General features: G+C 33.5%; 3 protein-coding genes across 4 annotated transcripts; 1 reads left to right on the top strand and 2 right to left on the bottom strand.

Annotated features, from left to right (window-relative positions):
• Positions 1–19,039: 19,039 nt before the first annotated feature.
• LOC114299839 (putative beta-D-xylosidase 5) lies at positions 19,040–26,449 on the bottom strand. Its single transcript, XM_082886423.1, has 7 exons — positions 25,916–26,449; positions 24,397–24,702; positions 23,613–23,782; positions 22,560–22,660; positions 21,690–22,031; positions 20,631–21,044; positions 19,040–19,855 (listed from the first exon to the last, which is right to left on the bottom strand). The coding sequence occupies exons 1-7, from the start codon at positions 26,384–26,386 to the stop codon at positions 19,245–19,247; spliced, it is 2,415 nt and encodes an 804-aa protein (XP_082742549.1). The 5' UTR covers positions 26,387–26,449; the 3' UTR covers positions 19,040–19,244.
• Positions 26,450–29,681: 3,232 nt separating this feature from the next.
• On the bottom strand, positions 29,682–52,379 carry CAND3 (tobamovirus multiplication protein). Of its 2 annotated transcripts, XM_082886424.1 has the most exons (13): positions 51,869–52,379; positions 41,541–41,591; positions 41,210–41,243; positions 38,817–38,903; positions 38,678–38,729; positions 34,966–35,140; positions 34,758–34,853; positions 34,374–34,434; positions 32,807–32,871; positions 31,639–31,713; positions 31,449–31,524; positions 30,434–30,597; positions 29,682–30,054 (listed from the first exon to the last, which is right to left on the bottom strand). In XM_082886424.1, exons 1-13 carry the CDS (start codon positions 51,986–51,988, stop codon positions 30,031–30,033), a joined length of 1,080 nt encoding a protein of 359 aa, XP_082742550.1. In that variant the 5' UTR covers positions 51,989–52,379; the 3' UTR covers positions 29,682–30,030. The 2 variants fall into 2 exon arrangements, with proteins under 2 accessions (XP_082742550.1, XP_082742551.1); XM_082886425.1 differs by lacking the exon at positions 38,817–38,903 and having other exon boundaries at positions 51,869–52,356.
• Positions 52,380–55,824: 3,445 nt separating this feature from the next.
• On the top strand, positions 55,825–56,746 carry AGL29 (AGAMOUS-like 29). Its single transcript, XM_082888880.1, has one exon. It carries the CDS (start codon positions 55,973–55,975, stop codon positions 56,744–56,746), a length of 774 nt encoding a protein of 257 aa, XP_082745006.1. The 5' UTR covers positions 55,825–55,972.
• The last annotated feature ends 15,343 nt before the right edge of the window (positions 56,747–72,089 follow it).

Below are 72,089 nucleotides of genomic sequence, written 5' to 3'. Positions count from 1 at the left end.
ACATAACACCTCTATCCCTTAGTAACCAATAAGGTCAACTCTTTAATCCAAATTCTACTTGTCACTCAATACACGAGTACAACAAAAATACTAAGTCTCTTAGTCAATCCACCAGTTGTTGATACTTATTAAACAACTACCAAGATCGAGCACATACACACGACACCTATAAGGCTTTCAAAGTCTTACCATCCTAACTCTATAGGAGAACAAAAGAAGTTCTCAACCTCCTTACCGTCATTCCAGACCTCAACCCGAAACACAAAATCACTGTGACCCTACACATAGGCCACACACTAATCATAGGTTATATACCTGACCAACCTTTCCAACAACATCTCTTGACTTAACTAGAATTGTGGTATACACCTCTCGCATCCAAATATAATAAAGGGACCCTAGAACTTAGGAAATGTCCGCTATACTACTGCTCAAAATATTACCAGTTGCTCACAACACACCACCTACCAATGCTAACAACCAACACTACAATAAGGGAGTAACGTCCTTCCATAAGAAACAACTAACCAGATAATACGAAGATCCACTATCATTACTTACCATTAAGGTACAAGCCTATACCCAACGAAACTATATGCAATTCACCCTTGAAAGCAAAGCGCCGTATGTACAAAACTTAGTGCGAATTATACACTTCATATCCTTTCAAGGAATTCTCACAACAATAGACCGAAACCTCTACCACAAATATAAGATCAAATAAGGAACACTCATGAAATTTCACACACCCAGCAAGTATAACTGTTCCATGGTAACCCCAACCAAAACACGCATCCCTAAACTCTTTTTAATTTCAAAATATAGCTCACCAGCCATCGCATTTCGAAACCAAATTACAAGTGTATATATGCAACAATACGGGGGGAGGGGGGGAAAAGAGTAAATATTGATTCCACAACAACTTATCATATTAATAAAACTTTAGAGTCATTACATGCTCCAATCTTCCTAATCCATGGAAATAAACAAGGAAAAGTACATATATATAAACAAGTAGTTATGATGTCTCAACATCCCCAAAACACATTGGTTACACAACAAAACTTAATGATTACAAAACGATAATTCACCGATTATAAAAACAGAATAGCCAAAACAAAACCATCCCATCGGTACTACCACCGTTACCGTCCCTCACTGGACCGCTAAAGTTGGTTATTCTCAAACACGAGATACCCTAAGAGCTCACAAGCCACGGAAAAAAACTACTGATGTGTCCTAGCTGGCCACACTTGGAACAAATGCATAATTCCCCGCTAGAGGTTTGAGAATTAGGCTCTCCCGAGGCCCTTGAAATCTGGCCTGCTTGGTCCCATGACGGTATTGCCCTTGCCTAGATGAACAAGGTTGAACCTGACTAGGTTGCGAAACTCCCAAAGAAATCCCCGGTTAGGTACAAAGACGTTTAACATGACTCGGCTGATTACACACCTAGTAAATAAGTAGTCCTCGAATACGTGACTAATTCGAAGTTTGAACTGGTGAAGATCCCAATGACTGCTCCCCCAGCAAGCATTCAATTACTCCAAGTCTTGGTCGGCTAGATGATCTTGGTGGTGCAACTATTGGTTGAACAACCAACCCTACCTTCTTCCTCTATGGGCAAGCTAGAGACTTGTGGCCCAGCTGACTACATTTGAAATAAGTGAAACCCCTCTGCTTACCATTCCCCTTCCCCGAACCCAAACTCGACACTGGAAAGGTAGATCTAGACTGTTGTAGAAATCTCATTTTTGACCGACCTTAAGACTCAGACGTCACCAGTTGAGCGCTCGGTGATGTTGCATATTGTGCTCGTTTTGAGGTTTCAGAGTCTCGGCTGCGAGCCTTGCCTCCGGACTTCGGGGCTCTTTTTGTGCCTTACCTCGGTTTACGAATCGGGTCCTATTTTCTCCGTTTTCTCTTCCTGAAGGGAGGGAGAGGTCTCGTAGACCGTCTCTCAGTGGTCGTAGGCTACGTTTCGTGGTCGTAGGCCATTTTTCCCGTTTGGAGCCTAGTTTTCGGTTTTCAGAGCCGTCGGCCGTGTGCCTCGGTTCGGGACCGCTTAACTACCTCCGTTTGCTCCGATTTTTGGCACACAGCTTATTTCCTCCCTTTAGAGGGACACTGTGGCCCGGGAGACCACCTTCGTGGCCATACGCCACTTCCGGTGCCTAACAGCTTGTTTTCGGGGCTCCAAACCGCGCGTTTTGGCCCCCGAACCTTCGTTTTGCATCCGTTTTGGTCCTTTTTTGGTAGAGACCCTATTTTCACTATTAGGAAGGGGGTAGTATGGTGGCTGGCCACCTTTTCCAATGAAAAACTAGTTTTCTCATTTTCTCTCTCCAAAAGTCGATTTTTCTGACCGAAAGCTGGTTTTTCCCACTTTTGAGCCACAATTTCTGGCCACCCACCACACCATTGTGATCTACTCATCTGGGAGGCCACCAATATGGTAGGCCGACCAGTTTTCTCTTCTTGACCCTTTTGAACTTTGCTTAAAAGCTAGCTTTTCTCTCTCATGGGTCACATTTTCTGATTTTTCTCTACATAGCTATGTTGCACTCATCTAGGAGGCCACCTTTCTGGGATGGCCGGGCAGAAAATTTTGTTGACCCTTTTGACCCCTGGTCGGCTGACCAGGAGGGTGGCCGGCCGGCCACTTGAACTGGCCGGCCTGCTTCTTGCTTTTTACTTTTTCTGAGTGTAGTCCAGTTGTGCCAGTTGGAGGCCATTTGGTGTATCCTCCATACACGTGTATGGAGGATACTTGGGGACCTTTTTGGATATTTTGGAGCCTTTCCTCTATAAAGGAGAGGCTTGGCTTCATATCAGAGGGTTGAACAAAATTTACTAAGGCATATAACCTCCCTCCTCCATTGTCACTATTCCAAGCTCCAAAACCCTAATTTTCTTGGTCCATTTGCACTACAACCCTTAGCACCACACCTCCATCATCCATTCCAGCACCTTAGAAGTCATTTGCAAAGGTTGAAAGCTCACCAACTTGGTCCAAAAGCTGTTGGAGGTCAGCTCTTCAAGGGTAAGTGTCTATTTCCCTTAAACTTGCATTTTTTTGCTTCATTACTTAGCTTCACTTGCAAGTATTTCTGGGCTTTGTCATAAACTAGAAAGTGTCATATTTTGAGCTCCTCTTCAACTTTTTTTAAGGGCACTTTGCTGTTTAAGGTCATCTACTTCCCTTACCCTCTATCTCTCTTTTAGGGCTATTTTTGCATCATACTTTAGCCTTACTTGTGAACATTTTCAAGATTTGTTATAAACTAAAAAAAACCTTGTTTTGACCTTCTCTTTAAGTTTTCTTGAGATTACTTTTCTTTTTGGAGTCATCTCCTTCTTTGCATGCTTCATTCCTTCATATTTAGGGCTATGCATTAGAGCATTTGCATTGGACTTGTTTTGGCCTCTTAGCCATTAAAATCCAGGGGATTTTTAGTGGTTTTGATGAGGTTTTGAGCTTTGAAATCACAGAGGGGTGACCCTCTCACCCCTCATTTTCTTTACTAGCATCATTGGCTTTCCAAAGGGGCTCTATTTTTCATGCATTGAAGTCACTTTTTGGGCCCAATTTTGTGGGTTTTAAGGTCTGCCTTAGGTCTGTCCAGGGCTCTTTTGATCATATTTTATGTCTATAGTGCATGTGTAGAACAATTCCATTCAAGGCCTTTTGAGGGGGTCTTTCATCGTCTGCTTCCTTGACTAATTTCAGGGCCAATTTTGTGAGTTTTAGGGCTGTCATAACTCATTTCCAGAGTTGGTTTGGTCATGCTAAGTGTCTATCTTATATGTGCTAAACAACCCCTTGCAAGGCCCTCCAAAGAAGCCCCTCATTTTTGCATGCATTGGCTGCATTTCAGTGATTATTTAGGCATATTTTAACATGTTTTATTCACTATTTTGGCCTGATTTGATGAGTTCTCATTTGCTTCATATACATGTCATGTAAACCATGCTTGTTAGCAATGTTGCATGCTATTTTAGTCCATCATGTTAGCATCTTTTGGCTATGCTCTAAACTAGAAATGTACATGTTTTGGGACTGCCTTGGCTTTGTCTTTTGACTTCATGATCAAATAATGCTTGCTTTGTATACTTGCGGTTCAATACATGTGCCTAGTTTTGAGTTTCGGGGCTTATTCCATGCATCGGGTGCCATATTTCCATGTTTCGAGACCATTTAGTATCATGTTTTAGTGCTGGAAATTGCATGTTCATAGGCCATCTTTCATCCCTTGCCATGCTTTGGTAGAGTGGCATTTGATGTCTTAGGTTCGGTTCTTGGTATTCGTGCATGTGTGCATGCATTTCGGTTGTCTCATTTTCATCTAATGGTCACTGATGTGAGTGTGGCTGAGGTCCACTCATATTGGTGTAAGTCCATCATGCATTGTGTATGCCATTTCAATCCATAACATTGCGTATGCTAGGTTGCATCTTAGAGCATTATGTATGCCATGTTACATCATGCGCATTGTGTATGCCATTTTAGTACAGAGCATTGCGTATGCTAGGTTGCATGTTAGTCACATTGTGCATGTCATTCCATTTGCATGGTGCTTGGAATAGGGTTTAGTCCAAGCATGGGGAACGAGGGGCGTTTCGTACTCCAAGTGACGAAACGTGCCTCGATCCCTGGTCCCCGACGTTCTTGATTATCTATGATAGAATTATTGGCTTCATATGTTCATACCTGCATTCATGTCATATTAAAACGTGCAATTCGGTCTCTCGGCCATCATGCATCGAGATGTGTGATTGGTGGCTCGAGAACCGAGGGCCACACTCTCTAGAGCTTGTGCAAGGACGGGGAGGAGTGGTCGCGCACACATATGTTGAAAATACATTGCTTTCTTTCTTTTTTGCCTTTGTTGCAGAAAAACCAGAGTCTAGGGGCAGAAAGTGGTCGGCCGACCAAGTTTTCTGGTAGGCCGACCACCTTTTTTGGTTTTCACTATGAGGGGTGGTCGGCAGGTGTTTCCCAAGCCAAGAGCTGGTCGGTAGCCTTCCCCAGGTGGAGTTTCAGCCTCCTGGAGCTTTGTGTAAGTTTCTGAAATCAGCTGCAAACAACGGCGAGACAAGGCATCACGATGGAATTTACCGACAAAACGCATCGAGCATGCATGCATCCATTATCATCCAAAACAGAGCCGGGACAGTCCATTTGCATGCCAGTTTATAGCTTACTTAGCTAATTTGTTAGTTAGTTGGTAGATGTGTAATAATTAGCTGTAATTCGTTATTCATTTCGGACTGTATTATTTATTCGGACCCTCCGAGCGAGGGCAATGTTGTAATAAGTGTGCGTGCGTGTGATGTATGTTTTCCAACCCCACGTCTTTCTCCCTTTTATTTACCTGCTTATGATGGTTAGATTAGGGCATGTTTCAATTAGCATACTTATGCTTGCATGTTTGCATCATTCATCTGTATTGCATGCACCGGGCTCGGCGCATCATACTAACTGCATTTGTATTTCAATTCCGAGTTGAATACTTGTTAGTTGTAGCAGTTCACATGCCATTCTTAGAATAGCCGAGTCTATCTTAGTTGCATTTTGCATGTATTGCATTAGGCATTCCAGCATAGTTGGGGCCATGCATAGATCTCTAACATAGCTTCTGTTTTGGCTTGGAGTACTCGGTAAGTGTTTATGCTTTAGCATCCTTGCATGTGTATGAGTGACTGCCATGATAGCATGCTTACCATGAGGCTAATTGCTTATGTGATATAACTGCCTGAATGCCTGTGGGTGAAGGTTGGGTTATTTGGATTGGAACAATTTATCAATTGTGAGTTTTAAGCCCACTTGAGAGTGGCAAATCATCATGTTTTCTAAGCCCACCTGAGGGTGGCAAATCCACATTTTAGCCTACTTGCGAGTAGCAAATCGTTTTCAAAGCAAACATGAGATATTTTGTTCCAATTCAGGCGATCTAGTCTATACTTGTATGCTGTGCGCATCACATAGTAAATCTAGGCTAACAACCGGAATAAGAATGCGTAATGTTTTCAAAACTAGATATCATGGTTAGTAGAGGCCGATCTTTGATCGGGCGAGCAGGGGTGCTCACGAAGTGACCTTTCCCAATCGTACCCAAGTTCCCGAGCCGAGGCAACTTTGGTGATGACGTGGCCTTAGGCAACGAGTCAGGGTTTCCTAAATTCCCCTAAAATAAATATTTAGGTGGCGACTCTGTATCTGGCAAAGCAGTCCATGTTTGGCACTTCTTTCAAAAAATCTGTTTTCAAAAACGATTTGCCAGATTAGGACTCTTTAATGATTTCATCGGTCTTGCATTGTACTATGCGAGATTAGATACAGGACCATGACATTGAGTCCTGAACTGTAGTGAGCCCAAATGAACAAAACGGAGGATTTCCTCCCGGGACGTTCGGGGACGTCTACAACTGTACTCCCTGAGACTGTTATGGGTTGAAACCCCTCTACCTCTTAAAAGGTCTACTAACACCCCGAGTTACAGGGGTCGCCAAAATGGCTTCCTCCCTACTCTATCCCATGACTAATATCGGTGCTTCTACATGAGCCGTCGCTTCAACAAGCACACTATAACTTCTATGCCAAGACCCGACAATCCTTCCTCAGATGTCGTTACATAACTTACTCTCAAACTTTGAACAACGAAGTTTCTCAGTCTCCACCAACTCCAGAGCAAATCTCGACAGGTTGGTAAACCATGCTTCAAATTGTATCAAATGTGTAGTACCTTGGCGTAACTCCACAAATTGTTTCTGCAATTCTTCCCGTGTGGAAGGAGGGAAATTGTCACTTCCTTGTCTAGGCATCCTAATAAGGGTCACCTAAAGATTAGCACAGTCACAAATGTGCCGAAGTCAATTTACTCAAGTCCTGGTACGATGGACAACATTTAATCCACTCAATGTAAGCACCTAGTCACATAAACACATATGAATTCCCTTCCTGGATAATGACCGTCCCGTGGCATTACTAAATTTCCAATTAGAAACAGCATTGGTTAAGTGCTCTTCTAATAGGACTTCTAGAAACCCGTAGACCTAATCAACATCTTAGGAACGAAATTCCGTACACATATAGTCATATAAACATATTGTCACGTTAGCATACTATATATATTAACGTCTTTGCTAAGCGAGACAAACCCATTGTGGTAATAACCACTTCCTACGTACCCAAGTATTCAAACTCGGTACACTCTGATACCAAGTTGTAATGGCCTGAAATAAATACAATAAATTCATTCCATAAACAATAATATAATTGAAACGACACGCTTTCGTTAATCAGAATTTAATATACAAAAGTGATAGATGCGATAAGGGATGAAAGCTACACACGTATCATATGTCTTACTGGCTTATATCTTTCCAAGTCGCTGCTTGGATACAACAAAGGTGAGTCATAAGCTCAAAAAAAACAAAACCCTAGGCTTATACAAATATGACATACAAAATACAAGCAAAGTAAAACAATATGAGCCTTTAGCTCCATAGTCCTCCTATGCTAAACCCTTGGCGGAGGCATATCACCCGTACCTGAAAATAGTTTTCTCATATAGGGTGAGCCAAAACCCAATAGAAATAATCCAGTACAACATATGAAACTTAACAAAGGTATAAGGATAATACGCAATTACAATGCCATTGATAGACCATTTTATAATTCTTTTGCAAACCAAACGGTACCAACCGTATTATTTCAATTCATGACATCAGTTCCATGTCATTCAAACAACCAAACTGAGAGTACAATTCAATAGGTCTCTGACCAGTACTACCGTCATACAATCACTTCTATTCGCCATTTTACCGACATTTTGTCCGCGGGAATCAGTGTCCATGTATAAGCGTGATTTTCGGGACTTTCACCCTAGATGCTCCGACCAACTTAATTCAATGGAGTACATCTCCTATCTTCTCCCGAACATGGAGTACATCCCCTAGTTTTGCAGACCTGCAAAAGTACTGAGAGTTTACAAAGCCTACTCAAGCGCAAGAAGTGCCGTTCGAGCAGAGGAGGAAAATTCTAGGCAACAAAAGTTTGAAAACCAAGCAACCAATCTATTTCAAATGCAACCACAACAATCCAAAAGTCAAACTTAAAGAGATACAAGGAACACAAGATGTAAACAACAATATGAAACCATCAATCCTGAGTCTGGGATACAATAAAGGTCGGGTCAAAACTAGAATCGCTATACTGTTTGTCTTGGGATATATTGTCCTCGAACTATTTGGTTGGATTGAATTTGTATCCTATGTTTGTTTAGTCATGAGATTAGATGTTTGGATTAAACTATTCTATTGAATCCTATGTTTGTTTGGAATATTATGGAGAAGGACAAATGTTCAAAATATTATTTTACCTTTTAGAATTATTTACCAAATAATAGGAATATTAAATCTGATTTATAAATTTTATTTTATTTTTTACTAGAACTTTTAAAAAATTAAATAAATAGAATATTAATAAAGATTACATAAATTTATTTTAATTTGTAGTTGAGATTTTTAAATTTTATTTTACTTTACTAAGTATAATTAATACCATATTATTAAAATAAATAATTTAATAAAGTATAAATAATTTAATAAATAATTTATTAAGTATAATAATATAAATAATTTAATAAATAAATTTATTAAGTATAAATAAATTAAGTGTAAATAATTTAATAAATAAATTTTATTTTTAAAAAGATATTAAATAGTAGATGGTCAAAAATGTAATTTTACTATCTAATCGCATGTGATGAGTTATCCTATGGATTGTATCTCACCCCGTCATGGGATAAAATAATCTCATAGATTTGGGATTCATAATCCGGTGAAAAATTTTTCAATCAAACAACGGATTATTAGTTCGGATGGACCATTAGTCTTATCCCATGCTTGAATCCTTCCAAACAAACACTACCTTAGTGTCATTTTCTCAAACATAACAACGTAATATTTTCAAAAAACTCCTTAATATACTTTTATTAAATGTAACACTCCAATCAAAGTGACACACAAAAACTTATTAGTGTGCTTTTTTCAAACGTAACACTCCTATTTAACATATTACAAAATTTCTTAGTATATTTTTCTCAAACATAACAATGTAACATTTCAAAAAAAAAAATCTTTAACTTTTTTTTTTTTTCCAAACGTAACACTTCAATCAATGCAACACACAAAAACTCTTTAGTGTACTTTTCTCAAACGTAACAATTCAATCTAACACACTAAACAATTTCTTATTGTATTTTTCTCAAACGTAACAATATAGCATTTTAAAAAAATTCCTTAATGTATTTTTTCCAAACGTAACATTCCAATCAATGTAACACACAAAATTACTTAGTGTACTTCTTTCGAACGTAGTACTCTAATGTAACACTTCAATGTAACACCAAAAAATCATACTAACAAAAATCTAAGGGTCTGTTTGGTAACGTTTACGTTTTCAGTTTATATTTACAAAAATTTTATAAACTGGTTTTTATTTATTTTTTGTTTATTTTTAGAAAAACATAAACTACAAACGCGTTTGGTAATTGACAAAATATTTAAAAAAATTCAAAAATATAAAAAAAAGTGAGAAATGGCAAGTGGTGGCAAGTGGCAGCGGAAGACGGTGGTGGAAAGTAGTGACAGTGGGTGGTGGGTAGCAGGTGGTGGTGGGTGGGGGCGGGAGGGTGGTGGTGGTGGGTGGGTGGGTGACGGTAGTGGGTGGTAACGAGTCGGTAGTGGTGGTGGCGGGTGGTGGGCGGTGGTGGCAGGTGGGTGGTGGATGGCGGGTGGTGGTGGCGGGTGGCGGTAGTGGGTGGGTGGGTGACGATGGCGGGTGATGGGTGCTAGCGAGTGGGTGGTGGTGGTGGTGGTGGTGGTGGTGGTGGCGGGTGGTAGGTGGGTAGCGGATGGCGGGTGGTGGCGGGTGGTGATGGTGGGTGGGTTGGTGATGGTGGCGGGTGGTGGGTGGTAGCGAGTGGTGGCAAGTGGGTGGCAGATGGTGGGTGGTGGCGGATGGTGGGTAGTGGCAGGTGGTGGCGGGTAGGTGACGGGTGGTGGTGGTGGCGGTTGGGTGGGTGACGGTGACGAGTGATGGGTGGTAGCGAGCGGGTGGTTGTGGTGGTGGCAAGTGGGTGGCGGGTGGTTGGTGGTGGCGGGTAGTGGATGGTGGTGGCAGGTGGGTGGTGAGTGGTGGCGGCGGGCGGTGGATGGTAGTGGCGGGTGGATGGCAGATGGGTGGTGGTGGCGAGTGGGTGGTAGGTTGGCGAGTGGGCGGTAGGTGGGTGGTGGTGGCGGGTAGTGGGTGGTGGTGGCAGGTGGTGGTGGGGGGTAGGTGGTGGTGGCGGAAGACGGTGGTGGAAAATGGTAACGGGTGGTGGCTAGTGTTGGGTGGTAAAAAAAAAAAAAACTTGAAACTCAAAACGGAAACACATTTTTTGCGTTTACATATTTTGGCTAAATTTATAAACTGAGACCACTGATTTATAAATCAAAAATTTACCAAACAAGTTTTTATTTGAATTTTTAAAATTTTTGTAAATATAAACAGAAAACTAAAAACGTAAGTGTTACCAAACAACACCTAAATTTTCCGCTCGACAACCAATATTTCAGTCACCAATCCCTTCAAAAAGAATCTTCCACACCTTGCATTTCTATTCCCATCCAAAAAATGAATCAAAAAAATTGGAAAACCAAATCACCAAAAAAAAATTTCACTCAAACTAAAATGGCACCAATCAAATGAAATAACATTTAAAAATAAAAAAGAAAAAGACTAATTGATTCATAAAAAAAATCTTAGAACTAAATAAATCAACATTCCCGCATATGAGATTTATGAGTAAATTTTTCTTTAAAAAATGCATTTTTTTTTAAATTTTTTTTAGGTCATATTATCTTTTTATTTTTTTGTAAAAATCTAAAAATATATTTATTTAGCAATTTCCAAACAACCATTTACATTAGTATACTTATTTGGGATGTGACACAAATAAGTATACTTTTTACATTGTCAGATTACTTATTTGGAATGTATTATATTATTATACTTTTTGATTTGTTATAAAAAAATATATAAAAAAAATTAAAAGATTATAGAACTTAAAAAACAAAAAAATAAAAAAGTATGCTATATTAGCACTTCCCAAACAATCATATATTATCCTCTATTTTCCAAATACTTCCTCCGTCCAAACTTATTTGTCTACTACAAAAAATTCAACTTATTAAATAGACATGCAATGTTTTACTTTGGGATGTACTATATTATACTTTTAACTTTTTATAAAAAAATATATATATAAAAAAATAAAGAGGTGGTGTTACTTAAAAAACAAAAAAATAAAAAAGTGTGCTATATTAGCACTTCCCAAACAATCATATATTATCCTCTATTTTCCAAATACTCTCTCTGTCCAAATTAATTTGTCTACTACAAAAAAATTCAACTTATTAAATAGACATGCAAACATTATATTTTAATTCAAATTGTGAAATATTTTTCTCATTATAACCCTTCTTTTTGGATTTTAAAATGCGTTCATAATAATTTATAAGAGACAATTTTGGAAATCTAACAAAATTTAATATCCCAAAATAGAAAGTAGAGAAACATTTTCAGACAGACTAAAATGAAAAAGTGAATAAATAAAATGATACGGAAGGAATAAAATATTTTTATGTCAATATCTGTCAATGTGTCATTTTTTATCTAATTTTTTAACAGAAATTAGTTTTAGGAGTAAAGTTGAAATTTTTTAAATATAAAGCGCTAAAGTAGGGAAAAATAAACTTGTAAGGGCCAAAGTAAAAAGGTGACTAAACATAAAAAGGCATAGTCTATTTTTTTTACTCCACAAAACAGAAATTTTTAAGGACCAAAATAAAAAATGAACAAAGATAACAAGATTAAAATGTAATTTATCAATATTTTTTTTTATAACCCGGCCAAGAAGTCTCACAGATGATGTTGGGCTCATTCTCAACCAAGCGGTGTAAAAAAGTTGGAAAATTTAACAAGAAAATAAAATTATTACAAATGGTTTGTATACACAAAAATAAATAAAATCAAATACACATTTTAGTATAGAAAATATGATAATATTAATTATTTTCATCAATATAACAAATAAATTGTTGATAAAAATAATATTAAATATTATTATGTCAATTAAAACTTAAAAGAACTTAATAATTGTGCTAAATTTATGGGGGCGTAAAGTATTTTTCAAAATCTCAAGCAACGTTAGCATAATTTACCCCAAAATTTTATATATACCAAATAATTTTTGTAATTAAAAATTTTAATATTTAATTTTCAATACATAATTTTAACTTTCAATTTTAATCCAATAATCTTGTGAGCTTTGTTCTCAACCCATCAATTACTACACATTATATAAAAGGATAAATTATTTGATGATTTTGAAGTAATGTTTAACATCATTTATTACATGACACTTGTCATATTGTCTTTTAAAAAACAACACAAAAGTATATTAATTTTACTGTTTTAACCAATACAAATTTAATTGGGGCATGAGAATTTATCGTAAGACTGCCAGATAAATTTCCAAAGACAAGACACCATTTATGGGGTGTTTTGAGAAGCAACAAAAAAAAGTTAACTTTTAACTTTTTACTCATTTTGAATTACATCACCTTTTTTATTTTTTACTCATAAAAAAATAAAATAAACTAAAAAAATAAAAAAAATTAACTTTTTACTAATTTTTCAAAACACCAGTATCATATGAAATTTCTATTTTGTAAGGATAGTTTCTAACTCGTTCTTTTCATAAGATTGTTTGAGATATGATTGATGTACCTGCATTAGAATCAACATTTAGATTAAATTGACTGAAAGTTTGGCTTAACAAAGTTTACTCTATTTATCTTAGAGAAACAAAAAAAAGTTGTTAGGTTTTTTTCCCATACGTTGCTCTGCTTCTATTTATAGAAGAGATGTTTTTGTCTTAATCACATTTTTCTCTTCTCAACTATTATTGGGCATGTGAAGATTTATTCTCGATGTTCTCACCAGGATGTGATTGCTTTCACAGTCTCATAAAATTTTTACTAACATTTGATTATTTTGAAAATTATGTTAAATAACTTTTTAATTTTTAATTCACTTATTCTCTCACAAAAAAATAAAAATAAAAAACTAATTTTTAACCTCCTTCTCAAAACACTCCATTATGACTTTGGCCCCGTTTAGTAGAGCGGTGGGAAAGTGATTATAACTTATAGCCTAACAGCTTATAAATTATAACTATGAACATAAGCTGATTTTTAACTTATAAATTAAGCTTCTCCTCCCCACTCAAAGAATAAGTTGATTTTTGACTTACAAAAAGTTATAAACTGTATTGTTAAGTTGAACCAAACACATCAAAATAGTTTAAATTAAACTAAAAACTGAAATAAGATAGAAATAAGTCCTACCAAACATGGCCTTTACCTAGCTACTTAAATCATCTTTTCTGAAATTAGTTGATCTAACCTCTAGTAAAAACTTATCACATCATGAATAAATAAATAAATAAACTTCTCACATCAATATGATGATCGGTGATAATCTGATTGCTTATTATCATGAGAAAAATATTAGAAATCTTAAATATTTTACTAAATATTTTACTAGATATCTTATATAGATGTGAGATTCACACGATATGAATTACATGTGAGACATTTAATAAAATATTTAAAATTTCTAACATTACCCTTATCATGATGAGTAATCAAACTTATTAATGCGACTTTTATCATTCTATGTTGACAAATTGTGATTTCTCTACAACTTTGTACTTAGCTTACTTAGCTTCATCACAACCCAATAATTTTGAATTTTACCCCCTACATTTCAATTTGATAAAAATCAATTGATAATGTTTTTTTTTTTTTTTTTTTTTTGTTCTTTTTAAAATGGTGTCAAGAACAAATGTGAGAGAATCCACCACAACACCATCCTTTAAAAAATGTAGGATTCACAATGTTTTTTTTTTTTTTTTTTTTTTTTTTTTTTTTTTTTTTTGGTGTGAGACCCACAAATGAGGTTCAGTAAATAGTACAGTAGTCTATAGTTTGGTGGCAGTATACCAAATAGAAGCCTACATAAAATACAATTTGTTGGTGGGTTCTTTTGTCAAACGCTGTCGTACTAGAGTTGAAAAAAGGGGAACTTGGCGTGGGGGAAAAAAGCATGCTTGCTTGAGACAGCACCCATTTACCATATGAATATATCCTCACTCCCCACCAATCAAACTAGCTCTATAGCCTACATCCCTTAGGCCCCACTAGCACAACTGTCCCTAATTTTTCTTTTTATTTTATTTTTTAATAATTTCAAAACATTTATTATTTATTTCGAAAAAAAGTAATTCAAATGTTATTTATTATAAGTAAATAAAAATAATTATTGCAACTCTAAAATTAATATAATAGTGATTTATGGCCGGCGATGTCAACAATAGTGGTGGAGATGACTGTGGTATAATAGATGTCGCGGTGGTGATAACAGTGATGACAAGAATAGGTTTGTATGGTGTAGTTCCTTATTATTTGAAATAAAAAAAAACTAAATATAGAATTTCTATAAAAATTGAGAATTTTTTTTTTAGGTAGTGGCTAATTGGAGTGTGTTGTTGAGCTTCGGTAGGCTCCCCACAAAACCTACATTGATAATCTGAAATATTTAATGTATACGGTTCGTCTATTATTTTATCTCTATAAAAAAATCAAGTTGATCGGATATCGATAGCCATTTAATCAGAACGTATTTGTGTTAATAATTTTTTTTTTAAAATTATACTTACCGTTGATATAAATGTGATTTAATCAAATGATTATCGATATCCAATTAACATGATTTATAAAAAAAATTAAAATACTTGATGAGTTCTACACATTAAACACCTAACTATACTGGGAGAGAAGCCACTCCTCTTTTTATTTATTTATCTTTTATATATCATAAACAATTCAAGTAAATGGATTTGATTTAAAGAAGGTTTGGTTATTAATTAAAAAAACAAAAAAATGACCCATTACATGACGCTCTCTTGCTAAGTAAAGTTTTGGTGAGGATAAAATATATTTTATTTTATTTTTAAAAAAGTTATTCAAGTGAATTTTAGTCCGTGCTAATACTAACGATAAGTCTTATTTAATATTTTATACACTATTTTTTATTTTTAGTTTTTTCAAATAAGAACTAATTATATCACATCATACAGTTGTATCATTATATGACTTATCCATCATGTAAATGGAACTCAAATGCTTTACAACTACAAAAATCTACTTTAAACAGTGGATAGAATTATGTTTTATTTCTTGTTTGTTAATAGGGTAAAATAGTTAAAAAAATTAGTATAAATTGTCATATGATTTTTTTAAAATTTTTATTGTTTGTTTTTTCATAAAAAGTTAAAAAAAAATTAAAATAGTCAATTCTCAAACCAACATTAAAATTATCACTAAGAGTCTAAAGACTAATATTACAATGATGATCTATTTTTACGTGAATAGGTTAATAGAGAATTAGATTATCACAAAAGGTTAAAATCACTCTGTTAACTTGATCTTTTTTTTTTTTTTGATTCAAAAAAATAGATATGCAGATAAACTACTTCAATATATTCCTTAAGAAATATTGTCCTTTAACATCTACAACATATTTGCAGGAACTTTACCACACCTACGTCGGGATTGAAGTTTAGACCCCCTTGTGCTCCAAGTGCCGAAGAGTTTGTTTAATCTTAATAAGAGACTATGAAAACTCAAATCCAAACTTTAATCGAAAAATTCGAAAGTTTTATCCGCTGAACCAACATCTATTGATGTTAACTTGATCTTTGATCTCACCTCAATGACACTTATGTGCTTTCTAAAGAACACGTGGACAATAGCATGGGCTTAGTTATTAGCAACATTGGAGAAATACATGAGTTGTGGGATCCTTGCTAATTTTTGCTTTGGATTCACTTCTAAATTCCGAATTATTCAACTTATATGATTTATTGAAACCTAAAAAAAAAAAAAAAAAAAAACATATAATCAAATATCGGTAGTCATATGATCACTTTTATAACTCATTTTTTAATATAAATACGATTCAATTATGTGATTATCGATGTTTAGCAATTTGATTTTTTACATGTATAACACGCTCGGTAAATCTTATAAGATGAACAATTTAAATAATAAGAGTGTACTCAAACCTTACTGCTTGCTGTCTTGCAGAACACAACAAATTCTATCGTATCTTTATCTTTTTATTATTTACTTTCGCTCTTTATCAAAAAAGATATAGATATAAATTAATTATCAATTATTCTTCCAATTACTCACAATAACTCACATACATATTAATAAAATAATTAATAATTTAGTTTGTATTTATAACAAAACTTTTTCTTTATATTATATACCTATATTGGTGAATTAGTATTTGTACGATCAAATAAAAAGTAGTCAAATTACATGTTGCTCATGTAATGTAATGCCATGAGTAGTTATGTTTGGTGATGCATCATATCCATATTTTATTTACTTTGCTTACTTAGGCCTCGTTTGGAAACATGTTAATTTAATAATTTTTTAATTATTTAGCTAAAATATAAATTAAAAAAATTAGTATGTTTGGGATAACTTTATGACTTTTTACAAAAAGATGTACAAAAAGTAGAGAAAAAAAAGAATCTTTAACTTTTTAATATGAGTTGTTGACTTTTGACTTTTTTAATAATTTTTTAATTTTTTGACTAAATCAGTCGCTTCCCAATTGTTTTTGGGCAACACCAACCGAATATTTTACAATTTTTTTGAAAGAGAACTTTAGGTTGACTTGGTCTTCCTTGTATTGTTTTTGTCCAATATTTAATAAGATTTAAAGAGTTAGTGTAATATAATATAAACCATCAAGAACATGTGATATTATAAACTAAACATTAATTGGTCAAGTTGGTTAGCCCATTGACAACTTGTCCCCATATTTAAAATTTGTGTTTGATTTAATAATTTGAGTAGGAATTTATTGAGAAAAAGAAAAGAAAATTAAAAAATGAATGAAATATAAGGTTTTTTTTTTTTTTTTCATTTGTTCTTTTATAAATCCCCTTTAAAATTCTTAATTCAAACACAATCTCGCATATTTTTAGTGTGATCCTTAAATTTGATTCATATAAAAACTAATGCTATATAAATAGAATTTATGTATATAATTTTTAAATAAAATAACGTGTCTTATTTATATTTTAAAAAATGATATTCTGCCCGAAATTGATAGTGAAACGGACCAACGAGATTGCTTTTAATTAGTTTATGTACAGTACCACAAAACCTTAAACAAATCAGGGCTAGTCGTGTTAGTCAGTTTCAATATACTATTCAATTTGAACAATAATACTCCTATATTTATCTCTTAAAAATCAAAAAGACCCATTACGTTAATTTATAATTGCAAAATTACAATTCTCATTACCACACCATTCTATATGCATTTTTAATATAAAGATTATGTATGATTATCATTTTTACGGAGTTTCAATTTTGATATAGGATTTGCGAATGAATGATAGATTCAGTCATGTCGAATAACACGAGTCGCATGCGTTGTCTTTTTGACTTCAGTAAAATCTCCCATCACATGATTAATCAGTGTAATTCGGATCAAATCAACCTTCCACATTTTTTTCATTTCAAAGTGAAAAAGAAAGGAAAAGATATATTGATGGCTCTCAAATTGAACCTAATTAATCAGGCCTATGATTATGTGGAATGGGACCTCCCTTTTTATAGAAGTTATTATGATTTAAATAGGGGTCTAAAGAAGATGGACCCAACTTATTCATTAGTGTATTAGTACTGTTTCCTTTCTATCATTATTGATTATCTTAGTACTTATTCCTCCTCTTGAGAATAAAAAGTTAATTTACCACAAAGCTTGGAAGCACATCTTGAACACAAATTAAAAGTTCAGTGGAGCTTCTGATTAACTAAAAACTGATAAATTTAAAAATAAAAAAAGGGGCTAAAAGTACCACTTTTGGTTTTTAATAATTATTTTTTTAAACTTATTTATAAATTGTAAGTAAAATTTTTATCAAATATTCTGACATAAATTTTTAAGATAAAAAAAAAAAAAAAAGTTAAAAAGCAAACAAACTGTGCCAAACAGAACTAGAGTTTGAAGGTGGATTGGGCTTTGTAAATTTTAACTCCCTCAACCTTACTCTTCTAACTAGACAGTGTTGTTGAAGGATTATCTCTAATCCAAATGCTTAATTATGAGCTTATCTTTGGAAGACTTTAGACTTTCCTAAATCTGACAGCTGTAAAGGATGGTAGACCATCTTGGCTGTGGGCTAGTCTATTGCAAGGGAAGATCAATGGTTTCAATGTCTTCACCATGTAGATCTTATTCTTTGTATATTCATTGAGACTTTCACTTTTACTTTGAAAGTTATTTTTTTTTATAAATTATAAATTATATTTAATCTTTATCATTGTTGTAATTTATTAAATTTTTTGGTAATATTTTATATGAATAAATAAATAACAAAACAAAAAGTATCTATGGAAGAAACTATGGAACATGTCCTCTTCCCAAAAAGTGAAGCATTTCTGTCTCCATCCCCTACTCTAGTGTCCAATTTATTAGAGGGAACATGAAATTGTGGAACATTTTGCTTTTCAGCTGCAATTGGACCCTTCCTGTCTGGTTTGGGAGTGATTAAATGGGCTACCAGGCTCATCCCCTCTATGCATTCACTTTTTTTAATAAAATATGTTTGACAGATGGTGATCACTACAAGATTTGGATTTGGAGAGGATCAAATATATTGTATATGTTAAACGGAGAGTTGGAATGCCCTTTGAATATATTTAGCTGTATTTAGATTATAAATTTGTGAGGTCATATGGAGAGATTTTCTTTCTCTTTTTCTTTCCCGACCCCAAACATAGCCTTATTAAGATTTAAATTGGTATATACACACAAATCAATTGAAGCATTCAGTAGTGAGAAAGATCAAAATCCATAACACAAACTAAGATTTTCGATGCATGATCATGGAAACATTGTTGCACTAATCAGTTCACCTCAAAAACTAATTTTATTTTCTACTTCTAAACTGAAAAACGACAAATTTGTGCCTAAAAATTATTCACACTTCCTAAAAGCCTCCTCGCTAGGCTAGTTGATGAAATTAGCATTCTAAATCCTAATGATTAAATCTAACAGCAATCGGAAATGAGATTGCACCATTTCCAACCAAGATCGTGCTCTCACCCGATGGCAACAGATTGTATGCCTTGTAGTCGACCATGCCAAGGCTCTTACAAGCATTCAACACAAACTCAACCCTTTTACTCTCTCCTGCTCGCACGAAAACTCTTTCGAAAGCAATCAGATCCTTGATAGGGGCCGCAAGGATGCCCTTTGGTGGGACTTTGTAAACCATCACAACTTCACTTCCATCCATCGTCCCTGTATTCTGAACTTGGACCTCAAATTTGAAGTCCTTGTTGCATTTTATGTCATCGATCAGAATTGCAGGGCACGGTGGCTTGTAGGCACCGTCAATGTAGTTCATGTTGCGACAATGTTGGAATTTGTCTAGCTTGATGTGGATTGACCTCTTGGAGGATACAAGCTTGTATGTGAATTGGGTGTAACTTAGTCCGTATCCAAATGGGTATACAGTGGAGCCATTGAAGAATTTGTAGGTTCTGCCAGGGTAGCCTAAGTTGTCAACTGGCCGTAGTGGCATGGATGTCATTGGTAGCATATCAACATAATCAGCCTCATACCATGTAAGCGGCAATCTTCCTCCTGGTAAATAACGGTATTAGAATACATATCATTATCGTTCCATACAATTATATATAAGTTCGAGTATGGGTTTACCTGACTCATACAGTGGATTAAAGCGTGTTGTTTGGGCCTGTCTGATTTATCACAAGTCTTATTTTGATAATTTAAACCGTTTGTTTGTTAATTTTTGTGTGTAGAGTATTCTTTTAAAAAATCAAATTGATCCAATATTCAAAACTATATGATTTCATTATGTTTGGTTTCAAAAAAATGGGCAACACTTGTAATTTTAAAAATTGACCATTCAAATATGATAAAGTTATATGGCTATGAACATTGGATCAATTCGATCTTTTATGGATAATTTACATACAAAGAGTTACAAAATGAACGATTCAGATCGTTAGAATAGGACTTGTGCTAGGCTCTACAAATCCAAACAATATTCTCTAATCCACTGGATAGAACCCATTCCATATCCGTCAATATCAAACAGTATGAGAAAAATAAATAAATAAATAAAATGATCTATGATTTCATTAAAAACAAATTGAGTATGATTTGTTATGTAATATAAAAGCATTTCCCAATGAAGATACTTTGGCAACCAAAAAAAAAACAAAAAAACCATGCTTACTTGGGTTTTAGTAAAAGATAAAGGGCAAAAAAATTCATAAAAAATTTATGCAGCAATGATCTATAAACTCATTGGCAAAAAAATTTCCCAATGAATTTAATTTGGCTAAAAAAACTATGACAAAAAATTATGCAGCAATGCTCAATGAAAGCGAACCTGGATTGTATTTCCCAAAAATAATATCAGCAATCGCGCGACCGCCCTCCTCGCCAGGATATCCGGCCCACAAGATTGCATTGATATCGGGGTTATCCTTAGCAAAAGAAATGTCAACCCCACCAGCAGACATGACTACTAGGATCACCGGACCTTTGGAAACTGTGGCCACTTGATTTATCAGTTGAGTTTGATAGCCGGGCAGGAGGAGATTCGCCCTGTCCAGGGACTCGGCCTCAACTGATAAATCTAACCCTACTAGGATTATAGTAGCATCGGCTTCCTTAGCAACTTTCATGGCTGGGAAAATCAAGCTCTCATTTTTGCAAGAAACATCCTCACAACCCATTTCGTATTTTACCTCCCCATACAAGGCGAAGCCATCTACTGGAGTGGTATATTTGCATGGAACACCTACAAATGGAAACATAATGAAATTTTAGGGCCAAAAAAAATCACATTTTTTTCTAATTTTTTTTAGCTTTAGTGGGCTTTTTAAAAAAAAAAAAAAAAATTTATGTCAATTTTTTTTTTTTTTTTTTTTTTTCAAGCCCTTCCAGTATAAAAGGATCAAATATGTAATTTCCTTTTTTTTTTTCACTAAAAGCAAAAAAAATTATTTTTTTTTCTTTAGTGACTTTACCCATTCTTTTCTTCTCTTTTTTCTTTAGTGATTTTTCCACATTTTTTTTTCTTCTTTAATTTTTTAGTGTCTTCTAGTCAAACAAGACCTAGAAATTAAAAATAATTTGACAATGTTTAAAATAGATAAATGAAAAAATCAACAAAACATTTAAAAAAATGTAGTTTTATATGAACAAAACCAGCATTTAGGCTCTGTTCACCAAAGGTAAAAGGTCAATTTTTTTCTCGAATGTTTTTTTACTTTTAGTGAATTTATTACAAAACCGTGTCAAGTTTTTTTTTCCCAAAATTTATTTTTTCTTTTGGTCTTCTAGTCCAGGATCTAAAAGTTAAAAAGTATATAGCAAAAAATTTCAAAAACACTAGAATGAAAAGAAAAGAAAAGAAAAAAATCACTAAAAAAGTAGTTTATACCGGCATAGTTTCCGATCATGACCTTGGTGGCATTGGCATGAGGTCCAACAACTGCTATAGTTTTGATTTTAGCAGAATTCAAAGGCAAATTTTGATTATCATTCTTCAGAAGAACAATGCCTTGTTTGGCCGCTTCAGTTGCTAGTTCAATGTGTTCATCAGAGCAGATATGATTTTTTCCAAGAGACTTGAAATGAGGGCTACCATCAAAAAACCCTAATCTCATAAGCACAATATATAGATTTTTAAGTGCTTTATCTATTTCGGCCTCCCCAACTTTGCCTTGCACAACTGCATTTTCCGAGAATTTGGTGTAGAAGGACCCACAATCCAAATCCAACCCTGAATGTAGAAAACAAAACCAAAAACAAAAACAAAAACAAAAATAAGGGTAAATTTTTATTTTGAAAATAAATTTATGGGTGAATAAAAAGAGAAAAAATATATGTTTGGTTTAGTTTTTTAGAATTCATTTTCAGAAAATTGAAATTTTTTGTTTTTCGTATTTTTTTTTGTTTTCATTGAATTTTTTTTAAAAAAATTTTAGATATACCTAACATAAATACTTTTAAAAAGTATAATATTTGTGAAAAAAATCTTTAGAAAATTCACTAAATACAAAAAATTTAAATTAAAAAAAAAACTAGAATTCAATACATTTTTTGTATTCTTGTATATTTATTGATTTTTTTAAATATTTTTTTATAAATATTTTATTTTTTAGATGCATCTAAGTAAGATATATCTAAAAAAGTAAAAAAATTACGTAAAAATTTTAAAAATATTCACTAAAAATAAAAAAAAAACGAAAATTTAATTTTCAAAAAATTAAAACCAAATACAGGTTTTTGAGTGTGAAAATGGACTAGCCTGCTTTGAGGGCTTGTGAAACAGCATCTTCTGGTTCATCGTGGAGCCATTTCTGATCGTCTAGCATTACTTCAATGGAATCACAATCAGAAACTATATACCTGAAATTAAAAATAAAAATAAAAATAATTACTCAGTTTTAGTTGTCTTCATAGTTCATTTTTATGGCACTGTACGCAATAGGAAAAATAGTGGGTGTGTTTGGTTTGAGTTTATAGAGTAGTTTTTGAGATAAAAAGTATGAAAACTTATTTAGTTTGTCTTTTTTCAGAAATAGTTTTGAAAATTTGTTTTGGAAAAGGAGTTTTAAAAAAAGTGATTGATTTGATGTGTGTGAGAGAGAGTGTGATTTTGAAAAGTAAGTAACCAAACACAATTTTGAGATTTTTTAGAAAAATTTATTTGATTTAATTACTCTTGAAAATTTATTTGTAGAAAATTTTTCTTAAAAATTTTTCTGAAAAATAAGCGAAACAAGGCCAGTATGTTTGGGAGTTGAGGAAAGAAAAACAAAAGAAAGAATTACTTATGTTGAAATAGAAAAAGAAAACACTTTTTTTTTTTTTTTTTTCTTGTTTGGATAAGAAATAAAGAAATAATATAATTTCTCTACTGTCTTGTTGCTATATACGATACGAAAAAATGAAAGAAAATGAGTAGTGTTTTTTTATTTTATTTTTTCAAATGCCCAATATTTCTTTATAATTAGACATGCAATTTTAATATTGTGAAAAATTAGCATTATTTTTTCCCCTCCAAATCTCTTAGAGTGGACAGGGAGAGTGGAGTACAAACCTGTTCCCTTGCCATTCCTATTGTAGGCTCTACAATCACTTTTACAGTTTTTTGATTGGATAGTCTAATTAACTAGAGAGAATTAATTTTTTTTAAAAAAAATGTATTCTCTTAATTTCTTTACGTTTTACTCAATTTATCTCTTATTTTAAAAGAGATGATTATTGCCAATAAATTTATTTATTTATTTATTTTTCTCTTCAAATCACAAAATCCAAACAGATAAAAAAGTGAGAGGATAAGATTGAATATGAATACCCATGAAGATCCCATTCTCCTCTAATGGTGTCTTTGAGGAGCTTTGGATCAGCACAAGCAGGGATTCCATTGATGCGATTGTAAGAGCACATTACACTTGTTACATCTCCCTCTTTCACACACATCTCAAATGGTCTTAGGAATGTCTCCTTCATATCTTGCTCAGTGACCTTTCGAAAATCAAACAAAAAATATATAAGTCTAAATAACAATTCTAAAAAAATACAGAATTCGAGAAGTGTACAAAATACAATATTAGCATCGGTGTATTGAACTAGGTTATTTGTGGTGACGGTACCCTTGAATCAAAATGGTACCAAATGCAGTGCTAGTATCATTGCGTTGAACTACGTCATTTGTCCAATTTGACCCACCTTGACAATCATGGGATCTTTTGAACACATTATTCATATCAAAAAAAAAAAAAAATTAAATTGATCGAATATTGATAGCTATTTGATTGAATCATATTTGTTTAGAAAAATAGTAGATGGACCATATTCAAACTTATACAATCATCTACTCTCTTTTTTCTGACAAATGTGACTTGACCAAGTAACTATCGATATTTAACCAACCTAATTTTTGGTATGACTAATGTGCTCAACAGATCCCACAAGATGAATAGTTCCGATCGTCAAGGCGGGCCCATAGTGGGCTGGACTGGACCTCTCAAACTAGAGAGGAGCTCTTTCTTAATAAAAATTAGTGTAACCAAGCTAAAAATGTAGAATTAGAAAAATGTACAGAATGCAGTATTTTGAACTCGGTCTAGTGATCTTACCCTTGAATTAAAATGGTACCGATCAACTCCGATCCAATTGTCAACATCGTATGCCGCATAATGCTTGCAACATGCAGCAACTTTGAGAGGTCTCGAGTTCAAATCTGTGGTGTTTTCAGTGCCCTCAACATCCTGCAACCCTCGGACATAGTTGGCGGCATATCTCCCGACAACGAACGGGTCTTCGCCAGGTGTCTCTAGGGCCCTTCCCCATCTAGGATCTCTTACAACGTTAATGTTTGGACTCCAAAATGTTAATCCAGCCTGCCCTGCGTTGTGCATTGCTCTTGCTTCTGTTGAAACAGCCTGCAAAAATTACAAAATTAATTTTACATCTTATATTTCTAAAATAAAGTATAGTCACGTATAAGAATTTCATTTCTATTTTTCTGTCTTTCTTGGAAGAGGAAAACATAAAAAAAAATCACTTATTGATAATGTCAAAAGTGAGGTAGAGGGTTCAAAATCTGATTTTTGAAAAATACCAAAAATTAGTATGGTGAAAATAAACATCCAAAAAGATATTTTTGAATTTTTAAAAACTATTTCTGCATCAAAAATAAATTTAAAAAACAATATAAAAATAATGAGGGCCTGTTTGATAATTATTTCGTTTTCAGTTTTCAGTTTATATTTACAAAAATTTTAAAAACTGTCATAAAAACTTGTCTGATAATTTTTTTTTATTTATAAATGGTTGTCTGAGTTTATAAATTTGAGGAAAAAATGTAAACTCAAAAAATGAGTTTATGTTAGTTTTTAAACAGAAATTTAAAAATTTGACTAACAATTTTTTTTCAATTAATTTTTTTTTTCAATAATTTTTTTTAACAAATATTTTTTTTCAATTAATTTTTTTAATTAATATTTTTTTCAATTATAATGTGTATGATCCCATTGTCATAAATAATAAAAAATAAATAAAAATATTTTAGGCCTAAATAAACATATTTCTTAGTTTCTGTTTAAAAAATTTTTCAAACATTTTGTTCAAACCAAACGCGTTTGTAGTTTATGTTTTTTTATAAAAAAAAAAAAAAAAAAACTAAGTTATAAAATTTTTGTAAACATAAACTAAAAACGTAAACGTTACCAAGCGCTACCTGAATATTTCTGAAAAGTTCATTATTTTTCACCAAATTAATATTCAGTGTTTTTCAAAGGAGAGAAAGTTACATTAGTAGACATATATATTAAATATTAGTCTACATATAAAAAATTTGAACATAAGCTAAAAACGTAAACGTTACCAAACGCTATCTGAATGTTTTTGAAAAGTTCATTATTTTTCACCAAATTAATATTTAGTGTTTTTCAAAGGAGAGAAAGTTGCATTAGTAGACATATATATTAAATATTAGTTTACATGTCAAAAATTTGAACTCGCCGGTATCCCAATACTGATATTTAAAAATATATATGAAATAACCGTTCTTTTACAACATTTCAAATTCATTGTATCAAAATTAATTAAAACCAACATTTGAATATGTAAAATCAAAATAGCTACATCACTCACCTGCCCAATTTTTTTCCACAAGGACTCATTGAAAGAAGCTGCAGTAACAATGACAGTCGGAAAACTCGTGGCACCGGGAACATCCCCACCGAAAAACGTGGCTGAGCTACCTCCTTGGCCCACATTCGACACGCCATGCAAGGCCTCCGACCACCACTCATATTTAGGCAATCCTAACCTATCCACCCCAAGAGCGGTATCGCCTATCTGTTGGACTTTTTCCTCCAAAGTCATTCGATCGATTAAGTCCTTAACCCTAATATCATAGGAAATAGACGAATCGCAATAGAGAAACTCATTAATGCTCAATCCAAGTTCTTGAAATCTTGAAGAATGGCATACATGAGTGTAGTTCTTGAATGCAGGGTTAGTTGAAATAAGCAAGTTTGGAGAGAGAGTTCTAGCATTGATAGAAATGGAAAAAAATAAAATAGAGAAATAAAAAAGAGAGTTGAGAGTGGCCATGATCATGATGAGTGAAAGAATTGGATAAGAGAGTGTGTATATATATAGAAAATGAGATGTTTTGAAGTCAACAAACGAAATCAAATTAGTTACCGAAGTTTAATATAACAACATGGATATATGATGGAAAGTTGTTAATTAAGTCCTTGGGATATGATTTGGATAATGTAAAATCTGATAGATAAAGATTTGTAAAATCTTTTTCTGAGTTGTTTTCTCAACTGAATTTGTGTTATGTCTTTCAACATGAAAACATTTTTTTGTTTTTAAATTTAAGTCCACGGATCAAAGATATAAACACCAAAATTAAAGGGTAATTTTTTTACAAAAAAAAATAAAAATAAATCCCCTTTTTGGAAAAACTAAATAAGCAACTTTTTTTAGGCTAAAAAACTAAAAGTAAATAAACCAGTTTGGGAGGAGGACTTCATAAAAAGCAACATTTTTAGCAAATTTGTGAAAAGGTAATTTTAACTTCAAAACTTTCAAAAATTTTAATAGGTCCCTACAAGAGTTCCATAATACTAAAAAGGGTAATATGGTAATTTAACACAAAATAACTTTTTTAACAATTACTAAATGCATCAGTCTTTAAGTTAATTTTTTTTTTTTTTAAGTAAAAAAATAATACTTTAAAAAGCAATTGTCAGACTCTACCTTGTTTACATGTTTAAGAAAATTATTTTTAAGAAAATGGAAAAACAAAATGAATACTTTTAGCTGTGTTTGAATAAATAATTTGGAGAGGAATATGAAAGGAAATAGGAAATAAACAATGAATGAAATATAAATTAAATTTTTATTACATTTTCTTTTCTTTTTATCTGTTTCTTTAAATAGCTCTTGAATTTTTTTTTTTTAATTGTTTTCTATCAACAATCACCCTTCAAATCATAGATCCAAAACATAATTTGAACCATGATTGAGCTCAACCGAAACAATAATTTAAAGAAAATGATTGTTAACTTCATTTGGAAGACTCTCCAATAGTAAATCATTGTGTCAGCTAAACTTACTCAATTCTCCCTCCAAATAATAATTAGATCTTAAAACCAACAAATCAAATCATTGACTATTAGAGAATCTTGTTTAACAATGACTTATTCATACCAAATTGGAATTTGTAATCAATATCCTACCAACAATATGTCATTTTTCAACACAAAATGAATTTAATGAAATGAGTGAAGTGAGCAATTGGTGCTTGGCCCGATGCTAAGCCCATTCTGAGGTTGGGTTAGGTTTGAGCTCGGCCCTATGATCAACACTTGCTTCGAAGCAAGACAATTATTGGAATTCGGCCCAATGCACGAGCGTCACTCCAAAGTGGATACTCGGAAACTCGACCCAACGTGCAAGGCTCACTCCGAAACGGGCCAAGCAACAAGTTGTACCTCCTAGGTTGGACAACCGTTCCGAATTAGACTAATTTGGAAAAGGCCAACACACTGAAAACCTTTCTTAAGCTCACAAATGACAAAAAACTCTGCTCTTCTCCTCTCTGTTTAAACAAAACGTAGAGATATGGAGGCGTAGGGAGACAAGGTGCACACATGATAGACATACACTTGAGTCTCAGGCAGAGTGGTCATCCTCCTCTAATGAGAGACGATCACGAATAAAATAAACAGGACAAACTTGCATCTAAGTATCATGTGGAGTGGCTGTCCTCCTCTAATGGGAGACGACCACGAACAAGACAAATATGACAGATGGCGGAGAGAGAAGATTTTGAAAGACAAGCAACCTTCTCCTATAAAAGGTGAGCACTATTCACCCTCAAGGCATCCGAAATCCACACACTCAACACATATACACTCTTTGCATTTTTCTTTTTCTCCCCTAGTCCCTAACTTTACCCTCGGAGGGATTTCTGACCAAACTCCGGTTGGGCAGTCTCACCGTTTGTTACTCTGTGCAGATCTGCACTTCCCAGAGCACGCTATTCTTTCATGAACTTCAACCCTTATTTATTGTGCAGAAATTACCCTCGCTTATTAAATTTAGGCTTAATTTTTGGAGAAAATTCAATTTGGGAGTAGTTTGAAAAATAAATACAAATATATAAAAACATAAACTTTATCATGAATTAGAAGAAAGAAAAAAAATATATATATATATATATATATATATATATAATTTGAAACAACCATTGATCGGTAATTTTCCTAAATTTTGCAAATTATGCACCCTATTTTATTTTGTTCTTTGATATTTTAATTTTAATTGTATTAATTTTGATCTCAACTAATCTGATAAATTACACCAAATCGGCCAATTGACTTAAATGTTGGGAAATAACTCCTTTTCATTCTACTATTCTCCATACTCCTCTATATTTCATTTTGTGTGCTCCACTCTAAGCTCATAATGATTATTCGAATCCTTTTATCTCATAAATCTAACAATAAATCTAACAATAAAGACTAATGCAAAAAATCAATTTTGTCAAACATCAATGAATAGATAAACAAATTACATTTTGCTTTATAAAATCAATGATTTAAATTTAAACTCATAACTACTAGCAATTTTATATTTTAAAAAACAAAATATAATTTTTTTTTTCATGTGTATGATATCCGATGAAACTAGTTTTTTATACAACTTATCATTATTGTTGGGTCTATGAAATGAACGATTTAAATCATTAGTATAGCCTAAAATGAAACTCATAAAATAAATTATGAAAGAATACAAAGTATAATAGTATCAAGAGGAGCCATTCTCTCAAAAGACTGAATAAATTTTGCAAGTCCAATGAGATTTTGGTAGCTTGTAAAATAATCCTAGAAAAACACAATGAGACTAATTGTTATAGCTTTTGAGAGTGATTATAACTTATTTTGATATAAAAATTTATGTTAAATTATTTGGTTCAACTTCTACTTATAACTTATTGGACAAAAATAACTTAAATAAGCTAAAAAAGCTAATTATTTGAAAGCTAGGATAAAAGTGTTTTTAATTTCTACTTTCTGATTATCAACTTTTAACTTAAAAACACTCCACCAAACAAGGCCATGACCAATTTAAACCTAAAAGAACTTGAAAAAAACTGGCCAATTTAAACCTAAAAGAAAATGTAAAAAATCTGAGTATTAAGCTATTGATGCATAATAAGTTATAAATAGAAGTCGCACTTAACAACTTCATTTTGAATTGTTCCAAAATGATGCATCAACTTCTGTTCTATGATAGATCGATTCACATTAACGTAAAAGAAATTTAATTTCCTATTTTCCTACTCTTGAGATCCTTTCTAGAAAGCAAAATGAGGCTAGTGGAAATTAAATGCACATTTAATCAGCATCAATAAATTCAGATTAAAATTAAAATTAAAACAATACTATATAAGGAAAACATCTCATGGCCATTAGATGCGGAAAAAGAAAATCTCCAAAAACATTTGAAAAAAGAAAAAAAAAGAAAAAGATGCTTGTGTTCCATTGCTATATACAAAATGGCAAAATCATGGCCGCGGCAGCCTTACAGCTGCACCCCCAATGCCGTGTCAAAGGATGTCATTCATCTTCTTTGACCTCAACCGACTGCAACAATCCAACTCATCTCTGACAATTTTCCTTTTTGTGAAAGACCACCACAAGCTCCGCTAATTTGCATAAAAACAATCCATGCACAAGTTGTCGTTATATAGGGCTTGCTCTTGATACCTGCAATTTCAAAACTCGAGTCACTAAGATTTGTTGCATTTCTTGTACACAACCACAAGAATGCTAATGATCGAAACAGAAGAAAATGATAAAATAGTTCTTCATGGATCGTACAATCTACTTTGACACTCAGTAGGTGATGAAGAGAAGAAAATATTAACGGACCAACTTGATTGATTATAATTTTATGAATACTTACACTTTCTAGCAACTAGCAATCAAAATTAGAGAAAACAACTTCAAATCATAATTGAACATGAGACTTCTGGAATATAATTTGCAAAGGCGATACAGTTAGAGATAAAAGGGAGTTGAGTAGACAACTCTCGCTCCAATAAAACTGTAGAACAGAACTGGAAAAAGAAATAGCATTTGGAACCTGATTCTGCGAGCTTGCGGCAGCAGCCCAGGTCTGAGGATGTATGGATACTGAACTATCATGGATGAAAGCTATTGTCCTCGATTCTTCTACTATATTAACCGCAATTGCAGGTGGTAATTCCCTCATAACCCATAATACAAAGGCTGAAGGTATAGATGAACCTGCCCAAGCAATGTAAGACATCATTTAATCAATTAGAAACCTTTTCAGATTTATTACTTGCTTCAGTTGTTTGCGAACAAAATGCAAAATGTACGGGGCAGAATGCTATTTAGTCAAGAATGTTATTAATTGGTTACTTATTCTTTCCTCCATTTCTTTAAAGAAATTTACTTGACCTTTATATCCCCATCTTGCTCTCTGATTAAATTTAGTAATTATTGCGCACACACCCAAAAAAAAAAAAAAAAAAATGAAGGACAAATTAACTTAAAAGAAAAAAGTAACAAAAAAAAAATGGACAAAACTGGAGCTGGACCAGTAATTGTATACTGGAAACGTCAATCAGCCCTGCTGCTACTGGGTGTCAGAAAAATGTCTTGGTTTTCAAATCAATCTTGTGGCCTATAAAATATTGGGAACAAAAATTTGGAAGACTAAATATGGTGTAACTGATGTACCCATACCCCTAAATTTCTCAAAGGATTTACTCCATTAAATTGAAAGGATTTTCCCAAATTGAGTTTTATTTGTTTATTTATTTTAGTTATCTTCAAAAATTAATATTCAGATTGTACAACCCATTTTAAAATTGAGTACAACAAAAAATATGGATGGCCCAGTAACTTTATAAAGCAGTGCGAAGTGCATTTTCCTTTAGTTTTGAATTCTTCTAAGCTAATGGTATAGTGAAAGATCATACTCATAAACTCCTCAAATGGATCAGCAGAATAAACTTTCCTTAAAATTACCATGGACGAGAAGATAAGAACAGTACCATAAATAATGATAGAATCGCCTAGCTTCAATGCTTAGCAATGTGAAACACGAAGGGAGAAGTTAAAACAAATACCTATGAAGTAATACAAAATCAGCAGAAGAGAGGTATAGACACCGTCAACATGCTCATGATTCCAGTCATAAAGCATCTGCATTATTAAGCGTGTAAGTTTTTAGAGGGGGGAAAAAAAATGTAATACGCAACGCAACCAGAGTTGGAGAATTGAAAATGATAATTGAAGGACCAGCAGACAAGTACATACGGGTATATCAGTAAAAAGAGCAACCAAAGCACTTGAAGTAAAACATAGAACAGACACAATTGCCAAGCCTGCAACCTGCACAGAAAACAATACTTCACTAAAGGTTAAGGATTCTGGAGTTTAGGGACTAAAAAAGAATCATTGAAAAATACAAATACAACAAAAGAAATATCCCCAAACCCAAGATAAATCAAGACCCCACATATTTAGGAAACATAACACATGACCTGTTAACAATTAGTGTTTGTAATTCTATTATTTGCAAATTCTTTAACTAACCAACTTCGTTTGATAGTGGAACATCAAAAATTCCATTACTTGATAGACAAAAAAAATTGGGAGAAAAAAAATCCTTGAATGGTAGCAGTGGGAGATGAAATTTTAAGCACCAGACACGTGTGTGCCGGGGACAAGCCCCACAAACTCTGAGGCTACTTGATGAGATTGCATGTGGTTGGCATTAACAGATAGCTGACAGATGTGGCTTATAGTGAGTAAAGGTACTCATAATGGTTGTTGGAAGATCATGCCTACAGTTAGGGGATCACCCCCTAATAACTAAGAAAGTGGGCAGCTTGCAGAAAGATGTTGGAAGTTGGAACAGGAGTTGACTATGCTCTAGGACTGGTGCCACCATGTTCTCTTGAGGTAGTTATAGAGCTTAGAGGATAAGTCACACAATGCATAAGTATTACCCGACTTTAACGGGGAGAGATATGAGAAATCTATTAGTAAGGCACTCTGAGCTCTCTACTGTGAATTCTTTCCCAAGAAATCTATCGGACTGACTGCTGCTGGCCATGCCACAACTGGCCCAAGGTGTTTACCGCTTATTTGTTTTGCAGGATCACTGCTGCACAGAACCTCAAACATTCATCTTGTTCATATTCTTAGAATGGATTTTTGCCCTCTACAGTAGCAATTATAGCAATATATATCTATACATGTATGTATGCATAATATATAAAGTTATTATATAAACATTAATGCATTAGTAACCAAAGAGCTTCAGTATAACTTAAATTTATATAATATATTTTTGAGGGATGACTGTAGGACACTACACAGCACAGATACAAAAGGGTAAAATTATGTCATTAGTACAAACAACTACATAATTAAAAATCATTAGCAAAGAAAACTTATAGAAAAACAATAAACTCAATACCTTCCGCATTTCAGAAGAAGCTCTTTCAGATCTTACTTTCCTCATTTTCAAGAATAATACGAGTCCTGAATATAAAAATCATTGAATAAGAACTAATAGAAAACATGCAATTCAATGAGATAAGGAGAACAGTAACTCAAGAAACCTTCATACATAGTATACAGGTTTTTCAACAATTGAAAGGGTACAAAATATGAGCAAAAGTTCTATTCCACAGCCCCACCATTTAAACCATGATTCACTGAATTTAGGGCTCCAACTTTAGCAGTAAAATGGGAGAAATCTTAGTGATCAGTTGAAGAATCGAAGTCCAGGATTAAAGAGGGGGAGGGTCTGTTCATTTTTCTCATGAGAAAAACAAACAGAGAGAGCGGGTAGTTACTTTTGAGTTACGAACTAAACCTTTTAGTTTTGGATGTACGACTGAGGTTTCTCCAACTTCACATATGTTGGAATATAACTTTCATCTTCTGCTGAGTCAAGAGAATTTTAAGCCTCCATTACCAATTATCTCCATGCTACAAATGATGTATTTTTCAAGTTTAAAACTAGGAAAAAGATAGTTCTTCCACATCCTTCCCCCGTTGAACTTTCAAAAATAGTTAAAGAGTTCACAAGTCATCTTAAACAACATAGCTCCCCTGTGAGAATCTGATGTGGTCAAAGTGTAAAATTTTGTTGGGAGGTGACATTGTCAAGAATGATGGATATGATGTCCTCTAATCAAGGAAAACAATCTCCATGTGGCTTATTAAAAAGGAAAATGCTAGAAGGCCGCACTAGGAATTGATTGCAGGCATTGTCAAAGAGTATTGCACAAAGTAATATAGGGATTTAGCCCCTTGATTGTCCCAAAAGCCATACCCCATTGATTGTTTAGGACAACCAGCCTTCTTGAGTAAAAGTCTTTTCATCCTTGATGATTTCCTATCCCCGTAATCCACTATGAGACACCAGCTACAGATTGAACATAATTGACTATAGAATCAAATAAATGAATAGGAACATAATTAAAAAGAACTGAGTCGTTGCTCTCCATTTTCGAGAGTGGAATAATAAAGGCCATAGAACTGCACAAAAGCAACAGCAACAACAAAGAAAAAGGTGGTTTTAGAATGCATAGAGAGCCTCACAGAGCCAGACCAGAGAGGGGGAGGGGGGATGTTTGGAAGGCTGAAAAAGTACGTAGATAATGAACTAAAAACTTAATATAACAGGGGAAAAGGGACTTATGGATTGGTTTGAATTTACCCTAAAACAATTTCTACAGGACTTGATCATCCAATGATGAAATTATTTTCATCACAGAAAAAATGGGTATTGAGTCAGTCTCAATGGGAGCACATCTAATCAAAAAGCAGGAAAACACCAAATATCAAAGAAAAAATTCCATTCAGCCAACCATAGTACCTTAGAAAACAATCAGTAATTAAACACAATTCTAGTTCATTGAAGCTACTATCATGCTCTTTCTTTTATGTGAACAAGGTTCGTACTACTTTTGCATTAGATGATAAATGCAATAGACAAGACACCTAAAAATTATGATACAATAATAGATGCTCACCATAACATGCTAATGCTCCTCCTAATAAAAGGGTCACTGCGGCAGAAAAATCTACATATACCTGCATGATTACAACCATTGTACCATTGTGTAACTAATTATTAATGACAAGAAAATTAAAATTTACAAAAGAAATTAAAATAAAAATTAAAAAAACCTTGGAAAGTGCATTTCTTGCAAGGTGAAAACTTGAAAATCATTTTGAAACCATTCAAAACCCACTTCTTACCATTGGAATCATTTTTTACCAATCTAACATTTAATAGCTGTGTGCAATCAGATTGTAACAATATTGGCTAACTAGTGAATGAAAACAAAGTCAGTATGAACTCCTTGAGAATATTAATGCGTCAACAATAAAACTAATCAGAAGTAAGTCCATACCCGGGCCACCACTTCTGAGTCAATAGGATTCCTTCCCATCCCAATCCAAATAAGGATAGTGGATGCTATCATTAAAACAAAAATTAATGCAGTAACCTGTTCAAAAGCAATGAGTTAATAGAATAAAGAGCATCAATTTGTTTGACATTGCACATTATGATCACTAACAAAAAAGAGATTATACATAAAACTTTCACCACTTCCATACCAAAATCACAATTTTCTGGCGGCTTCCAACATGGACAATACGGAAAGGGCAACATCTTCTGTGACTATCAGCATTTGAATGTGGTTTATTTGATGTTCTCTCCAACAATGCTTCTCGAGGACTACACTCCTCATCCTCATCATCTTCGTCATTTGTCTGATGGCAAAGGTCAACCCTATAAAACCATCCCCAGAAGAGGTGCAGGGTATAGCTTATAAATTACATAGACAAGTTTAAATAATAAATCCATCAACTTGATAAGAACAAGTTGAAACTTGCATAAGATTATTGCTTGAGTTATGCAAATAGTTTCTTTTCCTAGATAAGTATGAAATGTCCCAATAATTACAAACCTTTGCAGTACCAATATGTTCAGAATTGTGAACATGAGACTAAGAACTTATATGAAATAGGTATAACCTCAAGTGGTAAAGGACTTGTAGACTACAGATTCTGTGACAACTGAGTACATGTTGAAGTAGATAACAATGCAATAGATAAATGTGATCTACATGATCATTAATCTCTTCCAAGATGGGGAATTCGATGCATATAATGCAGTACCATCAGCATGTGACACAAAAAAATATTGCAGCACACTATTGCCAAAACAAGAAGGAGATGAAAATTTATAGCCTAAGTCACAACAATAACAGTAGGAACATTGAAACCAAACACAAAACCAAGCACAAAAATTACATTGATGAACGGACTTTTCCAGAGGCTGTCCCCACCAACAAATCTTATCAAATCCTGTCCATCCATATGTTTTCTGTGTCTGGTTCTGTTTTTAGTTTGTGTTCCTAGACTTACTGAGATTTTATAGGGACTTTTATAGCATAAACTGAAGAACAACACACAGAGGAAAAAGAGAATTTGATCAGCACAAAGAAGTGTCTGATGATTCTTAATTGATTAAGAAAGTGGACAAGAAGAATAACATTAGCAATTTCAGAACCTAAATAGACTTGACTAACTAAGAGCATCTCCATTGGTTATTGCCGTTTTGGCAATGCCAAAGCTATAATGTGGCATGCTACTACAGTGTCAAATTTCTAAATTTTAGCAATGCTGTTCTACTGATGCAAATGTCATTTTGGCACAACCGTCTTTCTCTCTTTTTTTTTAACTACCATTCTTTAACCATCATTCCTTCCTTTTTAGACTACCATTTTCTCTTTTCCCAAACTATCATTCTCAACTACTATTCTTCCATATTCTTCTCCATAAATTAGGAAAAGATTTTCCCTACCATTTAAACTACTACAATGAACAATTTGAGAAAAATATATTAGAGGAGATTTGATGATTTTTCACCCAATGAAGATGAAACGAAACACATTGATTTGACCAACAAACTAAACATGTTGGTTTTACAAGTGGCCGACGACACATCCACCATGACAGAATCTATAGCAATGAGCAAATAATTAGGGCAAGTTTGGCAAGTTACCAAAAAGTCAAAAAGTTACTCAAAAAGTTAAAAAGTTATCACTATTCACCAAATGTCAAAACTTACGGCTGCACAACCTCCAATCCTAATTTTCTCCTACATACTAATTTATACAATTTTTTAATACACATTTTTTCATAAAAAGTCAAAAAGTTAACCCAAACATCCATATTTTTTTCCTCAATTTTTTAGTCCAAAAAGACAAAAAGTGCACTTATTTAGGACACCCCAAACAACCCCTTAGAGATTACTTTGCTGAGGATTTTGTCTACCCAACCAACATCTTTCGAAGATGCTTTCATATGAATCGGTCATTATTTCTCTGTATCTTAAATGCAATCCAACAATATGACGATTACTTTGCCCCAAAAAATGATGCCACCAGTGTTGACTAGGTTACCCAGCATACTGAAGATGACTACAGCACTTTGGGTGCTTGAATAAGATATGCTCCTTAATCTTGTGGACGAGTACACAAGAATTAGCAAAAATACAACAATTAAGGCTTTTAAGAGATTCTACAAAGAGATTGGCGGTGTTTGGGAACAAATATTTTGGGTTTTTCTTTGTTTTTTTTCACTAAAAGACAAACTGGTTACAAAACCAAAGAAAACAAATCCAAACAAAATATCACATCAAACCCTATAATCATTTCACTTTTTCTCTCACAAACATCACATCCAACCACAAAAAAACCCAACTATATTTCCAAACATAAAAAAAATAATATCCTACAACTAAAAAAACCTACCAAAAAAACCCACTTCCCAAACACCCACATTGTTGACTTTTACGAAGAATAATACTTACGATCACCAAACGAGGCAGACAATTCTACATTATTATGGGAGGGGGAGAAACATAGATTTCCTAGAATGTTAGGGAACTTGGATTTGTATGCAGTGGCAATGGAAAAAATGTCCAACTTGTACATGTAAATAAACCAAAAATTGTACTTGACACAATGCCTTGTATGACTTGTGAATTTGGCACCAAAAAAAAAATGTTTGTTTGAAAATAATCTAGATATTGGATGGTGATGGTTGATCGTTGATCAATGGTTTGGTTAATTGTTGGTGAACAAAGAACAACGATCAATGACAATCCACGATCACAGAGAATGACAATCTCAGACCCCTCTTCCCTCTCAAACGTCTTCACTCAATGATGATCCACAATTGCCGATAGTTTGGTCATCAATTGATGATTAACCAGTAACAATGATGATCCTCAAACATAGTATGGATCAACAATCGACAATGATGATCCTCAACTTATTTTTCTTTCCTTTTTTTGGTTTTTTATTTCTTGTGTTGATTTTATGTGGCATTGAATTTTTTGTGATGTTGAAACTGTGTTTAAGTTTGTTGGATTTTTGGTTTTTTCTTTGTTGTTGGAAACATTGGAGGGGGGAATCAGTGAGTTTGATGATGTGGCAAGCCAAAATTTGGCAAAAGATAGCATCCCACTGGAGAGTTGTATTCATGAACTCTTACCAAACTTTGGCAATAGCAAGTCATTTGGCAACCCACTGAAGTTGCTCTAAATACCCAAATTGTAGAGTCCTTAGCCACAACCCCATACAAGGTATTGTTTTAACCCAACGAACATGATTTTTTTTTTGAACAAACAAACATCATTTCAACAATCTCATTTTGACCTTTTTCACATACAAAGTAACCAGATCTATGAAAATTATCCAGTTCCTTTTTTCTTTTCTTTTTTTTTCCTTTTTGAGGAGGAAGGAAAGGAGATTCATAATCACACAACACAGAAATACCAAATATGGGTTTCGCAAGAGTGAAACCACTACACTCCCCAAAAGAACAAGTTTAACCTTCAATGAGGTGTAAGACCTTATCTACTCCTCACTTAAAGGCCTCACATCCAATGTCAGACTAATACGAACACTTCCCACTGCCTACGGATCAAAAACTTGGGGGCACTCTCACTAAAACAGTTGCAATCTTGCATGTTCAATTCCTATATGCTAATGATGACTCCTCACGATGACTACTAAAGCGACTGCAGTATTACGTCTGGCAACCATATGCTAATGCAATGACTCCCTCTGATTCTTTGAAATACAAAAAAGTTAGTTATTGCAAATGGAAAATGAAAACTAACAACATATAAAAGTATGTTTTTGGTGGGAGGGGGATAAGTAATATACATTTAAAGTTTCAGTTGGCCCAAAACCGTATAGTTGTATAGTTGCAGATTATGACTTCTTAAAAATTTAAAGAAGGGAGCACATACCAGAATGATAGAAGTAGAAGAAATGCTGCAAGAAACAAAATTTTGGGGAACGCTGCAAAATGAAAATTTCACAATTTAACTATTTCTGACAGACAATTATTATGGATATCTAGTTTCTACTTGGAATATAAGGATATACCCATGACAATAAAGCCACAAGAGTGCGACCAGCAAAGCCAACCCTTGCAAGCAGCAACAAGAGTTAACACAAAATAAAAAAAGTAACCTGCTAGGACAGGGGAAAAAATCCATGAATCAGTTCCAACCTTCCATGCAAATAAAAAACCATAGGTCTTGAAGATTACTCTTGAATTACTTCTGAGAAAGATGTACCCATGATTATTTATCACAACAATTCCTTAACCTACAATGTGTATTAAAAGAGGGGGAAAAAACAAAACAACACAAAAACAAAACAACACAGAACATATTTCCCCAATGTAAAGGCTTACAGTGGGTATCACATTACAATGAAGAAACACAGACAACATCCCAGTAAGAGGTAGAAGGTTCTTACTCTGTGCGCCTCTTCTTTTGCCCCCTTCTTTTTGTGGTTTGTAATTTGCAGAAAATTTTCCCCTCAGGGCAACATAACAAGGGTTGAGCCTCTCAGTTATAGTAATCCTACAAATCCAGATATATAGTATTGAAAGAGGTTCGAGTAACTTAATTTCGAGCTCTCAATACGTTTGCATCCCCAATAAATATTCCTCCATAAAAATAATTTGCTATTCATTTCCCTAAATCAAAGTGAAAGTAGTTCGAAGAAGTCCCAAGCAATCTTATATCGCCTTTACACCCTTTTAATTTACCTTCTAAACTCTCCATCACGGGTTGTCTCACTAAATCAAATTGCAAGTATATTTCTGCAGCTGATACAGCAGAAAGCCAAAAACTTGAAATCTTCACTTATAATCTAACTTCCTATATGTCCCAAATCCCACTTCACCTAAATTTTTAGACCTGGACACACTTTGGACACAAAGGGACAAATGTCCATCACTTAGACAAACATAAAACACATTACAAGTTTGAACAAAATAACTTCAGATCCAATTATGAAATGGGGGCAAGACAAGGTACATCTTGTCCTCTGAAGATCCTGTCTTGTGTACAGGATCACCTTTTTATCTGGGGAAGAGTGCATTCAAATGGTAACTCAAAATAATTGCACTTTCATGGAAGTACAAGTGAGCCCATGTTTAGTGCAAGTGAAAATTGTAGCGTGGGACAACCCTTACCTCCATGAAAGTGCAATTACCTTGAGTTTTTTCCACATAAATGCAATTTTCCCTTCTATCTTTGACTAAAGTACTCATATATGACATATAATAAATATATAAAAATATATATTTAGCGTGTATCCCACACGTGGCATGTCCTACATTTTTAAGATCTATCATGTTAGTGTGTTTGTCATTCTGTATTTGTGGTTCTTAGCTAGATAGTAATTATTGATCCTTGCTAATATATTTTGGTAAAACGATAGTTAGCTGATGATGAATACTTACAAATAACCTCAATGCAAGAAAGGAAGATGTTGAAATCAAGTCCTATAGACATTTGGAATTACAGAAAATAAAATACAGCCACCTAAAAAAATCAACATCAGTTGAAATTTCAAGTTCTCAAATTGTCCCGATACTCTAGATATGCTTTGAAGTGGATAAGAAAGCAGGTTCCACAATTATACAGAACATCACAGTGAAGAGACGAACAAGAATGCTTTATCTCCAAGATACTTTTAATAATTAAATAGAAAATACAAATCCTAAATGAAGCAGCAAGACACCATTACCCATAATCACCAATAATAAAATTTAAAAAATTTCAAGCAAAAGAAAAAAGTGACAGATCTCAATATCCAAGGCAGACTTTCGAAGAAACAAATTTATTTTAGTCTCAACACCCAATAGAAAGGGAATATGCTTAAACTAGAAGATAAATGCACCTCCACCCTTAAAAAAGGAAAAAAATAAGATGGCACAAGGTACCCATCCTATTGTTCACATTTGTAAGGTGCATCATTGACATGAGTTATATGTAATTAAATTCAAAACAAACTTTTCATGTATAGGAATGGCAACCTGCTAAAGGTGTAGCAGTCTCAGTCAATATGGTTAGAAGTTTTCAGTCAGTCAAGCTAAATGAAAACAGATGGCATGAATTGCATTAGATTATACACAATTCATCCATGATAGTGCTGCTTTATGTTTTCTTCCCCCAGAAATTTCCCACTTTATTACTTTGTTATCTGCTCTATGTAGTTCTACTAACATGCTTGATGCAATTTATGGCTATTCATAACACTAATCAGCAGAAATTTCATTAAATTAAAATTAACTGCAGTCACTAGATGAATGCGTTGAAAAATAAATAAAAACGGTAAATGATTACCTTGTTCGTTCTACAGCATAAAATGTAGATGCAATCTTACTTTTACAAGTGCATAAAAACAGTAAAAAGAAATATCGAAGAACAACGAATGCTGCACAAATAAGAATTATTGTTGAGAAAAATGCAATTCCTTACCCACATTAGAAGAGCCAATAATTAGGTGAAATACCTGCAATTGTAAGCTCAATTGTGTCAAGAACAATCCAAAAAATTAAATAAGACCATGCCATGGCCCCTAAAAAAGTATTAAAAGAAAGGATACATAATGTGAAGTGTTCCATACTACGCCACCTATTTTGAAGTGTGTGTTTCATAGCACTGCAGCAGTGCCAACTAATATAACCAAAAACCAACAATTGCATAGCTTGCATCTCAACGGAAAATAAAATTATAAAAAAAAATAATTAAAAAAAAAGAAGAAGAAGAGAGTAATTGGATCATTGATACATGTTAACATAGCACTTACTTTCTGGCGAGTCCAGCCAAGATGTGAATTCCTTGCATGGATCCTCATCAACTGGTAAAATAAAGCAGCAAATCAAATGATGCAATAAAGCAATAAGTATACTCTCTATAACAAATAAATAAAGAATGAAAAGGAGGGAGGGGGAAGTGAGAAGAAACTTGTCATATATTAGCCTATAGTATCTCAAAACTATAGAACCAATGACATATAAAGCAAACAACTTGTAAGAGTCAATATTTTAATGATTGGAAAAACATACCACCAGTACAAACAAGTGCATGGATATGCTTTAGTGCCAAACCATAAAGTGCACATAGCCATCATGTTATGTGATCTCTTTTACACTTCAATTAGTTGTGTGCCCATAGCTCAACCCAAATCATGATTGGGGGCCTAAGTTATTATTCAAGCCTGAGCAACCACCCGTGGTATAAGATAAAAAAAAACTCTAATGTTTTGGCACATGCTTGAACTCACTTTTGTATCAAGCGATCACTGGAATCCATTATGTGATTAGGTTAAAGATTTAACACATTATGCAATTATATGCAAAATTACATTATTTATTTCATAACCACTTCAAGCTTGATAGATAAACCATAAAGAAAAATAATTGGCAACCTAACTTGAACACGTAGACATACACTACTGAACAATCTAAAGGGAATATAGAACAAGACATGCAAAAATACTCAATGCATAAGTCAAGGGAATAGAAAAAGTGAAAGTTCAAAAAGTAAGGGAATGGACATGACGCCCTTTTTACCATCCAATTTAATTAAATACAACCAATGGGACTAAATGGTGAGGAGAACATTTTTCTTTAGCTAGCCTACGACATGATTTAACAATTTATTGGGGTGAGTTAGTGTTAGAATTTACCATCCACTACACTACACCTCTCCACACCTACCATCTCCACTAGCACCCACTTCACCTACCACCTCCACTACACTACACCTACTACCACCTTCTTTTCTATTTATAGAAGTTGTAATTTGTAATCAAATAGATATCAATCAAATATCAATCAATAATACATAAATTCTTACATGGTATCAGAGCAAGGTTAAGAACCTAGTATTTTCGCTTCACCGGCGGGCGGCAGCCTCGCCTTGGCCGCCCGCCGGACCTCTCATCTTCCAACTATTTCTGCATGCCGGATCTTCATCCATCAAAACCAACCCAGTTACCATCTTGCTTTGCACTCCCTTGGGACCACTGCCTTCAGCCGTGATTCGACCAACACCACCTGCAGCTTCATCTCCACCGACGGACCACTGTTCATCCTCTCCGACTCCGGCGCCACCTGCTCCAAAGGTGCAGGCCACCAAGCATATTCCTCAAAGGTACAGGCCACCAAGCATATTCCGTTCGTCCAAGAGATGATAAGCAGCGGATCCGTGCAGAAGAGCACTGTGTGGCTCGGGACATTGTAAACATAATAGCATGTGAGGGAGCAGAGAGGGTGGAAATTAGCCGAGTCTTGAAATTAGCCGAGTCTTGAAGGACTACAGCGAGACTTTCAGATTTGCAGAGAGGGACGGGGTTCTTTATCTTGGCTGGAAGAATAAGGTTTTGGCTACATCCTCTGCGAAAGTTAGTGCATCACTAACCACTATCTTACATTGGCGACATGACCCACGTGGTCTACCTTTTTCTTTTTCTCTTATTATTATTATTCTTATTATTCCCACTACCCGTGCCCCTTTTTGAACTCATTTCCCCTTTTTTTATTTATTTTTAATCTATTTTTTCTTTGCCTTTCACATGCACTCCACCCACTCCCTCTCTCTCTATCCCTCTTTTTCTTGTGACACACACTCACTCACGGCACAAACAGACACCACTCCCCTTTCTTTCTTTTATTTTATTTATTTCTTTTTCTTTTTTCTTTTTTTTTTTCATTAAAAAAAAAAAAAAAAACAAACAAACAAACAGAGGAAGAAGATGAACTGCACACCAACTTATTTTATTCATTTTATTCATGTCGGGCCTCACCCCGATCATCATTTTACACAAACCAAAAAAAAAAAAAAAAAAAAAAAAAAAAAAAAAAAAAAAAAATACAAACAAAACAACCACACCCACAGTGGGATTTTTCTTTTCCCTTCTCTATTCTACTGCAGGTCTCTTCTTCTTACTTTTATCTTGGGTGTCCCGTGCCAGTCCGGTCTCCGTGTTTCCTTGTCCACTGAGCACGTTCACTCCCCCATACTCCTCCACTGCAGCATATGGAGGACCTCCAAATCGGAACATCACGGTGGCCTTCCGCTTCAGCTCCTTGTTTTCTGCCCTTAGCACGCTTATCTCTGCTCGCGCATCCTTATACATGCGTTGGAGCAGAGCCAGCTGGGAGTTTAAATGCTGCACCTCATTTGTCCTACTCTGCAGCCGGTTCGACAGGTTTGTGACCGCCGTCATGCTTTCCACACAAGCCTTCAAAGTATACTGATTGGCCTCCACATCCGACAGCCCTGCCATTCTTTGCTCCACAGACCGCATCGGAAAGTTCAACGGAGTATACCCAGCGGTGTTTGGTTGAGGTTCACTGGCCACCGCACCAGTTCTCTCTCCTGTGGACTCGTTGAGGTCGGGAAAGAGGGTGAGCAGCCCGCGGGAAGACGAAGCCATTTTTTTTTGGGCAACAGAGTGTTATAGAGAGTGTTACAGAGTTTCTTCTCAGCAAAACCTCTCTTTCTCAGCAAAACGAAGAATTTTTCAGAGGTTTCTCTCAGTTTTTCTGTCTCAGTTTCTGCCTCCTCCGCTTCGGTTTATAAAGACCATGACACAGAGCCAGCCACGCGCATCGCGCGCCTCTTGACATCCGACAAACTGGCACGCCTTTTCATGGCACATCTTTTGATAAAGTGGGCACGCCTTTTGATGGCACGCCTTTTGCTAAAATTGGGCACGCCTTTTGAGGGTGCACCTTCATCAACGGTCCGACATGACCCTATAAACTGTCCCGACATTTGATTCCGGTTAGTTTTTTCAACGGTCCGACATGACCCTATAAACTGTCCCGACATTTGATTCCGGTTAGTTTTTTCAACGGTCTGACATGACCCCATAAACTGTCCCGACATTGATTCCGGTTAGCATCTTCAACGGTCCGACATGACCCCATAAACTGTCCCGACATTGATTCCGGTTAGCATCTTCAACGGTCCGACAAGACCCCATAAACTGTCCCGACATTGATTCCGGTTAGCATCCAGTGTCCTCTACCACGTTATGACACCACCCTACAGTGTCCTCTACACCGTTATGACACCGCCATCCAGTGTCCTCTACAACGTTATGACACCACCATCCAGTGTCCTCTACACCGTTATGGCACACCCATCCAGTGTCCTCTACCCCGTTATGGCACCACCTTTCAGAGTCTTCACCAACGGTCTGACACGACCATACAGTGTCTCCTATCTTTTTTATCTTTTTTTATTTTTCTGTATTTTCTTGTTTTGTTCCTCTCTTCAAACTCAAGTTGGTTAGTTCCTATCCTCCTTGAGTTTGCGGGGGGCTGTTAGAATTTACCATCCACTACACTACACCTCTCCACACCTACCATCTCCACTAGCACCCACTTCACCTACCACCTCCACTACACTACACCTACTACCACCTTCTTTTCTATTTATAGAAGTTGTAATTTGTAATCAAATAGATATCAATCAAATATCAATCAATAATACATAAATTCTTACAGTTAGGTTGCGACTAATATCATAATTGTAGTCCTTATATTATTCAACGTGTAAACATCTTTTTAAAATGTAACTTTATTCAACATGTGATAGCCTTAAATTGGTTTTGAGTACGTGGGAAGAATTAAGTGCATAGCTTGCTTGATTCAATCACCTTCAAAGTTCATACTTTGACAAATCATCCTTATATATAATTACTGTTGATGACTACTATTGTGAGAATTTTCTAAGCATAAATTATGATTTTAACTTTCCTTTGCTAATCTTGTAGGGGTCAGTTACCTTGAACATAATTTTAATTTTATCATGTTCCCTACTTCTCTTTAACATTTTCCATCATGAACGGCTATTACTTACAAGAAAAATTCCATTTTAAATGGCATTTGACAACAGTTGGGAACTAATTTGACGCAATAATGCTAATAGAGTGTAACCCATTTGTATAGTACACTGTTTCTTGCACCTATCTAGACTCCTCCAACAGCACCTAGCCAACCACAAGCCTTGCCATTTATGTGCACCATTCAGTTTGACAAACATGCAATGATGCAATGCATTACTCCAGATAGAGCATGTGCATTTGGAGCAACTATGTTAAAATAATTCATACTCTGCATTGGGCTGTTTGCTATTACAACAATTGCATATATTCAAAACCATAATCAAGGAAATAGTTTAATTGCATGATTCCCTTTCATTTTATTAAATTGCAAGGACATAACTATCAAATAATAATCAAGTAACAACCAGCGAAGGGAGAAAAAGAGGGGGGGGGGGGGGAGGGAAACATTCACGCTTTCTGTAATTTCATCACTCCCAACAACACAAACCTAAGCCAACTACAAGATTATCCAAAATACATTTTACACCTCAATAAACCATCACAACATGACCTTTAAAGCACCCCCCCCCCCCCCCCAAAAAAAAATATATATATATATATATATTCTAGAAAGCAGTCATTTTCCTATTTCTAGACAAGCACAAACACACAATTACATATACGTGTGTGTATATATGTTGTGTGTAAACATTAACAAGAATATATGTGCATATATGTGTGGGTGTATGCCCACATAAATCTACAATAACAAATTAGAAGCAAGAACAGAGTCAGATCTGATAGAATACAAGAACAGCAATTGTGACATCAATACAATCAAGAGCAACAAAACAGCCATTATGGCCTTAAAATAGCAACTTACGTCTCTCAAATCAAACAACATCTCTCCTTCAAAGGCATGCACCCTTGGGGATCACAAAACACACTAATTTCCCTCTGTTTTCTTAATATAGATCCACTCTCTCTATCTTCCCAAGAAATGAGAGACGAACTGCACTGAGAAGCTGTTCTGTTGCAGCTATGAAGTGTGTGGTTTGAATTCTTAAGCATCTTTTATAGCCAATTTGCTGGCACCAACTAATTCCATAATAGAAAATGCAACATACAGGATGCATGACAGTTGTATAGAAAAACATGTTTCCTGCAACTCTGTAGGCTCTGCAACTCGCACATAGCCAACAAGTAGTCTTGCTTTTTACACTTCCAAAGCATTTTAACAACTGTGGAAAGCATTCATCCACAGTATAAACATTGATCAAAATGATTATATGCAAACGTTATCAAATTTTAATACTTCAATTGCATCTCTATGAAACCATCATTAAGAAAACAGTTCAATGCCAAGCTCTCTTCCTTTTCTTTAAATTCAGCTACAAAACCATCGATTAACCATCAACAAGGGGAAAAAAAGTATTAAAAAAAATATATATATATATATATATAAGAAGAAGAAGAAGAGGAAGAGATTATTTCATAAGTCCCCAACAGCACAACAGAAGCCAATTATCACTCCATCAGGATTACATCTCAGACCTCCATATGATCATCAAAAGATAGACTAATCCAAGAAAAAACTTGAAACAACAATCAATTTCCAATTCATAACACATGCATACACATATGTATGTTGTGTGTGCTTGGATTGACCTGAACAAATTGAAACTGGAACAGAACAAACCTGATAGAATGCAAGAACAAAAATTGCACCATGAAAGCAAGCAAGAGAACCATTAACATCCACAAAAGGCCTTGGATAGCAACTTCTGTCTGCCATCATCTCCTTGTCAGAAGTGTGCGCCCTTGGCATCATAGAACGCAGCAATCTCTTCCTACTTTCTTAATATATATATATATATAGCAACTCTCTCTCTCCCTAAATCTCTAACAAATGAAGGAGGAAGTGCATTGATGTCTTTAGTTTTGCAACTTCAAAGTGTAGGTGATATCTTTTAACATATATGAATTTTGTGGCAAATCTGCTAGTGGCAAATAATTTCACAATAAAAATGCAACATACAGGGGGATAATAGTTGTACACAACACGTGTTTGCTGCTACTCTCTAGACTCCTCCACTAGCATACCCAACCAAGAGTCTTGTTGTTTGTGCTTGCACACCGCATTTTAACAACTATGCAAGGCATTATTCCCAAAGGAACTATATTCAAAAATAAAAAAATTCAAGCGTTTCACATCACTTATTGGTTTTTTAAGTACATCACTAATAACGTTTACAAGAGAATCTCTTTTAGTCCAGGTACCTAGCTGGAAGAATCCATTTCTGCTATTGCATTTATACAAGACCACTATCAAAAAATAACTTAAGTGCCTAAATTGGCTTAGCCTAAATGTTAACTACATAACTACAAAATAACAATCAATCAACATCTGGAAATAAAAAGGAAAGAAAACAAATATCACCATCATTGGTCTCAATCGCTCCAAACAACACAAACCTATATACTGTTATCAGAATCTTACGATTTGTGATTCTAATTCACGATTCGATTTGTAATTTTTCAAAATCGATACGAATCTATTGGTGAATCTACTTTAACAGTGAATCTCTAGTGAATCGCATGATTCACAATTCGATTCACTTTTTACGATTCATGTAATTCTTGAAATTATCTTGTTCAACATATTTTTAACTCTTTTTTTTGTCATCTTTTTTGTGAAAATAACATAATACAACTTCTAATAGCGTTTGGTACCAAAATAACTAATATATACACGATTTGTTATTATTTTAGTGATCATAGAATTTTTAATAGGATCCAATTAGATTTAGTCAGACCTAACATGTTTTTAACATTCGTTCTCATTTTTATTTTTTTATTTTTTAAAAATCATAATAAAGATGTTTAAGATTAAAGTAACTTATACCATGAATTATCTGTTGTTATTTTATTAAATTAAATATAGTTGAATATTACATAGGTGAGATCATTTATACCTTTTAAACTATTTTGGGCTTTAAAAATAAAATATTGTAAATAATTCTTTCTTATTATTTGGTCATTGTTACTTGAAAAAGTATGTATTTTTATTGTCCAAATATCAATATCGTTATTAAATTATTGTTACTTTAAAAATTGAGAATTTGTCTTTATTTATAGTCTTTATTAAGAATTGTTGATAAGAAGTATCTAAAGAAGGGAAAAGGTAAGATGGTGATCTTAAATAGGAACCTTTGTTAACTTCTTACCTATTAAACTATGTGATTATCATTCAAAATAACATTTTTATTGATTCAAGTCTAACTATTTCATGTTCATAATAAATATTTAATATCCAAGTGTGTAGATATATTTTTCTAAGCAAATTAGAAAAAGTGACCGAATGTTTAAGATTCACAATTCGATTCAAGATTTGGTACGAGACCATTTCAATTCACAATTCAAATCCCAATTTGACAACTATATGTTGAAATCAATGGTCATCAGAAGATTAACTAATCCTAGAGAACCTTATAAATCACAACTAGACTTTCCTTTTTAACACAAATCCGCATAATATATGTATATGCATTTGATACATGTGGGAGTGTGTATATATGTTGCCACAACAACAAATTAAAAGCAAAAACTAAACAGACTTGATAGGATGCAAGCACTGCAATAGTGGTACAAATGCAAGCAAGAGTTACAAGGACTTTTCTAAATTTGTGAAATACCCTTGTTGGACATTTGACACTTGAGTCCGGGTATGAGATGTGTCCAATATACTTAATTGGACATGCATCAACTAAGTATGTCTAAGTAGTCAAAATTACTATATAGCTATGTGTAAGACTCTAAATTTATGGATAGAATGCTCTAACGTTAGTTTATACAACATGAGGAATAGATAAACCTGGCACTTAGGCACATATTTGTACCTGACACCCCACTTGAGTCCATGTAACAAAGGATTGTAAAAACTTGGATCTCTCAATTCAAACATCATATCCTCTACAAAAGCACGCAACCTTGGAATCACAGAATATACAATCCACTCCGTACTTTCTTATTACATACTCTCTCCTTCCTGCAAGAGAGAGTGCATTGAGAAAGTCCTCCATATGCAACTATCAAGTGCATGGTTCATGAAAACCATCTTTTAAAGTTATCTTTCATCGTCATCTATTAATGCAAACTAATTTTACAATAATAATGGAACGTACAAGGTGCATTATAGTTGCACAGAACAAGTGTTTTATGCAACTCTTTAGGCTCCTGGACTAGCACAATAGCACATGCCAACCAAAAGTCTTATCATTTGTGTTCCTGCACTGCATTTGAACGCATTGGTCCAGATAGATCATGAGCCTCTAGAGGTACTATGACTATTCTCTCATCTGTTCGAACTTATCATCTATCATTCTAGTATCTATTATGGCCCCATTTGGTATCACTTACGAGTTAGCATTTATGATTATAGTTTTTAAAATTATTGCTTAAAAGAATTTAAATAAGTTGTAAATCTATTTAGTGCAACTTTAGATAATACATGAAAAAATTGAACTTGTTTGGTTAAATAAGTTGTTGTACAGTTTTTTGTTGTACCAATATCCAAAATATCCTCACAAGTTGTAATTAAGACAAAAGACTATGTAACTTATAAAAATTATACTTCTTTTGGCTAATAAGCAGAAAAGGTCAAATAAGTTATCATTTAAAATTGTAACCAAACACTATTAGTCAATTTTTTCTTAAGCAAATAAGTTAAATGAGCAGACTTATAAATGCTTCCAAATGGGGCCTATACTCATTCTATCTAGTAAAGCCAACATAACCATTGCTATAACTGGTAGTTTTGGTATGAGAGCAGTTATGGTCTCTCAAACAATAAAAACTACAAAGCCAACTGGCATGATTCTACATAAATTGAATAACAAACTACGTAAAAGAATTTAAAATTTCTTAAGATGGTTGTATGTAGAAGGAAAAGGATTCAATAAGACAAAACCCACGCGCATAGTGCGTGGCACTCCTCTAGTACCAAAGAAGGTTGTTTTGGTAAGGAAGCAGTTCTGGTCTCTCATATCTAACCTTTGTTGTGTGTCAAATAAAAGAATATCCGAATACAAAATAACTGGCACAAGTGATTGACATTATTGGAAACTTTCTTAACATCTTTTTACCCCTTTTTCTCTCCATCTCTTTGCCTTCTCTCCATTCTTGTTTTCCTACTTTGTTTTTACAGTGTGGGCTTCGATCGTGTGCATCACGCATATCCCAAATATAGAGTTTGATGAACAAATAGCTTAGAAATGGTGGCAATTTTGGTCCCTATTCTTTAAATTGCAACAACTTGGCAATTTGAGAGAGTTCGACATCTAAACATGACTAACACAAGAAAGTGAGTGTGAAATAACATAACTGTATCAAAAAAAAAAAAAAAAAATTGGAGACTTAAGTGTAAATCATAATAGATGGACTTAATATCCAATAGGTCATGTGAAAATTAATGACATTTTTCATTAACACTATTAAAAAGTTATTGATTGCTAATTTTCGGTGATAGTTTGAAAATTGTTACAAAAAAGTCATTAATTATAAGTTTTAGCGATAGTTTAAAAAATCATCACAAAAAAAAAAAATCACTAATTTTCAACTTTCCATGACATTTTGAAAAATTCGTCACAGAAAAACGTCACTAATTGTAAATTTTAGAGACAATTTATAAAAACCGTGACAAAAAAAAATCACTAATTGTCAATTTTTAATGACATATGTAAAAAATCACCATAAAAAATTATTTTTAACAACCATTTTATAAGTTTCAATAGAACTTTATGAGAATTAAGTCTACCTATTAGTCCTTGCCCTAAAAAAAGACCACAAAAAACATTTCTCAAAGATCATCCGGAAGCCTTTGCCGGTCGATCCTACGGGGTCATCAGGGCACATCTCCAAGACACTTTTAGTGAAAAAAATTTCGTAGTCTCTAGCCTTTTCAAATATACAATAAAGTGAGACATACTAGCAAATGTACCCCCTTGCTCAAAAAATTCCAAGCTTTACATTGCACTATTGGATTTCACACTCACTACTACATCTTCATAAAACCATTAACAATGTAATGGCTTAATTATTAAATTACCCATCAAATAAAACATTCAATCAAAATCAAGAAACACGAAGGGCTTTCACTAATCTCATCATTCCCAAATAATCAGTCTACCAATACCACATCATAGAACTCCATGCAATGATCCAAAAAAAAAAAACCCTATAAACCAAAATCAATGTTTTTGACATATATATACAGATATTGCGAGTGCAATGTAGACCTGATAGAAGGCGAGAACAGCAATTGAGGCATCGATACAAGCAAGAGCGGCATTAACACCAACAAAGGTCTTGGGATAACAACTTCCGCATCTCAATTCGAACATCATCATCATCATCATCTCCTTTCCCCCCTGCCCCCCTTCTCCTCCTCACAATCTCTCTCTAGTTTCTCTCACTTCACACACACATACACATATATACATGAAAATGTATATGTATAGATATAGGTAGGTATATACTAGATGAGAGAGAAAGTGAAGTGAAGAGGAGGTGTATCAAAGTGGATACCCTTTGAAGAAGTTTCTTTCATGGCAGATCCGCTTGGGTGATTTTGGGGTATGGTTTGGTTTTAGAGAGAGAGAGTGATTTGTGGTCTGTCTGACGCTTTCGCATCGCACGCACACGCACACGCGGGTGGTGGCTTTCAAGCTTTTGGGAAGAGAAAAAAATAATAATAATAATAATAAATGAAAACGAGGATTGACCTAATAAAAAAGGTCCACTTCGTTTAATGGGGTTTGTATGTGGTGAATATACTAAACGAGGACAGTGGTGTGAGTGTGAAATTTAGGCTTTGTTTGGCATAATTTTAAAAATTAAAAAATTAAAAAGTCATTATTTTATTTAAGTCATATTATTTTATTTAAGTCACATTACTTCTCTAACACATTACTTTAAACTTAACCCATACTCAACTCATATTTCATAAAAAGTCAAAAAATACACTTATTTAGATCATCCTAAATCACTCCTTAATATCAAATTAACTAAGTTCGGGAATATAATATTTTAATTTTTAATTAAAATATGAGATAAAAAATTGTATATTTAAAATAATTTTTAATTTTTTTATGAAAAAATATATAAAAAAATAGAGAAAAAAATAATTTTTTGACATAGGTTATAAGTTTTTTAATTAACTTTTTTATTTTTATGTTAAAACTATTACTGCCTAAACTATACGTAAATTAAAAGAAATTTGAAATAAGAGTAAGACTTTAAATTTATGCTATTATATAAATAAAATTGTTAAGTGAGATTACATGGCTTATTGTTAGATCGTCTCTAACACTTACTTAGGGGTGTTTTGAAAAGATGGCTAAAAATTCAACAATATATATAAAAAAAAAATGAGTATAAAACGACGTCATTTTGAGTGATTTAAGCCATTTGAGTAATAAAATTTTGAGCTACCAAACATTTTCTTTAAAAATTACTTTTAACTTTTTTTGACTTTTTTTATTAGAGGGGGAAGTGGGTTAAAATGTGGGAAGTAGCTTTTAACTCACTTCCCAAAATAGCCCTTAAATTTGTAATCAAATTTAAATTTAATAAAACACATTAATTACTTTCTTTCCTCTAATCATGGCATCAAACCTATATTAAGACCTCATTTTACAATATTTAATTTTATCCTAAAAAAATAAAAAGTCATTACAAAAATTAAAAAGTCAATAAATTATACAAAAAAGCCAAACATATATATTTTTTATATATATTTTTTGCACATTTTTTCATGAAAAGCTAAAAACTATTCCAAACATATTAATTTTTTTTTCATCATATTTTAGTCAAACAACAATGATTCATATCACTAAAAAAAACACTAATGGCACTAATATATTAGGAATGTTAAAAAAAAAAAAGGTATAGCCCACTGTCACATCATTAGTGGTGCTATTAGAGCACTACTTTTCATGCTCTCAACCATTTTCCTTTAGTCAAAAAATCAAAAAGTTATTAAAATAGTCTATTCCTAAACAAGGCCTAAGTGAGGGGGAAAACAAAAATTATATTGAATCAAATGAGATTTCAGCGTTCATCAAATTTTTGAAGAGAGTCATTGCGCTTCACCATACACCGAACAACCAATCGATTGTCCTTCTCCCAGACAACTAGGTATTTGTAAAGTTGCTCATTGTTTTGCCCATTGTTAGTTGTCTCCTGGTCAATTGATTATTTAATGAAACTTAAACAATTAGTGTTGAAACGCAAAGTATCAAATTAAACTTTTTATCAAATTTTTACTCAAATGTAATAAAAAATTAAAGTAAGCATTGGAAATGCTTTTAGGGGTGATAAATGAGTTAAACAAAACAAACGGTTTAACTATTTAATATAGATTAAAAAAAATGAATGTATTTGTACTAAAAATTGAGAAAGAGTTTGACAATTTAGGCTCCGTTTGGGAAGCAAGTTTGGGCTAAAATAGCCATATAAGACAAAATTGATTATTTTAGCCAAATAAGACAAAATATCACATCAAATCCATAATTATTTTATTTTTTCTCTCACAAAAGTCAAAAAATCTATCTCATGAACGAGACTTTTTAATCCCAGGCTAAAAAATTCAAAAAGTCAATCCACATCCCAAACGAACTCTAATATTGTAAAAAAAAAAAAATCAATAAGCCATATAAAAATTAAATTTTTTTATTTTTATTCACATTTTTTACACTTTTTTTTTTGTGAAAATTCCAAAAATACATTTTATAAATAATTTAGTTTTCTCACTTCATATTTATAATAAAAAAATTACTAAAAACATATGTTCCCAAACCAACCCTCACCTAACCCAAAATTATTTCGTAATCGGGAGGCACCACCTCTCAATACTGTTACCAATCACTAAATACTATGTCCTTTGTTATTTTTCATCATTCAACACAAAAGTAAATTTTTTTCACCAATTATAATATTTTCAGAACATCAGGTGACCATGTTTCAACACCATCAAATAATTTCACTTTACTAATCAACAAGTCATTAGAAAAATACTTAAAACACTTAATTTATCAATCCTAAAAACAAATTTTAATGACATATATGACAAGTGTCAAATTTTAATTTATCAAATATTTTAATATATAAGTCTGATTTCAATACTATACCATTAAGAGTCGATGATAAATTAAAAAATGTGACATTATTGAAGTCGTTATTATGTCAACTCTAGTAATTGACATGACGTGGAATAAAATCACATCCACAAGCTAGCCAATGGGCCATTCGGGCCTCCAAGAAAACCGCTCAAAATTGTCCAATATTGTATAGTTTTGGACTGGACGAGTTTTGCTATTAGGGGCCCAAATGATATGGCCCATTGGGCTTCGCCAAAACTACTAGGCCTTCCAGAAAATAGATGAAACTGGCGCAATTTGACATGGTTTTGGACTAGCCACATGCTAGCAATTCAAGGAGGTATTAGTAATATGGGCCATATGGGCTTCACCGAAACACATAAGGCCTCCAAAAAATAGCTGAAAATTGTCCAATTTGATATAGTTTTTTAATCCTAGTTTTCTCAAGATTTAGGCTTAAATCCAACAGATTTTAGGCCCAATTTATGGGTTTTTATTGCCAATTAAGCTGAATATTGATCAAAACTGTTGGCTTATTTTTTATTTCGAAGGAAATATTGTAATGTCAAAAGGATTGAAATTTCAGATTTAAATTCAAGGCAAATAATAATTATGCGGCATGATGAAAATCATACTGCCTTGATGATGAAGAGGACTATGAAATTCTCGAAGTATAAAGAAAATAGAAAAATAATCACATCATCAAAAAGATATTTTTAAAATTTTAAAAATTATTGCTGCCATCTAAAAAAAATTATAACTAATTTTATTTTTTTCATCAAATTAATTTTTAATTTTTAAAAATAGATTATGAAAATCAAATCAAATATACATATCCAGGGAGGAGTTCTCCATCCCCCCTCCCCCCAAAAAAAAATCCAAAATACACATTTAATAGTTGAAATTAATTTCACATGAACCCCACTATACAAACAATAAATGTCACACATTACTTTTCTGGTTCAATTTTTTGTTTATGTTTTTATGGGTGCATAGGCTTTGTCTAAAATATCACCTCATTGTGATACACAAGCTGTATACTGTTCGAATTTAGAAACTTCATAGACTTCCATATATGAAAAAATAAACTTCCTTAATTGTTCTGTCTTCTCTCTTACAACAATGGCAACAAATCTTCCAAAATCTAGACACAAACAATAACTATAAATCAAGCTTTCTTCTTCTTCTTCTTTCTTAACAATCCCTAGAATCCATATTCTCCAAACTCTAACCCATCAATTCATGGAAAACAAGCAGAAAAAACACAGCATGGGCCGCCAAAAGATTGAAATCAAGAAGATAGAGAAGAAAAGCCAGCTCCAAGTCACCTTCTCCAAGCGCCGTGCCGGAATATTCAAAAAAGCTGGCGAACTCGGCGTCTTGTGCGGCGCCCACGTCGCCGTCATCGTCACCTCCCCTGCCGGCAAGGTCTTCTCTTTTGGCAACCCCTCTGTTGACTCCGTCATCGATCGCTTTCTCTCAGAAAACCCTAATCCTAACCCTAATTCCCATGGTTTCGACACGTGTCATGATGACGAGCTCCACCAAGTGCATCAGCAAAGTATTAACCCTAACCCTAATCCTAACTCTCAGTGCTCGGAGCGCCATCGAGTGAGTAAGAATCCTAACCCTAACCCTAATTCTCAGTGTTTGGACATGTGTCAAGAGGAGGAGGTCCGGCAAGTGCAGCAATTGAGTAAGAAGTATGTGAAGGCGGTGGGGAAGTTGGAGGCGGAGAAGGAGAGAGGAAAGGCAGTGGCCGAGTTGAACAGCGGCGGAGGAGGAGGTGGGTTTTGGTGGGATGAGAGTGTTGAGGGATTAGAGTTGCATGAGCTTGAGCAGTATGTGGCTGCATTGGAAGTTCTTAAGAGTAACTTATTGGCTAGGGCTGATGAGATGGCGGTGGCAGCGAGCCGTTTTCCAGCGAATTTCTTGGCTTCCAACGGTGTTGTGGTGGCTAATGCTTTTGGTAGTGCTGACTGCAGTGGTTTTGGTTTTGATTGTAAGCCTTTCTAATTTGAAACCCTTGTAGGGTTCTTTATGGATAAATCAAGAATTTAAACACACAAAAATATTAAGAATATGTGTTTTTGGTGAGTAAAATCTAGACAATATGTTTTTTAAATTTTTTTTTTTGGTACCACAATATTATTTTTTCTGTCTTAATTGTTGATCCAAACCTTTTACATGAGAAGAGAGGTTTTAGAGTTTGGAAAAATTCTACAATACACATTCTCTCTTATGAAATTTTTTAATTTTATTTGTAAATCATATTGATGTTTATTTATAACTATTTGTGGTTTTTTTTTTTTTTTTTTTATTCATATAGAATACTACAATAAAGTCCAATGAATTACAATCATAATAATGAACATTAAATACAAACTTTACAAAGCAACTATTAAAGTGAGAAAAAAAAACTCCAATTATTAAGATTTATAGTCTTAGTTCTAAATCATGTGGATATTTAATTATGATCAGATCGAATAACTTTAGCCACAAACACTCTTAATAAAAAAAATCTTACTAAAAGTATAAAAGCTTAAATATGATTGATTGATAAACAAAAAAAACTGTGATACTTGTCTTATGATGTTTAGACACATGTTCTTTTAGTTAGATTTTTAGTGCAAGTACCTTTGGCATTGCTCTTGTGATACGAGACTTTGTGATATTTGGTTATGAACTGGATTACGAGATTATGTTGTTATGTTATGAGTCAAAATGACCATCGTGGTATATTTGTGATGAATTAATTTGATTTTGTTATAACTCAAATTGGTGAAATTTATGAACTATTGTGACTGAGATTTTGTATTTATATGTATATACACCGTTTGGGAGTTGTTTTTGTTGTTGTTGTTATTGTTTTTTTTTTTTTTTTTTTTTTTTTTTTTTTTTTTTTGTGTGGGGAAGAAATAAAAAACTTCATTAATAATAAAATAATATATACACCTTTTGGGAGTTGTATATATTAGCATTTTTCGAATACTGTATTTAGATCAATGATCTAGACAAGAATTTGTGAAAGAAGAAAAAATGATAGAAAAATATATGAAATAGAAGTTAAATATATATATATATTTTTCATTTTTCTCTTCTTTTTTTCATTTTTGGCAACAAATTTCAATGAAAATTTTGATCCAAACACAACTTATATTATATAAATAAATATAATATATAGTCATGATTCTGGATCACTAAATTATATGATCAAGTATTAATTGCTAACATAGTGATAGGCACATGTCATGCTTCTGCCACATATTACGCCCTTGATACAACTAAGTTTGTGTTCCAAATTAAAATAGAGTCTGTCTTTTTTTTGGAGTTCATGTTGTGGCACTCCACTTGATGATTAAGACATTTTTCTCTCTTCTAATTTATTCTCATTGTTAAAAACAATAAATAAATAAATAAAAATAAAAATCTAACATTTTAATTCACATGTTTTCATACAAGTGGTTTATGTCATCATCACATTTTCATTTCCTAAAAAATTTCTTTCATCTAAATTTAGAGTTTTTATTTATTTATTATTTTTTACTGCAGTTTATAAATAGCGTTATTCTTTAAGTCTATTTTTTCTTTTTTTCAGTATATTATTTTTTTAAGTTCATTTAAACTAGACGAATTTAAACAAATTTAAAAATTAAAAATGGACTTTTTTTTATTTATAAAATTTAACTTATTTTCATCGTCAATAAACTATTTTAATTTTTAAAAAAAATGGTGAAATGAAGCCAAAAAAAAAAAAAAAAAAACGTATGAGCTAGTGTCAAAGGAATCCTTAGCCTAAGGATAACACTATAAATCTTGTTCACTCTTAACCTTGCTTTAATAAAAAAACTCGTGTGCTAAATCGTGGTTTACTTGGCCAGTTCATATAGAGTTTGATTATTAAATTATTTTTATTTTTATTGTTTTGTATTTTGGTACAAATAGCCAGCAAGATTTAAGCCGTTGCTTGATAAGGAGACTTGAGTTGGCTTCATCTGTCAATTTTGTATTTTTGTGTTTTTTATTTTTTAAATTTTTTATTTTTTTTGCAGAGCTAACATATACAAATCTAAACCTTTAAATAAAATAACAATTTTAAATGATCTGTAACTTTGTTTCATATGTCTAGTGCCGATTTAAATACTTGTTAAATCCACATTTCAAATATAAATTACTAATAATTAATAAACTTTGACCCAAACAGAAGGTATAAAATACTGCTGGCAAATAAGACAGCTAAAATATAAGATAAGAACACTGAAAAAAAAAGTATACATAAATCATTAATTTTTAAAATATTTGTGAGAGATTGGGAATTTCAAATGATCAAATATCTATCTATATTATTTTTAAATGACAGTATTTTTTATTTTATTTTTTAAAGAAGTCACACAAAGAGGTGGGTAAGGTTTCAACCCACCATGACCATGGGTTTAAGGTGTAAGGACTTATACCACTTAAACCAAGTATACATTATAACATTAATTTCATTATAATTTTTTTTTATTCTTACCTATTTAAATTACACACGTATCGCGTGTGTCATCCGCTAATTTTGATAATGGTAAGAGTACTCTAAGACAACTAAAGGAAGACGAGAACAATCCTACAAACAATACAATTACAGATCTAAAACTTGTACATAAAATTAAGGGCGCATTACACTAATAGTTTTTATAATTTGAGATTTTTATCACTTTGATTCATGATTTTTTAATTGTGACATATTGATCCTGAAATTTGAATCATTCTAAATAAGGACAATTAAAGGGCAAAATAGTTAATTTGATAAAATATAAACTAATTTGACAAAAATAAATGTCAAAAGAAATATTTTTGAATTTTTAAAAATTATTTCTATCCACTAAAGATAAAATTATGTAAAATTAATAAATCTTTTAGATATTTATTTATTTTGCCATGTGTTTGGATGATGATCATGTAATGAGTGGTTGTTAGGATTTTAATGTGTAATCAATATATTTGATATATGAAATATTTTTAATTTTTGATTTAATGGATTGGTTTAATAATGATATCAAAGTTGTCGCCATATTTGATTTTTAGAAAAATAGAAACTAATTTAATGAAAATAAAAACAACCACTCATTACATGATCATCATCCAAACACATAATAAAAATTAATTTGGTAAAATAAATAAATGTCTAAAAGATTTATCAATTTTACATAATTTTATCTTTAATGGGTAAAAATAATTTTCAAAAATTCAAAAATATTTTTTTGACATGTATTTTTGTCAAATTAGTTTATATTTTATCAAATTGACAATTTTGCCTTTGAAATTCAGTAATGATATCTTCAATTATCCTTATTTAGAACAAGATTTGAAATTCAGGATCAAATGTGTCATAATTGAAAAGTCAGGGATTAAAGTAACACAAGTCCCAAATTATAGGGATCGTTAGTGTAATTCGCTTTAAAAATAGTTTAGAAAAATAATATGAATTTAAATTCAACTGTTAATTCTTAGGGTCCCTTTCAAAAAAAAAAAATTTTAATATATTCTTAGGGCGAGTTTAGATATGACTTATTTTTTGATTTATTACAAAAAAAATTGTGCAAAAAAGTAAGAGTGATGTGACAGAAATAAGTCAATAAGCAACTTATTTGGCTTGTTAGAAACTTAACTATTTTAGTTGATTTTTTTTTTGCTTTTTGACTATTTTTTATGATATGAAAAAAGTTATGTTTTGGATGGTTTAACTATTTTAGTTGTACTTAATAGATGGTCGTGAAAGAAAAAAAAATGATTGATTGATGAGTAAGACATGACATTTTATCTTTATTAATTATTTTAGCCAAAAAAATAACATCCCAAATAGAGCTTGAGTAAAACTTACATTTTAAAATGAATATGAATTATAAATTATATGCATATATGATGTTTTGCACCTCCCCCTAAACTATAAACTATAAATTTTTGTGCCTTCTCCTAAATCTTAAATCCCTCTTGTTTTTCACTCTAGATTTTTCTACAAGGGAAGATAGAGACTACGGTGGCTCTCCTACTTATGTAATCTCTCTCTCTCCTCTCCCTTCTCCTCCCTTCGATCACCCTATTAACTTATCTGATGTTTACATCACCAGTTCACTCATCATTGCCTTATCTTCTCCACTCTTAAGCCTAAAACCTTAAGATCTGCTTTTAGGTTTTCTCACAGTCTGAAAGCCAACGCTAGATAATGCATTTGTTTTATATTAGGTGACCACCTCAACTTTGATGTTTGATCTTGACCAACGAATATAAGGTCTTCAGATTCCAATTTGATGGCTGCGAAGCAATGGAGTAAAAGTTGAGTTCGGTGACAACTTGGATCTAGTTTGTTTGTTTAGTTTTCTTAATTTTTAGTTTGATGATGTAATAATCTTTCATGTGTGAATTGTTTCCCTCTGTTGTGAATGTCTTTTCTCCTCATCTATAGAGACTTGGATCCTTCATTCTATAAAAGTTATTTATCTCTTTTTGAGATACCATTGTATCAGATTGATCTAATCTTTTATTAATTTTGCAATAAAGATTTTCTTCCCAATCTAAAATGGGTTGGGCCTCCCTCAAGTCCGTGATTGGACGGAGGGTACTGTCGAGCCCATAGGGCCCACCACGGGTCCCGTTTCGATAATCTGAACTGTTCAATGTGTAGAATCCGTCAAGTATTATATGCTTGTAAAAAATTACGTTGATCGGATATCGATAACTATCTCATTGGATCAGACTTTTGTCAATCGTTTATTTTTTCAGCGTCCATTTTTTTTTTTATATACAAAACTAATTTGATCAGGTAGCTATCGATATCTAATCAACATGATGCTTTACAGGTATATAGTAATCGATGAGTTTTACACATTGGACGATTCAGATTATCAAAATGGAATTCGTGGTGAGCCCTCACGGGCCCAACAGTACCCTTAAGTCCGATCACAGACTGAAGGGAAACCATATACACCTAATATATATATATATATATATATAAAGGCAGAGCATGTGATAACCCAACTCGTATTATGTATGTGATTATGTGTTTGATATAAATATGTGAACTATGTGATTTTGGAATTATATCTGTTAAATGTAAGAATATCTGTTGCAATTACAACTTTGAACTGAAATTAAAAGCCTTAGAGGCGCCAGAAACCAAAATCCACTTCATATTTGTGTTTAACATGATTTTTAGAGCCTACATATAGACACCTCATTTTTGACCGTCCTCAAGACTTGGACGTCATCGCTTGTGCACTTGATGATTATGATTATGATTATGTGTGCTCGTTTTAGTGCCCGAAGTCCTCAGCGGAATGCCCTGTCTTTGAGCCTTCACACCCTGTTCATTTTACGCCTTGTTTTGGACCAAAACCTTTAAGCCTACAACCCCCGGTGGCTGCCGGCCATCTAAGTGGCCTGTCAGTCATCACTGGTGGCCTGCCGACCATATAGGTGGCTTGTTGGCCACCAGTGTCTTTTTTTAGATATTTTGTTGACAGTTGTTTTAGCTGTTGGCACAATTGGTTTCATCTCCCTACATGTGTATGGAGAGATTTATCTCAGCTAAATGCATGTTTTTCTATATATAGGGGATCTCCTTCCCCATTTTTGAGGGTTAACAAAAATCTCTCTCTCTCTACATTTCTCTCTCTCTCTTGCAAATTTGTGCACATTAGCCTACATACATCACACTTTTGCCTACACCTTCTTAACCAAAGTTGATCATCTTTGAGTTGAGGTTCCTTGAAGCCTTCTTGGAGCTCTTGAAGGTGGTTTTGGCTTGAATTGTTGCCTAAAGTTGATCTTTGCTTCAAGAGGTATAATACTTATCTTTTAAACTTGTTTGCATACTTGCTTTTATATCTTTTCCCATTGTTTTTTGGGCTGTTTTGAGCTATAAAAAATTCTATTTTTGTGGGCTGAAATTGGTGGTTTAGGCCATTTAAGGTTAGGGGGTGGTTCACCCTTCTTTATTCCTTGGTTGTAAGGCTTTTCCACATTTGTTTCCTACATTCAAACCATCTTTTTTTGGGCTTTTGAATACTGAATTTTAGATTATTTTCAGTGGTAAAAATCATGTTTTGAAGTCTAAATTTGGAGGGGTTAGCCTCCCCTCATTGTGTCTTGTTTGCTAGCCTAGATAGCTTTATGTGTTAGCTTATTTTTCTAGCTTGTTGTAGCTTAATTATAACATGTTTTAGGCTCTATTTTGGACTGTTTTAATTCTGTTTTGAGTTGGTTGTTGCATTTGAGTCTTGTTTTGCATGCTTCTGGTGTAATAGTCCTTATAAGCTTGATGTTTTAGGCTTTAGACATCACTTATTTGAGTTGATAGCACTTATTTTGGGCTTTTCATACTTCATTTCAACATTAATCATCTCTGCAATCTCTCTCATTTCTTGGCTTTTTATTTTGCTTTGAAAGTGGTTTCAAGTCTCTTGTTTGCCTAAGTATGAAATTGAGGTTTCATACTTAATGGTTTAATCCCCTGCGAGGTTCATTACCAATGGTATGATGCTTCTTTCATACCCAAAGTAACTTATGTTTTTGAGCCATCTTTCCATTAGAGGACTTCAACTCACCATTAGACTTAATTGGATTAAGGAATGGTTTGTAAACTTAAATGAGTAAACAAAATTGGAAACTAAAGTTGTGCAAGATAAGAATTTGATTGTTTTCTTGGTGTGTTCAATCGGACGTTAATTAAACACAAGGAAAATTGGGGCATTTCATACTCAAAGTGATGAAATGTGCCACGTTTCCTAGGTCTCCATTGCCCTTGATCATGCATGATAGGGTGATGGTTTTGGTCTTGTTTGTGCATTTATTGAACTTGTACGCATTGGATCCTTAGCCATTATGCAATGAAATTGCTTGATCGATGGTTTGAGGACCAAGTATATCACTCATTTGAGATGTTTTGACGATAAAGAGGGATATACAGTACAAACAATCTGTCAGAATGCCCTCTCTTTGCCCTGTTTGCTCTCTATTACAGCATGAAATTGTGCATCACCAGTGGCCGGTTGGCCACTGTTACTGGCCGACAGGCTATCAGTGTTGGACGGCATCCCCTTAATGGTGGCCGACTGGCCATTACTTCTGGCTTGCCGGCCACCAGTGATTTTTGAGCAGTGTGCTTGTGAAGCACGACAGAGTTGATCTGGAGAAGGAAAAAGTGTAAGTGTTGTGTAATAGAGGCATACAACAGCAAAACAGTGAATGTTCTTCGGGCGGAAACCAAGCATGCATGGGCCTCCTTCGCTTCTTGTACTAGTTAATTAGTTTAAATTAGTCATTTATTTATTGTACTTAATTAGTTGTAGCTAATTAGTAAAGTGTTGTACTTAGTTAATTAATCTGTGTTGTAATTAATTAGTTATAGCTAATTAGTTTGTTTTTGAGCTTATTTAATTACTTTTGATTAATTAAATTAGTTTGTGTTGTAATATTTAATTAGCTTAGCCTAGTTAAATTCTTAATTAATTAGCTTAGAATAGTTAGTTAATTTATTTACTTAAGTTTTGTAATAATTAGTTAAGTAGTTTAACTTAGCTAGTTTATTCATTCGGATTCTCCTTCGTGAGAGCGTAATGTAATAATGTGTATGTCTTCCAATCCCACGTCTTTCTACCTTTTATTTATCCGCTTTTGATGGTTAGATTAGGAGCATCACGTTTCGTTTAGCATACTTCATGTTTGCATCCATTCATCTTGTATTGCATGCACCGAGACTCGGTTCATCATTCTAATTGCATTGTTAGTTCAATACTTTTTTGAATACGTACTTAGACCGCATGTTATTTAAATTGATCCATATGCCATATTAGTAGCCGAACCTATTAGTTGCATATTATATGTGTTGCATTAGTTATCTCGCATAGTTAGGAACATACATTTTTCTAACTAGTTTCTTTTCATGGCTTGGAGTACTAGGTGAGTTTTAGAGCTTTAGTATACTTGCATGAGTGTAAGTGATCTCCATGACTAGCATGCTCGCCATGAGGCTAAGTGCTTAATTGCCATAACTGCTTGAATGCCTGTGGATGAAGGCTTATTGCTTGAATTGGAATGATTCAATGAACGTACATTTAAGCCCACTTTGTTGAGTGGCAAATTCACGAACTTTAAGCCCACTTTGTTAAGTGGCAAAATTAAACTCTTTTCGAAACATGAAATTGAATTGTTCCAATTTGGGCAAACTATTCTATACTTGCTTGCGTGCATCACATAGTAAATGCTAGCCTAATAAACCGGAACAAGAGCATATAATGTTGATAAAAATTATATCATGATTAGTAGAAGCCGATCTTTGATCGGGCGAGCGTGGTTGCTCAATTCATGACCTTCCCCTCTCGTACCTAGGTTCCCGAGTCGAGGCAATTTTAGTGATGACGGACATGTGGCTTTTGGCATGAGTCATGGGTTTCCTAAACTTTCCAAAAATAGAATATTTAGGTGGCGACTCTGTATCTGACAAAGCAGTCCAATTTTGGCATTTTTTATTCAAAAATCAATTTTTCAAATGATTTGTCGGATTTGGACTCTTTGGTGTTTATCAATTTCATAATGCACTTGTGAGATTAGATTCAGAACCACGGGAGTCCGAACTATAGGGCTTTCTTTTGAGCTTCTGAAAGATGGTGCGAAAAAGCCGAGCTACAGTTTCTGGCGACTCTGCTGGGGACATTAGAGAACTTGATTTGAAATTTTATTTACACTTATATGTTTCTTTGCATTGCATTTACATTGGTGCGCTTAAGTCACTGTCTTTACCATCTGCTATTCCTGGACGATTTGTCAGAGGCTTACCTAAAAAACTTGCCAAAAGGCTGACCGGTCGTGGGCTGACCGGTCGCGGGCTTTGCCACGATGGGAACACAACCCTTGGATCTAGACTACCGTTGTACTGTTTGATCCTCCTTTCACTTCTCGATGTTAAGTGTGAGAGATATAGTAGGTAGTCTTGCTGAGGTACCCTTTTTGACCATTTGGTCTAATTGCATATCAAAAGCCATAGGCTCAGTTGGTTAGAGAGAGAATATAAGAAAGTGAAAGAAAAAGAAAAAAAATAAAAAAATTAAGTGTTTGTTTAGAAAAAGAGTCCTAGAATGTAATAGAAATTCAAGTTTCCTGTACAACTCAAACTAGCATATTAGATACTCTATTGATTTCACGCAAATTTCACAGGGAAATTTGAATTTTCCCACAAACTTAGCCCATTTATTTTGGTTTCCCTGCTTGCCATCTTCCCTCCATAACTCCCTCTTATGCGGATTGATTTGATATATATTTTCATGTTTCCCTCTACAAAATCAATTGAGTACATTGAAAATATTGTATCTCTCCTATTTCTCTTTCCCAATATTTCATCATCTCCAGTTGTAAGAACTCAGAGCATTGTTGATTTTTCTTTACAACAGATCAACAATTTTAGCTTTTTAATTCACTGTGAGTTATTTTCTTTCTTTACTCTATATTGTTGTATTCTTAGTCTTCTTAACAAGATCAATGTCTTATCTTGAATATTTTTGGAAATATGTTTCTGTATTATTTATTTATTTAATTTTTTGGGGTGGTGAAATAGCTGTCATAAATTTTGGATTTGTTTTCATTTTTTATTTGAATTGATAAGTGGGTGAAGTTTAGGATATTTATGTTAGGCTTTTTCTACTATCTATGTATAGGGTTTGTTGTTATAAATTGATGATGGATTTCAATGAATAATTTTTCTTGGGTTTAGCAATGATTGAATTCTTCTGTTGGTTTGAGCTTGGATTTGTTCTATTTATTTGTTTAATTGGATTTGTTCTATAAAATTATTTTTAGCTTTCTGCTTTGGAAATATATATATATATATATATATAGGTACCAAATGTTTGAAAAAAATTCCTGAACCAGTATGACATCATATGTTCTTATAAGATCAATTTAGGTTATATGATTTATGTGCTGAATATTTGCCCTTGTGTGTACTAATAAAAGGGGCGCATGTATCTTCTCATTTTATACCATAAATAGAGGACTGCGAAATGTACATTTGAGCATTAAGTATTTTCATTAGTTCAATTCTAACATGTGTTCATAGTGTTACCTCATACAGCCAACTTGGTGCATGAAACAAAATAATTAAAACAAGCATCCACACCGAACTGTCAATGGCCTTATCTCTATTGGTCAGTATACATGGTTAAATGGATACAAAAATTATTAGATTCCATTGCTTAAATCATATGTTGAAACCATTTGAGATCTCTATTGTTGAATTTGGATTAAAACTACATATAGAAGTGTTCTGACTTTTATCCATCATAATATGTTGTATAAACTTGTATGGTAACAAGTAATTATACCATCATGAAGAGCTCCTAGAGCAACAAAAGGGATCTATTCAGCAAAGATAAAGCCATATTTTTCAATTTATATCCACAATGAGCAAGCAACAAAAATAATGGGAGTGTGATAGAAACATAGTTAACCTTTGTGATTGGCAGAACCCAATGGCTTAATCTGGTGGTTGTTCAATTGTGTTGTTCTTCCCAAATATGTTTAGCTAAACATGCATCCTAATAATTTTTTATATTTTTAATTTTTTTGGGTTGTTTTCTATTTTCCAATTGTTTTTGCCAATTCCTATTCTAACTAGTTATTTACTCCTCTTTTTTTTTATTTTTTTTTCTTTTTTTCTTTTTTATTTTTATGGTGCATTTTGTTAGTGAGATGTCCTTACGTACTTATCACATTGATTTCATGTTTGTAGATGGATACCAATGTCGAATATGATGAAGAACTTACATTTGTAGATGCACAATTTGTTGGTGTCTTAGCATATGCCTATGGTGCATACTACTTAGAGTATGATAAGAGACCACCACGAAATTGTTTTCTAGCACGACGTGAATTTGTGGGTAAGGTAACACAAAGTGATGAAGATTGTCACGACTTACTACGAATGAACATAGAATGTTTTCAAAAATTTGTGTACATCCTTAGGGGTACTGGAAGGCTAAAAGATACTGTGCATTGTATTGTTGAGGAGCAAGTTGCAATATTCTTGCACATAGTATCACACAATGTCAAGAACCGTCTTGCAAAACGCTACTATAAGCGGTTTGGTGAAACCGTGTCCCGATATTTTCATATGGTCTTAGATGCAATAATAAGCATGGAAGATAATTATTTAAAGCAACCTTAAGTTCAAATGGAGACTCCTAAAGAGATACATGACAATCCTAGAATGTGGCCATATTTTAAGGTAAAATCTTATTATATATAACATAGTTTAATACCTCTACATGTTTTCTATATAGTCTCATTTGATGTTGCTCCAAGTAGGATTGTGTGGGAGCAATCGATGGTACACACCTACGTGTGAAAGTTTCCGCTGAACATGTAGCTCGATTTCGTGGGAGAAAACAATGGCCGTCACAAAATGTATTAGCAGCTTGCACATTTGATTTGAGGTTCACTTACGTCTTAGCTGGATGGGAAGGGTCAACATCTAATTCTAGAATCTTTGGTTGTGCTATTAATAGGGAACATGGAATTTTGACAGAAGAGCCAATGTTTAGCTATACGACTCAAAGGAAGTTAGTAATTTCTGCTTGTATCAAGCACAATCATATTCGAGGAGTGATGCCATATGATCCACTTCTAAATATTGTTGATATAGAGATTAACAATGAAATTGCTCCTATTCATGATATCGTTGACGTACAATTAACTAGGGTTGAATATGGAAGAGAAGGAAAGAGAATTCGAATGCAAATAATGAATGAAATGTGGGTTGATTTTGGTCGAAGACATCAATAGAATTATCGAAACCTTATGTTTTGTTATTTGTAGATCAATGCAAATGGTAGTATTTCATTATTTTCTATTATTATTGAACAATGGTAGTATTTCGTTGTTGAACTCTAAATATTAATAATGTAAATGCTAGTCTTTTTCAATTGTAGTATTCTTAGTTTTTTAATGATTTGATCTTATGTTATTGGTTTAGCATACTTGTGAGTTGTTATTATAGGAAATTGAGGCACATGAGTCTCAATAGCCCATAGGAGATGGGAAGAAAAGAGGAAAGAACATAGTTTGGTCTAAAGAGATGGATAAGTGTCTTATTTTAGAACTAGTGCATCAAGCTAATGAAGGGTAGAAAGTGGATAAGGGCTTTAAAGATCAAGCTTATGTTGTAGCTTGTTCATCTTTAAATTCAAGCTTTAACCTTTCTCTCAGTCGCGAGCATTGTGTTAATTACTTAAAAACTATCAAGAAAAAACATAGATTGGTACAGGAAATGTTGAGTACAAGTGGATTCTCTTGGAATCCAATGACAAAAATGGTTGAATGCAGTGATCAAGTATGGACTACATATGTTGCCGTAAGTATTTTTTTTTTTTTTTTATAAAAAAAATATATATGTGCTGAGGAATTGGCTATTGGTTATATACAGAAAAATTATGGTGGTATATGACTTATGCAGGCAAATCCAGATGCAAAAGGATTACGAGGTAAGAAGATTGAGATGCTTGATGAATTATCTATTGTTTATGGCAATGATCAAGCTACTGGTGAATGGGCATCTTCTGCCAAGGATGTAAATGCTAACTATTCAAAGAAAACAAATGATAGTGAGGATGAGTATTCACATCTCTTCGATCCCATTAACAACATGGTGGCAAACGACGTGGGTGACATAGAAGGAAATGAATTTTCAACTCAACAAGGCAATACCAATAGTCAAAAACCTACACTTGGCAAGCGTAACCACAAATCTTCAAAGACAGTGACAGAGCAGTCAAAGAAGCCAAAAGGTGCAAAGCTTGTTGCTGAAACAATGGTTGTCATTGCAACTAACATGGTGAGATTGGCTGATGCATATGAGAAGAGTAAGCCTTGCATAGATTATTTGGAACTTTACAAGGCCATAATGGATGTTGAAGAGCTTGATATCAATAGCCGAATGACTGCTTTTGAATACTTGAACAGAGATCCTATAAAAGCTAGAGCATTTCTGATATATCCTCAAGATATGCGCTACTTGTTTTAATTCGACAACTATCACAAGGCGGTCTGGATGGTATTCAGTAATGGTTGGGAGTTGAAGTTGGATAAAGTTTCTAAATTATAGGTTCATGTCTTCGTTGATATTTTTCTTTCTTAGTAATTTGTTTGGTTCTGGTCATTGTCTCTGTTTGGTATTTGTGAGATTTCAGTTTCTATTATTCTAAGTATAAGCTTGAGCTACATTTTTAAAATTTAGTCATGTTTTTTAATCCTTATTAACTACTGCTATAAACTCTTGGGTGTTGAACTTTAGTTCTTTATATGTTTTTCAAAATAATTAGTATTAATATTAGGAAGATTTATAAGTAAATTCTAGTGGTCACTGTTTTTTTGATGGCAAAAAAAATGAACAGTCATTCAAAAAAAAAAAAAAAAAAAAAGAGCTTGTCATTTTGTATTTTGAAGCAAGTTAATCACAATTTTCAAGAGAATAGTTTTTGCTACATGTTTATTTTCCAAAATTTGTCTGTTCTTTGGGTCTCAGAAATAATAATTAGCTATTGCATTGATTTTAAATGAATAAAATTCATTTCATTTGTTAATATTTTTAGTTAAAGAAAAAATGATTGAATAAATAAATAAATAATATTGGATGACATGTATGTCAATTGATGCTTGGTGATACTTTTTTTTTTTCAAATTAAGTTGCTATATTGACATATTTTTGTGATTGTTGTTTTGTTAAAGAAGGATCAGGGCAATTTAGGAAAATAGAATAATTTTTCTATAACTTTCTTACTTTCCAAACTACATATTGAAAAATTTTCCATCATTTTCTTACATAATTTTCTTCCTAATCAAACACATGTAAGAAAATAAAATTTCATTTCTCTTTCTTTTCTTTTACTTTACTTTCTTTCACTTCACTTTCTATTATACGTTTCTTTCTAATCAAACAAAGCCATAGGGACTGTTCCAAACTAGGACATAATGCTTACCCGAATACAGGATTATGTGAAACCACTTTGCTTGAATAGTGAACCCTAGTTTCTGACGAAACTAGGACAGGGTAACCCTATCCCCTCATAGGGGTGTTTTGGCTTTCACTTAACTGGTATGTGCTTTTAGAGTGAAACTCTACAGGTGCGTGCGTATCAGTTGCAAGTTTGGGTATTAGATTTGGGGGCAGAAGTCAGTGTTTAGTGCAGTTCTATAACTTTTGATTACAACTGTGTGTTGTTTACATCCGAGCTGAGGTGTTGTGTGGTTTCTAATTTGAAATGAAGAACGACCAAGACTCCAAACTCTCCCTATCGACAACAACGAATGCAAGCGGTAATACTTTGCCATTAGCAATGACAATTGTTGCTACAAGCAACACACCAGTGTATTTCCCGTATAAAAATGTACCATCTATGGTTATAACAGGCCTACAATATCTGAATCCATCGATGACAGGTTTGAAAGACCAGAAAACAAAGTGGAAGACAGGCATAATGGTTGTACCTCCGGTATATCTATGTTTCCATTGCACGATGGTGCCAGGATTACATGTTTGTAATGCATGCATGAATTTAGGCAACATCCTATATGATTCATCCCAATCCCCGAATACCATTCTAATTGCCTTTGCCCTTGCATGCCGTGCCTTCTTGTATGATATACTATAGTTCATGGTCTTTTTGATATCTTCGATGACATTCTTAATTGGCATATCAGGTTCATTCTGCATACGACAATACCTATGAGTCAGATTATTTTGGTGTGAACACTATAAACAAACAAATATGTATATATATGTAAACATTTATTTTGTATACTCACCACAACTTGTCCAAAAAGATGAGAAGCAATGTAACTAGAGCTAATATTAGTGTGGTCCCTGTTCATTCGTGGGTATAAACAATGGTGAGGACCCCTATACTGCTTTATTTCAAAAAAACCATGTATCCTACTAAGAGATACACGCAACCACCATCTACAATCGTGCTTGCAAGCACACACCCAAACGTCTCGCTTGGAGGTTACGACTTTATACTCTCGATTATTTGTTGCATGGTACAACTTCACAGCATGTACGAGTTGCTTCTTATCAACGAAAACCATCCTTTTGTCCAACTCTGGATTTTCAACATTCCATATTCGCTTACGGGGAACGACATCGCAGTTACTAATGTCAAAATCACCACCCATGTGAATGTTTTCATAGAAAGGGATTTCAGGTCTAGGTGGAATTGGGACATTCTGAATATCAACGGGAGCGTCAGCATCATCTTCTTCATCATCATCATCTGATCCGCCCAATAAATTTTCTTCATCACACATTTCATTCTCATTATTGTCTAGGGCG

Source organism: Camellia sinensis, chromosome 9 (assembly GCF_055761805.1).
Source record: "Camellia sinensis isolate YWXY chromosome 9, ASM5576180v1, whole genome shotgun sequence".
NCBI lineage: Eukaryota > Viridiplantae > Streptophyta > Magnoliopsida > Ericales > Theaceae > Camellia > Camellia sinensis.
The sequence above is the reverse complement of the archived record's forward strand: the minus strand, read 5'-3'. Positions and strand labels throughout refer to the sequence as shown.

Coding starts and splice junctions, on each gene's coding strand:
- LOC114299839 (XM_082886423.1), bottom strand. CDS start 26,386: ATGATCATGGCCACTCTCAACTCTCTTTTTTATTTCTCTATTTTATTT. Junction 24,703..25,915: donor TGTGGAAAAAAATTGGGCAG/GTGAGTGATGTA, acceptor TAATTTTTGCAG/GCTGTTTCAACAGAAGCAAG. Junction 22,032..22,559: donor TTCACAAGCCCTCAAAGCAG/GCTAGTCCATTT, acceptor TTCTACATTCAG/GGTTGGATTTGGATTGTGGG.
- AGL29 (XM_082888880.1), top strand. CDS start 55,973: ATGGAAAACAAGCAGAAAAAACACAGCATGGGCCGCCAAAAGATTGAA.
- CAND3 (XM_082886424.1), bottom strand. CDS start 51,988: ATGATGATGATGATGATGTTCGAATTGAGATGCGGAAGTTGTTATCCC. Junction 34,854..34,965: donor GCCAGAAAATTGTGATTTTG/GTATGGAAGTGG, acceptor GCTTTTGAACAG/GTTACTGCATTAATTTTTGT. Junction 30,598..31,448: donor GATTTTGTATTACTTCATAG/GTATTTGTTTTA, acceptor TTGCTTGGGCAG/GTTCATCTATACCTTCAGCC.